General features: G+C 37.3%; 2 protein-coding genes and 3 pseudogenes across 2 annotated transcripts; 3 read left to right on the forward strand and 2 right to left on the reverse strand.

The window, feature by feature from the left end:
• The first annotated feature begins 7,878 nt into the window (after positions 1-7,878).
• Positions 7,879-8,077, forward strand: LOC125779900 (small nucleolar RNA U3; annotated as a pseudogene).
• Positions 8,078-9,357: 1,280 nt separating this feature from the next.
• On the forward strand, positions 9,358-49,477 carry LOC125779275 (uncharacterized). Its single transcript, XM_049460383.1, has 2 exons — positions 9,358-12,377; positions 49,418-49,477. Exon 1 carries the CDS (start codon positions 9,704-9,706, stop codon positions 11,987-11,989), a length of 2,286 nt encoding a protein of 761 aa, XP_049316340.1. The 5' UTR covers positions 9,358-9,703; the 3' UTR covers positions 11,990-12,377; positions 49,418-49,477.
• LOC125779822 (small nucleolar RNA U3) lies at positions 16,906-17,035 on the forward strand (annotated as a pseudogene).
• On the reverse strand, positions 25,063-27,812 carry LOC125779471 (uncharacterized). The gene is made up of 2 exons (XM_049460830.1): positions 27,741-27,812; positions 25,063-27,336 (listed from the first exon to the last, which is right to left on the reverse strand). Exons 1-2 carry the CDS (start codon positions 27,749-27,751, stop codon positions 26,682-26,684), a joined length of 666 nt encoding a protein of 221 aa, XP_049316787.1. The 5' UTR covers positions 27,752-27,812; the 3' UTR covers positions 25,063-26,681.
• A 5,465-nt stretch (positions 49,478-54,942) lies between the features above and the next one.
• LOC125779901 (small nucleolar RNA U3) lies at positions 54,943-55,141 on the reverse strand (annotated as a pseudogene).
• Between the last annotated feature and the right edge of the window lie 16,948 nt (positions 55,142-72,089).

Genomic DNA, 72,089 nt, shown 5'->3' on the forward strand with positions numbered 1-72,089 from the left:
AAAAATATTTATTAGTATTGATTTCCAAAAGCACAGAAATGATTCTGTGAATTTATTCATTAACTACGGCTAGTGCCGAGCGATCATTTTCAAAACTGATATTGATAAAAACTTATTTAAGAAATTCTATGGGACAAGAAAGGTTAAGCAATTTGGCTATTCTATCCATCGAAAATACTATGGCCCGAAATTTGAACTTTGATGATGTCATTAACCCTTTTACTGAACAGAAAGTCCGAAGAAAGGAATTTTAATAATTAAAATTGTGTACTTAAAATAAAATTATGATTTCAGTTCAATATGTACTTTAAATTAGGTACCCTTAATTAAAAGTGAATAATTAGAAAATCAAGAAATTATAATTATAAAGTTTGTATTTACCTACTTCACGTAGTGATTTATTAGTTAACTCTTACAAATAAAAGTGTATAAATAAATATTATAAAATAAAAAATACTATTTTTGTTGGTTCAGCTTCTTTATATATTGGGGAAGAGGGAGGGCAGGGTTCCCATTCGATGAATTTGCCACGTGGTATATTATTCATCGCCATTGGATGCCCGTGGTATATTATTCATCGAATGATAAATGAGCCAGTTTTAATTCATTACATTGTGTATTTGATTGCAGTTCTATTCTACCATTCCCAATATTTTGCAATATTATTATTTTTCAGGAAGGATCAGTTTGAAATTGTACGCATATATGTATTCATCGTTCCCGTTTAAATATTGTATTGCTCTGTGCAATGCTTTGAAAAGATTTCTGTATATCTCAAATTTTTTATCAACACTTCAGTTATGCCGCTATTTTTTTATGCCAGACCTTTTGCAATTTTAAATTGCCTGTCAAGATACCCCCCAATAGTTAGCAAGTATGAAAAAAATTTTATAGCTACCCATAGATGTATTGAATCACACAATTTATTACTTATACCATGTTCAGACCGACACTTAATCACACGATTTCGGCTGTTGAATGGATTATCCCACTAATCTTAAAAATTTATCAAGATTTCGCCATACAAAAATTACATTTCCAAATCACTTCATGGAAATGGTTTGAAACTGATCCACGCTAAATCTCTCTGTGAGACTCTGATTTTGCACCACCTACTTGTCAGCATTGGAAATCTGTTACATTATCACAGCTGATTTAGACACTACAAAGGGAAAAAATGTAAGCAAACAATTTTCTTTAAAGCAATGAATCTAATTTCACCTGAAAATCGACTTAACAAATGAAAAAAGCATCCACTATTTCTATTATATGGAAAATATTTGCAAAAGTCGGCTTTTATTTCAAAATGCTATATGACAATCTTTTTTTTTGATAAATATTAAGCGATGTGAATTCTTGAGTGACAATAACAGCTGTTTTTTGATCTTTCTAACGGCAGTGAGAACACTGTTGGGTTATGAAATGCTTAAATGTAATCTAACCTTTTAAATTTTCGGTCTGAACATGATGTTAAGAACGAACTCTGTCCATTATATAAAAACTTGATCCACAGATGTCGCCTTTTAGTTTGGCATCGTTTTGTTTAATGCACGTTTACGCCAATTTAAAGTTTGAATATTGGCTACTGCTATGGTAGCGCCATCTATCGGTCAAACATTCCAAAATTAACAATTGACTAAAAATTAAAAAATAATTTAAAAAACATTTTCCAGTGGACCAAATTGTAAATCTAAACCATTCTCGAATCTCCTCGAACATACACACAAAATTTCATCAAAATCGGTCTATACGTTTAGGAGCAGTTCAAATGCAAACACACGGTCAGAAGATTTATATATGGGGTATTCCATACCAAATCGACCACTTTTGAACCCGACCCCTTTAGATTTTGCTGAAACTTATCCATCCTTTTTTACCCTTTGAAAAATATTTTTGAGAATTTTTTCAAAATTTTTTGTCCAACTTCAAAAAAGTTATGAATTTTGCTATTTTTTGCTAAAAAAATGGCTTTTTTATATTCAAATAGCCATAACTTTTGTAGAAATTGACTTTTGGGGACCATTTTCTTTTTTATTTTTGTTTTTGAATGAACTTTTCGAAAAAATACTCGAAAAATTTAACACGATCAATTATATAAAATAATCGGTTTTTTTAAGTAAAATCATAATTTTTTTTTTGAAATTTCGCCATTTTTGTTTTTTGTTTTTTTCTCAAAAAAAACTTAAATTAATTTGACAAATATACTTGCTAAGCCCGAAGTCGGCCGACTCGTTTTAATATTTTTTTTTATTTAAAAAATGAAAAAAATTTTTTTTGCGCGCAATAGATGAGCATTACTTACGCCTCCTTTATACTACACGCAAAGTTAAACGTATTTCTCAAAGTAAAACAATGTCGGATGTAAAAAAGAAGAGACGGCAATACTGTGCAGAATACATTAAATTCGGATTCATTGAAAATCCCACAAATCCATCCTCGCCTTTGTGTCTTCTATGTCTAAAAACATCAAGATCATTTGAATAAAATGCATCCAGACAAGAGAGACAAGAATGTAGCATATTTTGAAGACCTAGAGAAGAAGCATAATACTCAGCCAAGTGTAGCAAAACTATTTTTGGCGGCTGCTAAGCAAGATGACGACGGACTTCGAGCACAATATCTCTTTGCTAATTGCTCAAAAAAGCAAACCCCTTAACATCGGAGAAGAGTAAATATTGCCAGCAATAAATGAAGTATTAACTACCGTGCTTCATAAACCGGCCGCAGATATTATCCGAAAAATTCCTATGAGTAATAATTCTGTGCAAAGACGAATTGATGAAATAGCGATCACCTGAGGACAAGCCAATTCTCAATTCAGCTCGATGAGTCCACTTTACCAACTAATGAAGCATATGTGAAGAACTATTATTTGCAAGAAATTTAGAGACCGATACATACGAAACCATATTCAATATATTGGGAAAGTTTTGCGATGAGAAAGAGATTCCTTTGAAAAATAAGTATTATTTCAATTGCTACGGATGGCGCTCCGGCTATGATAGGGTGCCATAAAGGCTTAATAGCGCACTTAAAAAATAAAATTCCAGATGTCCTTGGTGTACATTGCTTTATTCATAGACAACATTTAGTTGCTAGAAACTTAAGTGAAATACTATTTCAATCACTGCAATATGTCATCAAAGCAGTCAATAAAATCCGCAACAGCTCTTTGAATGATAGATTATTTTATCAGCTTTGTGTTACCAATGACGAGGATTTCAATCGTTTGTTGTTTCATACTGAAGTTCGTTGGCTATCAAGAGGCAATTGTCTGACTCGATTCTACAATCTGTTTGACTCTGTTATAGAGTTCTTGGAAACTAAAGATACAGAATTTCAAGACAAGCTCATAACATCAAAGAATGATATAGCTTACATGACAGACCTGTATAAATTGTTCAACGACATGAATCTCCAACTGCAAGGCGATAAACTAAATTTAATTAAAACAAAGAACGTCGTTGCTGCTTTCGCAGCCAAACTGCTTCTACACAAAAAGAATCTGGGCAGACGTGAGTTTCACAATTTTCCGAATTTATCAGTATCATGCACTAACGACGAATTGTTTGCCTACTGCCAACATTTGGAAAACCTCCACATTGACTTCACCGAACGATACCAGGACATTTTGAACTTGGAAATACCAGACTGGGTGTTGGATCCGTTTTCAAATGTCAATACAGCAATGTCAGCTGGAAGAAGAACTTATGGAGTTGACAACAAACGAGGAAATAAAAATCAAGTTCAAAAATGGTTACCAAGAATTTTGGCTACAAAAACCGATCTCGCAATTTTACCCTGGATTGTGGTCAATCGTTCAACGATTCTTGATAGCATTCCCATCGTCATATTTGTGTGAACGTTTATTAAATGCTGTGACAACACTGCTTACTAAAAATAGAAATCTTTTGCTTGTTACCGGACGTGGCGACATGCGACTGTTCTTGAGTAAATTGGAACCTGATATTAACAAACTTATTAAACAGCATCAGATTCATCCTTCACATTAGTTTTTATATATGGATTGATTATTTTACTTTTATTTTTAATAAAAGATTCTCTGTTTTAATAATCATTCTTATTGGCAGGTGGAGCCCGTAAGAGTTAACTTGAGACCTAAGCGCCGTTGTATGTTACCCACTGAGCTCAGGTTTCAAGTTGCTGGTTATAGTAAAAGTTTCGTTTAGAATTCTCCGTTAATATTCATATATAGGTCACAATAAATAATTTGAAGTTTTAGTGGTTTTTAAATAGGTGAAAAAATGGGGGCGCTAAAAAAATATTTATTCTCAAGGTGGGCGGTAGACAAAATAAGTTTGGGAACCACTGCCTTAAGCCTTGGGCATTTCTCAGTACTACTTCTACTGGGGTTATAACAATTGATGTAATCTGGCAAATTTATGCACTCAGCATTGCGAAACTCCACATCTATCTCCCCAATTGTAGTGCGTCCTACTGCAAATAAACTTTGCAACAGTTCTGTTTCATGGAAATTATAATGTCCAACAGCAATATAAAACTTTGCTTTCCACTACAGAAAATAGTGGCAATTGCGTCTTATGTTGTTGTTGGATATTATGATTTCCTAAAATTTTCACATACCCTGTGAAAATCTTTTTTTATTAAGGTATTTTTGACATCGTGCTCCCAAAAAGTGTCATTGCGGTCTTTTGAATAATGTATGTATATTAAAAAATAATCAAAATACAATATACTAAACTTATCCATTTCTACGCTACTCTGGTACTCGTTTGCAGTTTAAAAAATTGTGGTTTTGCACCAACTGAGGAGCAATCGCAATGCTTGTCTCTTATTCATTTTTGAAATTGAAAATGTTATTAACATGCCTCATTGTTTATTAGCTTTCATTGCTTCTGTCTGCCACCTATTAACTTAGACCTGATTAAGTACGCTGCCTCCTGTCAAGGCTATAAGATAATGATGTGCAATTTTTTATTCCTATAATACTTAAGTGATGCCATGTTTTAAACTCAACAAACTTTGTAATTGAATTTTGCTGAATTAAATCATTAAAAAAAAATTAAATAAAACTTTTCCTTTTTCATTCATGTCGACCTTCTTGCATTTAGACAATTGACCGCACCAGGTAAATGCAAATTAACTTGTCATAATAACATGTAAAATACATAGGCTGCTATATATATTTCTGGACTAGGTAACACTAAGTGTTGGCAGGTGCAATCTGACATTTCCATTGGAAAGTTTGACATTTTTTAGCATAACATCACTCAGAACGTTTTGTCATTTAATCGCGAATTGTTTTATTTACAGGGAATTAAAAAATTCATTTCGGCTAAAAAATGGAATTAACTCGTGAACATTTTCGTGCGAACATTTTTCACAACTTTCGACGTGGATTATCACGACAAGAGTGCATCGATGAACTAAAATCTTTGTATGGCTATGAAGCACCATCCTATAGCACTGTGAAAAACTGTTACAACGAATTCAATCGGGGCCGACGCTCGCTCAAAAACGAATTCCGCGAAAGTCGTCCAAAAACAGCCGTTGTGCCAGAAAACATCGATGCCGTACGTCAGGGATGGGCACATTTTTAGCCCGCAATGTTAGCAAAGTGCGCACGGGGGCTAGATGAGGGGAATATCACTTTACGGAGAGAAGGGCATAACAAGTTGAGAAAAATTGCGAAAAAAATGAATTACATTCCTCCGTAACTTGATGTTCAGAGTGGTTGCGGCAATACTGACATTGTACACAAATTTAAGGGTGGAAGTTTACTTCATATCGGAATTGTACAGTTGTGTGAACAAAAAGAGGTAAACATAATTTGCAGAGTTTAGAGTTTCGCATTAAAATTTGTTTTTATTTACCTTTGCATGGTGAGAAATTTTAATCACTGTTAGGAAAAAATATATATATGTTATGTTATGTATCTAAAAACAATTTTATTTAATAAGAAAACAGCATATTTTAAAACTTCACAACACCTTATGGTTGTTTCTATTTTGTTCACACCACTGTACATGTGATAGATCAGTCAATGGTGGTGGAAAATACGTTGCTCTCATTTGTAAATATGGAGTGGTAAAACGTTGCTCTCACTTCCCTCTTCATGTTTGCCCGCGATGATCCCCTCACCTAGCCCGTAAAATGTGCACTCGTGCCCGCACGGGCAAAATGCCACTGAGGGCTAATGTGCCCATCCCTGCCGTACGTGAACTGATAATGCAAGACCGTCATGTAACATACCTTCAGATAGAGGCATGTCTATGCATTTCTCTCACCAGCATACATTCGATATTGCATGAACACCTGGCCGTAAAAATGGTTTGTTCTCGTTGGATCCTGCACAATTTGACAATCGCTCACAAAAAGGCTCGTGTGGATTGGTGTAAAGAAATGCTGAAAAATACGATCGCGGTCCTTCAAAAGACATTTATAAGATCGTCACAGGTGACGAATCATGGATCTATGCGTATGAGCCCGAAACAAAACAGCAATCGACCGTGTGGCTCTTCCAAGACGAGCCAAATCCAACAAAAAAAAACCAAAAAAAAAAAAACATTTTCGTTGATAAATATTCCTATTTTCATTATTAGGCCAGAAATATAACTATATAGCAGCCCTCGTATGTAAGCTACACACTCTCATAAAATTTGTACATTTTGCCTTGATATTAAGCATTTCCCGAAAAAAATATATAAGGGGTATTCCATACCAAATCGACCACTTTTGAACCCGACCCCTTTAGATTTTGCTGAAACTTATCCATCCTTTTTTACCCTTTGAAAAACATTTTTGAGAATTTTTTCAAAGTTTTTTGTCCAACTTCAAAAAAGTTATGAATTTTGCTATTTTTTGCTAAAAAAATGGCTTTTTTATATTCAAATAGCCATAACTTTTGTAGAAATTGACTTTTGGGGACCATTTTTTTTTTTTAATTTTTATTTTTGAATGAAGTTTTCGAAAAAATACTCGAAAAAAATTTGACACGATCAATTATATAAAATAATCGGTTTTTTAAGTAAAATCATAATTTTTTTTGAAATTTCGCCATTTTTGTTTTTTGTTTTTTTTTTCTCAAAAAAAACTTAAATTAGTTTGACAACTATCCCTGCTAATCTTGGATATATTCCTACTTTACCTTCTGTGAATGCTTTCTAAATTGTTCTTCTGTTGTGAATGATGATTACTCATATGTATTATTCTTTTTTTTGGCGTTGACACCGCCTACGTGGTTATAGCCGGGTAAACAACAGCGCGCTCGTCATTTCTTATTTTGTCTATTTCGCGCAAATTCGGGTTACTAAGTAGACCTTGACATGGCCTAGCCGCACAGTCGCTGTCTTTTGACTCGCTGAACTATGCTATGTCAATGTCGCCGTACATCTCGTACAGTACAGTTCAATTGCGTACTCAGTTCAAAGTGGCACCCATTAGCATGAGTGATTCTACGTTGGACTTGGAGCCTCACGTTATTGTTGGTGTTAATAACCATTTTTGAAGATATACTTCTTATACGACACCGGAAAAGGTTGCGTTAAATGCAAGTTGCGCAACCTTGCTCAATATGAATCTAACGCAACCTTGTCTGCGAAGATGTTCGAGTAGCAAGCGAAGCGGTGACAATCGGCGATCGTTTGTTCGTTTCTTTCGGCACAGCTCGGCCGACGCAACAACACAACACAATGTTGCCATGCTTATGCTGTTGTTGTTAAACCAATGTTTCAATTTTTGGTTGGTGACATATTCACATGTGTGCGCATATGTATGCTTGTATGCTTGTGCAACATTGAAGTTATAGTTCTTTTTCTTTCATTTGTCTTTCTGCGACTTCTCAACTATTTTGCGTATCTTTTGGTTGAAATACTCTGCGTTGGCCGTTGAAAAATTAACACTATACTTCACAGAATCATTTCTGTGTGTCTTCATTTCCATTTTTGGAAATCGACCCGCGATGACGAGGTATATCGTTTTATCTGACAGCGTGAGGTTTAAGAAGTTCATTTCTAATTTTGTCTTGTGGCATATTAGAAATGATGTTTCTTCGAAAATCGTTCGCTTAAGATGGATAAAACGACTTCTGAGTGGTGATTTTAATGAATAAATTCCTTTTGGTTGAAATACTCTGCGTTGGCCGTTGAAAAGTTAAAACTATACTTCTCAGGATCATTCATTCCTTTCATTTCTTCAAAATAATTAATGACTTTTAGAAATATGCATATTTGCATTATTTCGTTGTCATTTCCATATTCGTAGCAATAGAATTTCTATGGCATAAGTAAAGTAATGACCTGCGATTGTCACCCCTTGCCGCTGTAGCAGCTTCGCCTACAAACATGCGTAAATATATACATATGTATGTATATGTATGATCGTGAATACATATCGACGCAGATTTTTACGAGAAGCACCAGAAATTTTTTTTTTTTTTTTTTTTTTTTTTTTTTTTTTTTAATAGTAGGGGGAAGCATCGAAAGCCGGAGTGCGGAACTTTAATCCGCTAAACCTAACCTACTCCCAACTCAGGACTCTCCCACGGAACCACCGATTAAGTATTACTTCGTGGGAGGGACAGCAGGACATTTAAGTCTCCTCTATTGTGCGGACTGACGGTCGCCTAACTTGTTCAAAAAGTCTCAGTTTTGTCATTATGGATGCTGACGCTTCGCTGACAGCTTTCCAATTATCAGTCGACTGACACATGAGTGTCGTTAAATTATCGACCGTAATACTACCACCGAGTGTGGTTTTTAGTTTTACCTTGTATTTGAAAATCGAGGGCAATTAAAAAATACATGCTCAGAGTCTTCTATATGCTCTGTACATGTCGGACAGTTCGGACTGATGTCATTTTGGAATCTAAAAAGGTAACTTCTAAAGCACCCATGCCCACTAAGTATTTGGGTCAGATAAAAGTCTAGGTCCCCATGTCGCCTGTCTATCCACGAGTGGATGTCCGGTATCAGTCGGTGGGTAAAACGCCCTTTGGATGAGGAATTCCACCGCTCCTGCCACATTTTAATGCTTTTATTCCTCTCCTCTGTCTTTGCCGATACTGTTCAAGGCGCCGATAGATGATATAAACGCTCGAGTTCATCTCCCTGGATGTCAATGGGCGGCATGCTGGCTAATACCTCAACAGCGTCGGTAGATGTAGTCCGGAACGCACTTATTACTCGAATTGCAGAAAGCCTATGCACTAGGGTGGGTCGATTCCGGACTTTTTTCGATTCGGTATTTCTAATAGTGCGGAAAAGTTGCCTTGGTACTTCCTGATTCCAATGCAACTTTTTGTTTTGAGATCGGATTGCATCTTCAACGCTAACCTCGGCCTTGAAATTTCGGAAATTCGCATAAAATCGTGAAATTGTCTACCTAGCACCTGAAATACGCATCTCATGGCAAAATGTATAAAACAAAAGTTATTTGTCACGTCATTTGCTACCGAAATGGTGATCATGGCCGTAGGACGAACCGTTCCCGAGATACGAGCGAAAAGGCGGCGCGCCACAGCGCAAGGTGAAAATCGGCTTGCGGCCACACTTCTTGACGTTGATTTCGCCGAGTGCTATCACTCACATTCATTCACCTACGCCAAAGGACACGTTCGGATAGGTCTCCGCACAAATATTTTTTCATCGAGTTCCTTCACTCTTGTCGTTGATTTCGCCAGGTGCTATCACTTATATTCTCTCAACAAAACACAGAACTCAAAATGTCTGTATCTAAATTTAAATTTAGACAGAAATGTCCTGTGTTTGGCAAATATCCGTACAATCTCTCTGAGTCCCAGTTACCTACTTACCAGGATGTTCTTTTGTGTTATCAGTTTGAAAGATTTGGTATAGGGCGACTCCGAGGCGACAACTATGAACCTAGGAGTAAAGAGGTTACAGAAATAGTTGCAAAAAAGGCTGAAAATACTTTCAAAAAGTCATCTATTCCGATAGTTTCACACACCAGAGTTGTACAAATGCTCACCACATACCATAAGAAATTTCTGACTCTTAAACAAATGGTTTTAAGGAACCCAATAGGTTTGAGCTCTAAAAGAGACGACTTTGTCTCTTCTGCCGGAAAATTATTTGACATCGCTGCTTGTAAATGCATTTATTTTTCTTCTTGCACTTGTCCAAAGGTAAGGAAAGTTCCTATCAATGAACAACCATTTCTCTTGGACCAGAGAACCACAAGAATTGGTCGCATTGGAAGTGTTGATCTACCTGAAACAAAAAAGATTACAAAGAAAAATGAACGTAAAGAAAAGCTTTCAAAACGTCATTCAACATCAACACTTACCAGAAAAGTATCAGCTAGAACACGTGACCATTCAGATCAGCCAGACTCTCATACAGACGAAAACAATGTAGGCGCGTCGCACATTGATTCTTCGAAAAACGATGGTGATGATGAATTTTCTCTTCCGTCCTCTAAAACCAAACAAAACACACTAGTATTAGAACACACTGCTTTAGCTGCCCAAAGATTTGGAGTAAGTGATAGAGTAGCGGCCTTGATTGTTTCATCGGCTTTTCTGGATGCCAAAAAAGCAGGTTTGATAACAGAGGATCAGGCTAGCTTTGTCACTGACAAATGCAAGATTAGTCGGGCAGAAAAAAGTGTTGGTGTTAAGCTCCAGAACACCGAAAGTATTGACTCCGTATATGGGCTGTATTTTGACGGCCGCAAAGACAATACACTTACACAAGTCAGCGAAGGTGAAAAGTACTACCGCGACACTGTCAAAGAGGAACATATTTCTCTTATAGCGGAACCTGGTTGTCATTACTTTGGCCACGTCACTTCTCCTTCCGGGTCAGCTGAGGATGAGACGGAAGCTATATGGCAACATTTACAAGACAATTCAGTTGATGTGGAACATCTAGAAGTTGTCGGTGCTGATGGCACCAACACGAACACAGGTTGGAAAGGTGGAATCATTCGGAAACTAGAAGAAAGAATAGGTAGGCCATTACAGAGGGTTGTTTGTCTTCTACATTCCAACGAACTTCCATTCCGTGCTCTTTTCGAACACATAGATGGTGTCTCAAAGAGTCCAAATACATTCTCTGGCGACATAGGTAAACTGCTCCCTTATTGTGAGAAGTTGCCTGTTGTCAAATTTGAAAGTTTTCCATCCTGCCAATTACCTTCTGAGGTTATTAATCCGACCCAACTTAGCACAGACCAAGCTTATCTCTATAAAATATCAGAAGCTGTTATTTCCGGTCAATGTTCCTCAGATTTAGCGTCGATGCATCCAGGTAACATGTGCAAATCTCGCTGGCTCACCTGTGCAAATAGAATTCTGAGATTATACATTTCTACTGACAAACCAACAAAGGAAATAAAGATTTTGGTCAAGTACATACTTACAGTTTACCCACCTTTGTGGTTCTCAATAAGATTCAACAGTTCAATCAAAGATGGCTCGCGCCATCTCTATGCTGCAATTCAAAGGTCGAGATACTTACCCGCTAAACTGCGCAAGGTTGTCGATTCATCCATTCAACAGAATGCTTTCTTTGCTCTTCCAGAAAACATTCTCCTTAGTATGATGACTGACGAACGGATAGAAGTCAGAAAGCTGGCCCTTGACCGTCTTCTGGCAGCCAGAGAAGCAGAGTCTGACACCATAAATGGAAGAGTTAGATGTAATAAAGTGCCAAAGCTGAATTTCAAAGCTAATACTTATTACGATATGATTAACTGGAAGACTATTACCTTGACTGTTCCATCAGTTCTTTGTTCAGTTTCTAACGAAGAACTCATAAAAGGGCTGTCGGGAGACACTGCAGAGGTATGGAAATTTAGTGAATTCCCCTCTCACACCGTGGCATTTGAGAGAATCGTCAAACTGGTGACAGAGGCATCTTCTAAAGTTATTGGCCCCCAATCTCGTGATCTTTTTATACGCTCTACACTGAAATCTAGGCAACAAGTGCCAAAGTTTAGTACAAAATCTGATTTTATCAATAAATTTGACACAGATTCAGACTAAAACAAGCCTGACATATGGTTGGTTGGTTGGGTTGGGCTTGGGAGGAACCCGAAGAGCAGCTACCTCCACGCCGTGGGTTCTGGGTGACCAATACAGGTTAGCTGAGAGCTGCAACAATTTTGACCTTGCGCTGTGGCGCGCCGCCTTTTCGCTCGTATCTCGGGAACGGTTCGTCCTACGGCCATGATCACATATACCATTTCGGTAGCAAATGACGTGACAAATAACTTTTGTTTTATACATTTTGCCATGAGATGCGTATTTTAGGTGCTAGGTAGACAATTTCACGATTTTAGGCGAATTTCCGAAATTTCAAGGCCGAGGTTCGGGTTGAAGATGCAATCCGATCTCAAAACAAAAAGTTGCATTAGAATCAGGAAGTACTAAGGTAACTTTTCCGCACTATTAGAAATACCGAATCGAAAAAATTCCGGAATCGACCCACCCTACTATGCACTGCAATTATTTGTTTAGCATATGCTTTTATATCCATTGCCTGTATCCATACTGGTGCTGCATACAGTATTACGGAGCTCATTGCTTTCGCTATCAGGAATCGCCGGCTGGAACGCACACAGCCTGTGTTGGTCATCATTCTCGATAGTGCATTGTATATTTTGTTTGCTTTACTGTATGAATACTCCAGGTGTTCTTTAAATTTTAATTTTGAATCTAATATTACTCCCAGATACTTCAGTTGCGGCTGTGAAGTAATCTCGCACTCCCCTATGGAGAGCTCTATTTGTTCTTCTACCTTCCTGGTGCTTATGAGCAAAACTTCAGTTTTTTGCTCCGCCAGCTCCAGACTCACAGATGAGAACCAATGGCGTAGACCATTTAAGCACTCATTGCATTTGTTTCTTAGGTCGGCTAATTGTTTGGCTACTGCTACCACCATGAGATCGTCCGCATACGCTATTAGTTTCACGTCTGTTGGTTGCTGTCTTTTTAGCACCCCGTCGTACATGAGGTTCCATAATAGTGGGCCTAACACTGACCCTTGGGGTACTCCACTCGAGATAGAGTAGCTCTTGGTACCTTCGTCTGTATCAAAAATTAGCCTTCTGTTTTTAAAATAGCTCAATATAATGTTTATGAGGTATTCAGGGGCGTGTATTTCATCCAGGGCTTCGATTATGTGTGCCCATTTTGCCGAGTTGAACGCGTTCTTGACATCCAGGGTAATCAGCGCGCAGTACTTTTTTGTGCCACCTTTCCATCTTTTGCCACTTACTGCACATTTCGCAGTATCAACGAGTTCTCGTAGTGCGTCAATAGTGGATCTCTTTTTTATAAAGCCGTATTGTCTTTCTGATAATCCGCCGGCTTTCTGGATTGCTAACTCCAGGCGGTTTCTTATTATATTTTCGCACACTTTACCCATTGTGTCGAGCATACACAGTGGTCGGTACGATGAGGGTTCTTCCGGTGGTTTCTTTGGTTTTGGGAGCAGAACCAATCGCTGTATTTTCCATACGTCGGGGAACACCTCTTCCTTTATACACGTGTTGTACATTTTAGCGAACAGTTGGGGTTTTGAGCTTATAGCTTCCTTCAGGGCCCTGTTGGGTATCCCATCCAACCCAGGCGCTTTGGTGTTTTTGATTTTCCTTGCTATTGCCAATAGTTCGTCTTCCGTGACTAATGGGGGTGACTCTACAGTTTCCTTTCGTCGTTTGGCATATGAAATCCGGTCGTGTTTCGGGAATAGTGTTTCGACGACCTTTCCCATAAAAGAGGCATCTTTAGGTTGCTGCTGCTTGTGTTTAAATCTGGACATACATATTTTGTATGCAGTACCCCAAGGGTCAAGATTTGCTTCCTCACACAGCTTCTCAAAACACGATTTTTTGCTTCGTGTAATTGCCGATTTCAGGAGCCTCATGTTGCTTTTGAATTCCTCCCTAAGGCGATTTTCGTTCGTTTCGCCCCAGTTACGCTGTAGACGCCGTCTAGCTGAGTGACAAAGCTTTATCAGCATGGAAATTTCATCATTCCACCAATATACAGGCCGCCGCTTGTGGTGATGTGACGTTCTACGCATTGTTGCATCGCATGCTGCCACGAGTTCTTTTCGAACTGCTGATACCAAGTGGGCGGCGCTGTCCCCAGATGCCTTTGATGCACTCCAGACTAGGTCAAACAGGTATGGGGCGAACTCTTGTTGTTTCCAACTTCGCCTTCGGGAGAGGTTTCTGCTAAGAAGCTCCTGCTCTCGGGAGTAGGAAATTTGTGCTATAATTGCCATGTGATCGCTGTTTGTGTATATGTCGGACACTTCCCACTTAATGTGCCTGCTCAGCGAATCGTTTGCAAACATAATGTCGATTATGGATCCTTTGTTTTCTTTTGGGTACGTGTTTCGCGTTCCACTTTTAATTATTGTTAGGTTCGTTTGACTTAGAAATTCTTGGACTAGGCGCCCGCGATGGTTTGTATATCTGCTGCCCCATGCAGTCGACCATGCGTTAAAATCCCCGGCTATTACAATTGGAGTTTTGCCTCTGGTTTCTAAAGAGAGCCGTAAGAGGAAGTCTTCAAATTCTGTAATAGCTGCGCTGGGACGAGCATAGCAACTTACAAGATATATCCCTTGTATATTGGCCCATGTGAAACAGTTATGAGCTTCTCTGGAGCTGGTCTTGAACGGTTGGCCTTTGTAGGACCATATTGCTGCCTTACCAGATTTGTCTGCAATCCATGTGCTTTCCGGACGCTGGGAGTATTGTTCACTTAGTATAGCGACATCAATGTCCTCTTCTATGACTGTCTGTTCTAGCAAATCTTGAGCCGATGCACAATGGTTAAGGTTTAGCTGTAGTATCCTCATTTATTTAGAGACTTCATCATCTCGATATACTTTGGGCAAGTCGTGCTCAATACTGAGTGCTCTCCTTTGCAGAGCATGCAGCTCGGGGCGTTTGTGCATGCCTTTGCTAAATGTCCCGCGATTCCACAGCGTGTACAATGGGAAGATCTGTCTGTCGAGCTGCAGCAATTTCGCGCCATGTGACCCAGGTGGAAACACTTATAGCATCTGGGGACAGGCGAAAATTCTCGAAGGCGACAGACCGACCACCCAATTTTAATTTTTCCCAGTTTGAGTGCAGCCTTAGCATCTTGAGCGCGCATGCATACAAGTGCTATTTGTGTGCCACTACGCGTTTTTCGCAGACTTTTGACACTAGTTATCTCCAGGTTTTGAATTCCACACTCCCTTTTCAATGCTGCGCAGATTTCTTCGGGAGTTGTTATTTCGTCCAGATCTTTGCATACAATCGTAACGTTGTGAGTTTTGGGCTGTATCAGAGCAATTTCTCCAACCACTCCCTCCAGGGCGCTTTGGAAGGATTCTGCTTTTGAGTCTACTCCATTTTTCAATTCTAAAAGCAGGTCTCCTTTAAGGGTTTTTCGAACATAGGTTACGTTTGAACCCAGCTTCTCGAGCCCGCTGTCACTTTTTATTTTTCGCAGAATATCTGCATACGACGCCCCTTCCTTCTTTGTAATAATGATGGCATCCGGTTTTGTTTTAATTTTCTTTTCCACCTGTTTCCTCTTTTTAACCACGTCTACCCATCCTTCATTTCCGTTTTGAAGGGTCGTGGTATCATTTTGGGATGTTTTTGCTGCTCCACTATACGAAAGATGCGCATTTTCAGTTATATTTTTTGGCTTTTTTGTGGGTGGTAAAATGCCTGATGCCTCTCTCAGTCTTTTTGGAGTAATATCTTCTCTACCAATAGGGGCTTGAGATGATTTTCCTATTATCACTCTTCTCGGTGGGATTTCCACCCTTTCAGCTTTGGCGTGTAATGTCACAATGTTGTTTAAAAGTTCGCGCATCGCCTGGTTAATATGCCTTTGGCCGGCCATCATGCTTTCTAATTCTTTAATTTTTTTCCCTAGTTTGCTAAAAATGCTAGCCGTTTCTCTGTTTTGCGATTCCTCGGGCTTATCGCTTTTGCTTACATAATCGGCAGCATCACATTCCTTATTTGGTCCAGCAGCGGCGGACTCCTCATTTTTTCCCTTAGGCGGCGTTCTCATTATTTTTGAAATCCTCCGGAAAGGATTATCCGGTGTTCGCCCAACGTTATTTTCAGAGGCCATACCTCCGAAAAAAAAGATAGTCTGGGAACACCCGTCGCTGTGTATGTTCAGTCACTAGCTTTTATGCTAAACTTAAAAACAAAATGGTTGGCAATGCCAGAACCAGAAAGTTGTGCACTTTATGATTTGTAGCTTTTGCCATCGTCGCGAAAAGACGACTTGTTGGCAAAGGCATGCTATGGGAGATGTTACGGCCTCTGTTTTTATGAATGAAGCGCCTGCGCTTGTGGAATTTGTGCCTGTTTTTGTTGTAAAATTTACTACACTTGTTCTTCGCCAATTTGGCTGCCATATTGACTTGTGAAGATCAATTTTTTGTTGGTGACATATTCATATGTGTACGCATATGTATGTTTGTATGCTTGTGCATTATTGAAGTTATACTTCTTATACGACGCCGGAAAAGGTTGCGATAGATTCTGGTTGCGCAACCTTCCATATAAAAGTAACGCAAAGTTGCGCAAACTCGCTCCATCCATATGAATGTAACGCAACCTTGTCTGCGAAGATGTGCGAGCAGCAAGCGAAGCGGTGACAATCGGCGATCGTTTGTTCGTTTCTTTCGGCACAGCTCGGCCGACACAACAACACAACACAATGTTCCATGCTTATGCTGTTGTTCTTTTTGTAGAACAATGTTTCAATTTTTGGTTGGTGACATATTCACATGTGTGCGCATATGTATGTTTGTATGCTTGTGCATTATTGAAGTTATACTTCTTTTTCTTTCGTTTGTCTTTCATTTCTGCGAATTCTCAACTATTTTACGTATGTTTTGGTTGAAATACTCTGCGCTGGCCTTTCAGAATCACACAGAATCATTTCTGTGGTTTTTGAAATTGACCCACGAGGACGAGGTATATGGTTTTATCTGGGAGCGTGAGATTTAAGAAAATCGCTCGCTTACAAGGGATAAAACGACTTCTGAGTGGCGATTTTAAGGAATGGTGAGAAATAACAGAAATGCAGTGCACACTTCAGGAAAGCTTGAAGATATAAAATGGTTCTTTATTATTAATAAGTCAGCAAGCTCTCTTATAGAAGATGACCTTTCTATTTCGTGTTTAAAAGAGGATCGAAAACGGAGAATTTCTTTGGAAAACGACATAGATATATCTTTTTTATATAAATAGACAAATGCTAAAGCCTTTTCCAATAAATCAGTATCAAGTATCAGTATCAAGTTTTGCAAAGTGGCAGGCTGCAAGACACTAAAATTGGAAACAATTTCATTCATTCCTAGGAAACGCGATCTAAGTTGATTAATGATGATGTCTAATACACGATAGAATACGTTCACTTTAAACAAACTTTCAGGATCTTGGAGACGAAAGAAAAAGAGAGACGGAGAAACAAAAAGAGATGATTTTTCCCGCGTTTTCTACCAAGAAGTTATATTATCCCGCCAACATACAGAAACGAACACAAGTGAAATCAAGCGAACCACAAGTGAAACGATAACAAGTGAACACAATAAGTGAGACATACAATCAGTGAATATAATAAAACGTTTTCACACAAGTAATACGTATACAACATAAAGATCCAGATCCATTTATTTACAACAGCGAGGGAATAAACCCAACACACAACGAATTAAAGTATTTGTAATTACAAGAACATGTATGTATATTAATTCCCAACTCTAACATTAGCTTATACGAATTCAGTAACAATTAATAAATATTGGAAACACACACACACACACTCATATTTGTATAAACCCAATGAAGTATTAAAATCATAATTTGTAACGATTATACAAAACTAACTATCTTTTAATTAAACGCAATCGGCTCCATACGTCGACATACCTCGACATTTGTGGTCCTTCGAGCCGGATTAATTAAAAGAAAAAGTCTTCGTGGGAATTCTACCAACAATATCGTTGGAGTTCCAGAACCAAACCCAAAAACCCAAAGAGTGCACCCAACAAACAAAAAGCCTGCAAGCTAAGTCAACAAATTCCCCACCAAGTAATTATAAACAAAAGCAACCCGAAATTAACAAAAAGCGGAAAAACTGTAAGTGCGACCCATATTTTTTCTATATATTATTATAAAGTGCAAATCATATTTGTTAAAAAATACCCAATTGTCAAATTGTGTCCTTAAGCATACTTAAGCATAATTTATTTGTTCTATTGGGTTGACAAAAATTTGATTTGCACTATTTAATTATATATACATACATACCTGCATATATAGGGTGATTTTTTAAGAGCTTGATAACTTTTTTTTAAAAAAAAAAACGCATAAAATTTGCAAAATCTCATCGGTTCTTTATTTGAAACGTTAGATTGGTTCATGACATTTACTTTTTGAAGATAATTTCATTTAAATGTTGACCGCGGCTGCGTCTTAGGTGGTCCATTCGGAAAGTCCAATTTTGGGCAACTTTTTCGAGCATTTCGGCCGGAATAGCCCGAATTTCTTCGGAAATGTTGTCTTCCAAAGCTGGAATAGTTGCTGGCTTATTTCTGTAGACTTTAGACTTGACGTAGCCCCACAAAAAATAGTCTAAAGGCGTTAAATCGCATGATCTTGGTGGCCAACTTACGGGTCCATTTCTTGAGATGAATTGTTGTCCGAAGTTTTCCCTCAAAATGGCCATAGAATCGCGAGCTGTGTGGCATGTAGCGCCATCTTGTTGAAACCACATGTCAACCAAGTTCAGTTCTTCCATTTTTGGCAACAAAAAGTTTGTTAGCATCGAACGATAGCGATCGCCATTCACCGTAACGTTGCGTCCAACAGCATCTTTGAAAAAATACGGTCCAATGATTCCACCAGCGTACAAACCACACCAAACAGTGCATTTTTCGGGATGCATGGGCAGTTCTTGAACGGCTTCTGGTTGCTCTTCACCCCAAATGCGGCAATTTTGCTTATTTACGTAGCCATTCAACCAGAAATGAGCCTCATCGCTGAACAAAATTAAAGCGCGAAACACATTTCGAACCGAACACTGATTTTGGTAATAAAATTCAATGATTTGCAAGCGTTGCTCGTTAGTAAGTCTATTCATGATGAAATGTCAAAGCATACTGAGCATCTTTCTCTTTGACACCATGTCTGAAATCCCACGTGATCTGTCAAATACTAATGCATGAAAATCCTAACCTCAAAAAAATCACCCGTTACTTACCCAAGAGAAGAAGTGCAATAATAAAATATATGCATATGTTTTGCCGTCGGCTATTGCATTCTTCTCGTTAAACTAAAATTACATATAAGTAAATATACACCCGCTACATACCTGCATACGAATAGCGCACCCATTCGCTTATATTTGTTGGTGACAAAATTTGCTAGCGAACAGCACGTCAAAAGACAAATACCCGGTAGGAAATTAAAAAGGTGACCCAGTAGGAAAAAGTGCAAAACCCTGCAAATTTTTTATTTATCGATTTTTTTTCTGCGATTCATCGGAAATTTAATAATTTCTCATCAATATTAACAATCGGACACCGTCGAGATAAAAGCAAGAAAATTAATTTGAAATTTTTAAAATAAATAAAGCACTATACAAAAAGTTTTTAAAATTTGTTTTCTTACATTTTCGTAACCCTACGCAACTCATTTTTCTCATTTAACCCAAAAATCAAACATATTTTACCCAAAAATGGAAATGGAAGATTTCAAAATCACAACAACAGATTTGATTGAATTCGTTGAAGACCATCTTCAGACCCAAAGTGAAGATGATTCGGTCTATACCCTAGAAATTAAAAGGGTCGAACTAAATTCGCTCTATGAAAAAGCAAAGCGCTCATACGATGCGATCAGAAGAATTTCTCGCGAAAGTCATGAAACCATCGATTTCTTTAAAGTGAAAGAAAAATATCAAAAAAGTTATCGAATGTACCTCTCTTGCTTAGCTTCCATCAACGAAGATGTAGATGCGCGTAAAACACAAGTGTCAACCCAACCCATTAAGGAAAGGACTTCAGAAGTCACAATGATGGATTTCGCTCCTGCAGTTCACCTTTCACCATGCGACACCGACATCTTTTACGGAGATTACACAACTTGGCCCACCTTTCGGGATATGTTTACAGCCCTGTATATCCGTAACCCAAGGATTAGTAACGTGGAAAGACTCTTTCACCTTACTCAGAAGACCCGAGGAGAAGCAAGAGAGGTTATTCAAAACGCACCCCTAACAAATGATGGTTTCATACTTGCCTGGAAAAATTTAGTCGACCAATACGAAAATAAGAGGTTGCAGGTAAACACCCAATTAAAGACCCTTTTTAACCTACCCCAAGTAACTCAGGAAACCGGTTGTGCTATAAAAAGCTTACAACGTTCGGTTAATAACGTTTTAACCAATTTACACAATCTTGAGATTGACACAAGCAGCTGGGATCCGATACTGATATATCTTTGTAGTACAAAACTACCTACACAAACCCTCGAAACCTTTGAATATACCCTAGCAGATAATTCAGATATACCGACGTGGTCAAATTTCGACAGTTTTTTAACCCACAAGTACAAAACCCTCGAATCTGTTGGAAATTTCAAAGCTTCAGTAGCAAAATTACCCCCATTCCACACCGGTACAGTTAAAAGAACAGATGAAAAAAAATATAACACTTTTCATGCTAACGTGGCTGAAACGCCAATTGCCAAACCCTCTAATACTCAAAGGAATAATAATTTCAATTTTACTCAAAATAATATAGATACAGAAAGCTGTAAGCTCTGCAAAAAGCAGCACCCTATTCGAGAATGTCCCAAATTTCTCGCAATGAATGTAGAGACACGTATCTCCACAATCAAAAAATATGGTTATTGCTATAACTGCTTGGCCATATCACACAGCTACAAGAACTGTGTGAGCAAATTCTCGTGTCGTAAGTGTCACAAAAAACACAATACTCTGATACACAGAGAATCCAGCTTTCGACCTGAATCCACTCCGGAAATACCAAACGTCACTAGTTCGAACCTTGAAAACGCTTCAAGTACCGCACTACCCACCCAAAGCACAAATACAAATCGGCAAGCCTACACTTCAACTATACAGTCCACTAAATCATCAGCCCAAGACCCACCCAACCCAAGTAGGAAGCAGATATTACTCGGTACTGCAATGGTTCAAATAGAACATAATGGCCAGCGATACTCCGCGAGAGCTCTTATTGATTCAGGATCGGAAACCACATTTATATCTCAAAGACTTCAGAGAAGTTTGGATATACCCACCCACTCTGTATCAGCCCAAGTGACCGGACTAAACAATGCAGTTTCAGCAACACCAACGAAAATTTGTGAAATCACGCTTTGCTCACCCTTAAACACAAATTATAAGGTATCAGCACAGGCATTTGTACTAAATAGCCTAACTGATAATTTACCCTCATACCCCTTAGATCCAATGCAGTGTCTTAAAAATCTTGGATTCACTTTAGCCGACACCCAATTTCACAAACCCAGATCCGTGGATATACTAATCGGTAGTGATATCTATCCAAGTATTTTACTCAATGGAGTAAAGAAAAACGTACTAGGTTCACTCTTAGCTCAAGAGACAGAATTCGGATGGATATTGTCCGGACCCATAACCCAACCCTTCCAAAATTCCGCCATAGTCTCATTTCACAATAAAGTGAACCCTGAGAATCTACTCACACGTTTTTGGGAGGTGGAGGAAATCCCAAAGGAATCCGTAGTTTCCAAATCGGACCAAATTTGTGAGGAAATTTTCCAAAAAACTACCCGTCGTAATCCAGATGGGCGCTATATAGTAACCCTACCCTTCAAAGAACCCGACAATATTGATATCGGATACTCTAGACATACAGCGTTGGCCCAATTCCTCAAAAATGAACGAGCTTTAATTAAAAAACCCGAAGTGAAAGCAGAATATGACAAAGCAATTATGGAATATTTGGAACTCGGACATATGATGAAAGTAGAATATAACCCTTCTGGTAAAGCGACCCAATATTACTTACCACACCACGCAAAAATCAAACCTCGTCGTATGAACCCAACAATCACCAACTCACCCAAACCTCGTCGTATGAGCTCAACAATTACCATCCGGTCCCGTAGCGCAACCTGTAGCATTACACCGATTTCGGAAGACGAAACAATGTCACGACGTATTCGGCGTTTCAAATCGACCCTTCCCACTATTCGTGAGGAAAAGGAATGTGATTATCACACAACCGGAAGAACGATCTCACATCAGAGAAAAAATACGTCATCCCGACATTTCGCTTGCGGAATATGCAAAAAGGACCATCGTCTAATGACTTGCGCCACGTACTCAGCATATAATATAAACAAAAAATACGAAGCAGTAATCAAACACCACTACTGCGTTAATTGCTTAGCCAGGTCGCACAGAACAGAAGGATGTACAAGCAAAAATCGATGTTCCATTTGTCACGGGAAACATCATTCATCCCTACACGGACATCCGAGGCTATACCCGGCCAACGATGCAAATATTGTTGAGAAACATCCACTTGTGATAGAGACCCGACTACCATCCTTACTGGCTAAGCAGACCCTAGTACCCACACTGAAGATCCGATAAAGATACGATGGTGAATGGAATAAAGTTCGAGCCGTTTTGAACCCCACTATTAAAATTATGAATATAGCGGCCGAACTCGTCAAAAAATTCAAGCTGTCAATTACATACCTCAATACTTATCGTATTTGTAGCATAAAAATTAGCTCAAATAATGATACAAAGTATTGTTTAGAATGTATCGCAGTTATCACACACAATTTACCCAGAAAACCCTATGAGCGAGACTTAAGTGACGACGTGCAAATGCGCTTTGAACACTTAGTCCTCGCTGACCCTCAATTCCACAGCAACCAAGAGCTAACATTGGAGATTGGAGCGGATATCTACCCACAAATTATCAGAAGTGGACTCTTCAAACTAGACAATGGTAGAGTGGTAGCGAAGAATACAGCATTTGGCTGGACCCTTACTGGCACCATCTAACCCTAAGTATACTTCTGATAATTACTCTATTTCATTTCAAAACTTTCAATATATGTTACCCTACTAATATTCAATTATTTCGCAGATTCTGCAAGGTGGCCGGGATGTTTAATCCAAACAAATACTCCTCTGCATTACTCCCACAAATTACAAAAAGTAATAGAGGCGTAATGCAGAGGAATGTCAACCGCCCCAACTTCACGCAACAGAAGGAGAAACAAAAAGAGATGATTTTTCCCGCGTTTTCTACCAAGAAGTTATATTATCCCGCCAACATACAGAAGCGAACACAAGTGAAATCAAGCGAACCACAAGTGAAACGATAACAAGTGAACACAATAAGTGAGACATAAAGGGTGATTTTTTAAGAGCTTGATAACTTTTTTTTAAAAAAAAACGCATAAAATTTGCAAAATCTCATCGGTTCTTTATTTGAAACGTTAGATTGGTTCATGACATTTACTTTTTGAAGATAATTTCATTTAAATGTTGACCGCGGCTGCGTCTTAGGTGGTCCATTCGGAAAGTCCAATTTTGGGCAACTTTTTCGAGCATTTCGGCCGGAATAGCCCGAATTTCTTCGGAAATGTTGTCTTCCAAAGCTGGAATAGTTGCTGGCTTATTTCTGTAGACTTTAGACTTGACGTAGCCCCACAAAAAATAGTCTAAAGGCGTTAAATCGCATGATCTTGGTGGCCAACTTACGGGTCCATTTCTTGAGATGAATTGTTGTCCGAAGTTTTCCCTCAAAATGGCCATAGAATCGCGAGCTGTGTGGCATGTAGCGCCATCTTGTTGAAACCACATGTCAACCAAGTTCAGTTCTTCCATTTTTGGCAACAAAAAGTTTGTTAGCATCGAACGATAGCGATCGCCATTCACCGTAACGTTGCGTCCAACAGCATCTTTGAAAAAATACGGTCCAATGATTCCACCAGCGTACAAACCACACCAAACAGTGCATTTTTCGGGATGCATGGGCAGTTCTTGAACGGCTTCTGGTTGCTCTTCACCCCAAATGCGGCAATTTTGCTTATTTACGTAGCCATTCAACCAGAAATGAGCCTCATCGCTGAACAAAATTAAAGCGCGAAACACATTTCGAACCGAACACTGATTTTGGTAATAAAATTCAATGATTTGCAAGCGTTGCTCGTTAGTAAGTCTATTCATGATGAAATGTCAAAGCATACTGAGCATCTTTCTCTTTGACACCATGTCTGAAATCCCACGTGATCTGTCAAATACTAATGCATGAAAATCCTAACCTCAAAAAAATCACCCGTTACAATCAGTGAATATAATAAAACGTTTTCACACAAGTAATACGTATACAACATAAAGATCCAGATCCATTTATTTACAACAGCGAGGGAATAAACCCAACACACAACGAATTAAAGTATTTGTAATTACAAGAACATGTATGTATATTAATTCCCAACTCTAACATTAGCTTATACGAATTCAGTAACAATTAATAAATATTGGAAACACACACACATACACTCATATTTGTATAAACCCAATGAAGTATTAAAATCATAATTTGTAACGATTATACAAAACTAACTATCTTTTAATTAAACGCAATCGGACCCATACGTCGACATACCCCGACAACGCACGAAATGCTTTTTGATTAATTTTTGTTGCTTCATCAAAAATGCGATTATTCCTTAACTAATACTTATAATCAAACTAATAGAAATCATATAGATGGTATTAGTAGTACTACCTATGTATCAGCCACAGTAAAACGTAGGCGGGTCTTCTAGTACATTTATAGTAATATAATCATTAGAATTTTCGATGGATAGAATAGCCAAATTGCTTAACCTTTCTTGTCCCATAGCATTCTTAAATAAGTTTTTATCAATATCAGTTTTGAAAATGATCGCTCGGCACTAGCCGTAGTTAAGGAATGGTGAGAAATAACAGAAATGCAGTGCACACTTCAGGAAAGCTTGAAGATATAAAATGGTTCTTTATTATTAATAAGTCAGCAAGCTCTCTTATAGAAGATGACCTTTCTATTTCGTGTTTAAAAGAGGATCGAAAACGGAGAATTTCTTTGGAAAACGACATAGATATATCTTTTTTATATAAATAGACAAATGCTAAAGCCTTTTCCAATAAATCAGTATCAAGTATCAGTATCAAGTTTTGCAAAGTGGCAGGCTGCAAGACACTAAAATTGGAAACAATTTCATTCATTCCTAGGAAACGCGATCTAAGTTGATTAATGATGATGTCTAATACACGATAGAATACGTTCACTTTAAACAAACTTTCAGGATCTTGGAGACGTTCATCCTCACAAATTTCATCAAAATGACGTTTCACTTTTCTCTGACGAGTTTTAGGAAATTCAGGGTTTATAGACCATTTAACTGCAATACTATTTGCTTCCGTTTTTAAATCTTCAAATTCATGTCGATACTTTTAAAGTTCTTCTAGACAGACTCGCAAACGCTTTGAAGCATTTGAAAGATCGATGGCTTTAGATTGAAGTGCTTTAGAAGCCGCGTCTATGGTTTGTAAGACTTTGCAATGGAAAACCAGCAACATAATAAAATTGTAGTTCTCTACCTTCTTCTTTAGCAAGATAGCTTCATTTCTCTCATCTGATTCGAAATTTGATAAAATGCTTTTTGTTAGCGCTTTTTGAACATCAACAAATCGAACCTTTAAAGCAAACATGGCATCAAAGCGTCCTGCCCATCTAGTTGGATTCATTGTTTTTAATGTTACTGAATTTGATGATACAACGGTTTCTCCTTTTTTGTTGTCAGATATAAAACTAGATAATATATTCCATCGTCTAATACTATGGCCAAAAAAATTATAAATTTGTTGCACAGTTTCGAATAATGTTTGTATTTCTATGACCTCTTTTACTGCATCATTTACTACCAAGTTTAAATTATGAGCAGCACAATGGACATACACTGCATTTGGCTCTATATCTCTTATGAGTTTTTGAACTCCGCCATAAGTACCTTTCATGGTATTAGCTCCATCGTACCCTTGTCCACGGCACTTATTCAGAGAAATACTTTTGTCATTTATGGATTTTATTATCTGCTTGGACATTGCTAAGGCAGTTTGATCCTTAACCTCATGAAATCCTAAAAATGACTTTAATTACGAGCGCCTTTGGGGTTCCATTTTCATCTTTCTCGATTACACAGGAACGGTAAAGTTCACACAATTGATCTGTTTTGGAAATATCTTGAGTAGTATCAAACAAAATGGAATAAAACGGTGCGGTGCCTATTTCATTTACCAGAGCATTTCCCACTTTTTGAACCAGAACAGCAATGAGCTCATTTTGTATTTTTGGACTTAAGTATTTAATCTGGCCCTTAGGTTTGCTTAGCAACTCTTGTAAAATAGGATCGTATTTGGCTAATAACTCAACAATACTCAAAAAATTTCCTTTTGGACCAGAATCATTGCCATATACCGTTTCTTTATGGCCACGAAAAGCTAAATTACAGGTTGAAAGTGTCAGAGTAACATCAAGGAGTCTAGTGAGTACCTGGCGCCAAAAAAATTTTTCTCTCTTGATAATGGACTCTTGCTCTTCATCTAGTGTTCAATGTAACTGCCACTGTCGATGTACAAAACATGAGTGCAAATGTTCTTTCGATGTCTCATGTCTTTCTATGGCTTCCACAATATGTTTCCAATCATCATAGCCTTCCATCCAAATATTTTGTATATTTTTAGATGCCCTATTTGCGAATAACCAACATGGTTCACAATATGCTTTTTGATGCAATAGAGAATAGGACAGCCATGTACGTTCTAACTTTACGCCAGATTTAGAAACAGTGTAATAATATTTATCTAAGAAAGATCTATTATTACTATCCCTTAAAAAGGGGCCTTTTGGTTTACAGTGTCCGTTTTCGATCACAAACCGTTTTACATGATCATTGAGTTCTTTAAAGTTATCTTTAGCAGTAACATGCGGTAAAGATTTTAATTTTTCTATGTTCAAACATGATTCATTTAAAGATTTACTCGTACCTGGTTGTGGTTGCTCTGAATCTAAATATTCACTGTTATCGGGCCCTGCGATATTGCCACTTATGTCATCATTTTCTGCCTTTCCGTCGCGCTGTTCATTTGATTCTTCTTGTATACTATCTTGATTATTAAAGTACTGACTTATTTTAGGTAACTTTTTATTTTGTTCTTCAGACTCCTTCTTTCGCTTTCGTTTTTCGCTTCCACTCTTATACTTTCTAGAACAAAACCGCAAAAAGTTTGTAATAATACTATAATTTTTATTTATTGAAAAATCTACTTAATTGATAACAAATGCCAAAAAAGCGACCGTAAAAATGTTTATAACGAAAGTCCACCGATTGTTCAAAGTTCAATTCAAGTGTCAAATTTTGTAAGTTTTCAAAGAACGTTGAACATAGGTACCGAAATAGTTTTGGTGGTTACGAATGTCAAAATAGTGAATTGATTTTGAAATGCGCGATGAGAATCATTATTTTAAATAATAGTTTCGTAACTTGTGATTTCAAACTTTACTACCGATACCTACCGACGATGTAAATGATTAATTTTATGGGTAGATTAAAAATTAAAATAATTGTAATAGTATAAATTATTTTAAATATTAGAATAAAATTCTTACCGAGTAGACATTGTCAACCTATTTTCACAATTAACTAATTAAATATATCCTCACTTGCAGCAAACAACCAATTCTTACAACAATAAACTGCCAATGAGTTCTTGCGTAATACAATAGTGGAGTTTTTCATATATAACGGGTGATTTTTTTGAGGTTAGGATTTTCATGCATTAGTATTTGACAGATCACGTGGGATTTCAGACATGGTGTCAAAGAGAAAGATGCTCAGTATGCTTTGACATTTCATCATGAATAGACTTACTAACGAGCAACGCTTGCAAATCATTGAATTTTATTACCAAAATCAGTGTTCGGTTCGAAATGTGTTTCGCGCTTTAATTTTGTTCAGCGATGAGGCTCATTTCTGGTTGAATGGCTACGTAAATAAGCAAAATTGCCGCATTTGGGGTGAAGAGCAACCAGAAGCCGTTCAAGAACTGCCCATGCATCCCGAAAAATGCACTGTTTGGTGTGGTTTGTACGCTGGTGGAATCATTGGACCGTATTTTTTCAAAGATGCTGTTGGACGCAACGTTACGGTGAATGGCGATCGCTATCGTTCGATGCTAACAAACTTTTTGTTGCCAAAAATGGAAGAACTGAACTTGGTTGACATGTGGTTTCAACAAGATGGCGCTACATGCCACACAGCTCGCGATTCTATGGCCATTTTGAGGGAAAACTTCGGACAACAATTCATCTCAAGAAATGGACCCGTAAGTTGGCCACCAAGATCATGCGATTTAACGCCTTTAGACTATTTTTTGTGGGGCTACGTCAAGTCTAAAGTCTACAGAAATAAGCCAGCAACTATTCCAGCTTTGGAAGACAACATTTCCGAAGAAATTCGGGCTATTCCGGCCGAAATGCTCGAAAAAGTTGCCCAAAATTGGACTTTCCGAATGGACCACCTAAGACGCAGCCGCGGTCAACATTTAAATGAAATTATCTTCAAAAAGTAAATGTCATGAACCAATCTAACGTTTCAAATAAAGAACCGATGAGATTTTGCAAATTTTATGCGTTTTTTTTTTTTTAAAAGTTATCAAGCTCTTAAAAAATCACCCTTTACAAACTCGAATCGGGGATTCCCCAAGCATCAGCTAGTATTACCAACATAAATTTTAAGCAGTGTTGCCGTTTGAGAAAGAAAAAAATACACCAAACTCATTTCAAAATTGCGCTAAATTTTAGCTGTGAATTTTTAATGGCAATAAGAGAAGATGTGTTTTTATGTGAATTTATTTAACCATTATTACATTTATCAAAATCAACTAAATTAAATAACTGAATATCTTTCTGGTCATCATTACGTTCGGGTGCGGTTGGTGTGCCTTCACCAGATGCCGTTTCTTTTTTTACAGTTTTAGTCAATTTCTTCAAACCGTGTTCAGGCAACATAAAAGTGTGGCAATTTTTCTTAAGAACTTTCAACTGATGACGTATCATTATAATTGAACTCTGTTAGTAAAATCAGAGACAGTCATAACATAACACTTTAATGTAAAAAAGAGACAAAATATTAAACGCATCAATAACATTGTGGTCGGGGAATACTAAATCCTTTGGGGAATTCCCAGCTAGTTATTTTCCTAACGTTTTACGGTTCTGGTAATTAACTTATTGGCTTAAATTTACGATCGTCAATAATTTTTACAATTTTCTACTAGATTCCGGAAAATATTTTTTAGGGCACTTTGTATTGAGAAAAAAAGCGCTGAAGAGTCTAGAATTGCGCTATCTAGCGCGAAATGCGCTAAAACGGCAACACTGATTTTAATGCCGGCAGTATACCTAGTCTCAGCGAGACACCCTGAGACATACGCAGTGAATATAAATGTAAACCAATATACACATATTTGAGGTACTTATGTTTGTCCACACATGTTTCCGAAATTATTACGAGTAATTGGATTTTGACCATTCTTTCTAAAACTGGGTTACATTTTTTTTTTACTAATGCATTGAAAGAACCTAGGTATATTTTTTTTAGTTGTGTATGTAACTAAGAAGGTAACAAATAAATTAAAGACAAAACTTTTTTTTACTTAAGAAATGTGTTTGTGTAATAATAAATGTTGGGAATTGAGATTTCCTCTGACCGGGGGCCCCTTTGGGCTGGGGGCCCGTGGCATTTTGCCGACTTGCCACCCAATAGTTACGCCACTGCGGGCATCCCAAAAGACTGATGCCATAACCTTGCCAGCCGATTTTTTTGTCTTTCCACGCTTGAGAACCGTTTCTTAATATGCAGTCCACCAGGCTGACAATCGATTGGGCTCGATTGATTTCACTGACGCACAGCCCAAATTCAATAGTATTTTTACCCCAAAAACCAATTCTTTCTTAACGCACGAAATGCTTTTTGATTAATTTTTGTTGCTTCATCAAAAATGCGATTATTCTTTAACTAATACTTATAATCAAACTAATAGAAATCATATAGATGGTATTAGTAGTACTACCTATGTATCAGCCACAGTAAAACGTAGGCGGGTCTTCTAGTACATTTATAGTAATATAATCATTATTGTCAAAACAACAAGTTGATCAGTCTTAAGAATGCAAAGAGTGTTTATTTTGCGTTGATAAGCATCTGAATTATCTTATTGACATCAAACTTCGTTGCTGTAACTCCCCCAGCAATACTATGAGGACTCTCCGGAATTATATTATTTCTTAAATTTATTTTATTCTTTTTTTTCAAACTTTTAGTAAAATCGTTGCTAGTACTACAAAACATATTGCGGTAAAAATTTTTATATCAAAAGAAAGAGTCTTATTGAGTAAGTACAAGATTTTCGCGGCACTTACCTCACCGTATTAAAAAATGCGAAACGAAAACTAAAATGGTAGGGAGGAACGTACGATGTGTGTCCTTGTCCGTCGATCCCTTTTGTTCGTTTTTGTATGGTGTCCTCATATAAGTTGAATTCGTTGTGGTGCTTGTTTGCGTGCGATGTGGAATGTAATGATGATGTGGTGTGTAGTGAAGATGTGGTGTATGTAGTGTGTGAGGTGAGGAAGTGTAATATTGTGAGGGGGGTCTGAGACTCATTTAGCCAATTATCATAATAACTCTGATTTAAAATTTCACTGAATAATGAAATATTTCAGTAAATTCAATTTTCATACTCTTGCAACATGTTGCTACCGAATATGAAAGTTTTGTTCATCCAACTTTTTCACGTATCACCTAAAACAAAACGAGATAGATATAAAGTTATATACTTATGTAAGTATATATCAATGATCATGATGGCAAGAGGCAATAAATTTTACGCCCAAATTCTATAAGAGGGCTTTACACTAGTGATGAGCGATATTTCACTACCGGTGATTTTTTCACTGTGATTGAAAAATCGCAAATCGCAACTGCGATCACATTTTATAAATAGCAGTTCGCTTCTATGAACTGCGATTGCGATCGCAGTTCGAAACTGTGATCGCAGTTCGAACCTGTGAATTGCGATCGCAGTTCGAAACTGTGATCGCAGTTCGAACCTGTGAATTGCGATCACAGTTCGAACCTGTGATTTACGATAGCAGTTCGAACCTGTGAATTACGATCACAATAGCAAATAGCAGAAAAGTAACAACTTTCTTCAGGATATTGTACATACATATATATCGTATATGCTATTTTTCGTCATAGCGGTTTGAAGTTTTGAGTGTAACGCTCTTATAATTTCTAATAATGGCAGGAAATGTATCAAGGAAAAGAAGTGAAGTATAGCAGATGTTTGAAGTGGTAGATGAAATGTAAGCAAAATGGAATTATGGAATATTTTAATTTGTTTTAATTAAATTTTTAATTTTACTTATTGTTAAAACCAAATATGAAAGCTTTTTGTGATGAAAACAAGAATTGTAACTAATTAATTTCAGAAAAAATTATGGAATAAAAAAATTACGGGGTTTTAATATTTTCCCAAAGATTAGGAAACTCCCGTTAATTATTAGGTTTTGAAAATATTAAAAGCGGGAATTCTAAACAAAGAAATTATCACCACACTAGTGGTAATTCCTTCTAAGAAATGTGTGAAACCATCATACCAACATACAAATGAACTATGCTATAAGGTCTAAGTGTCAGGTAGCCGAATCGCTCCAACATTTGCGAAAATGTAGTGAAAAGAAAGGCGGAAAAACTTGACTCGAGTTACAGGAGCCAAAAGAGAATTTGCCGCCAATAACGACAAAATGTTTTCGTCGTTCCCACGACAGTCGGGTCTACGTAAGTGGAACAAATCAGGATTTTTATTCGTCCAAACAGTGTCAAATTGGCAGAATCTGCCGCTACAACAACAACAACGACGTTTTAACGTCGACTTAGTTGCGATCGCAATAGCAATATAAAATCACAGTGATTTAAAAATAGCAATCACTGAAATCACAGATATCGAAAAATCACCATATCGCTCATCTCTACTTTACACGAGCCGATGTAAAACCGCCCACTATTATGTAAAATCACATATCTCGGAACCGCTCGACCGAATTCAACTAAATGCCTTCGGCGTATGCCAATGACTATAAATTGCCTAAATCCAACAACTGTTCGAGCTCTTAAGTACTGCATATTTGGACCGCAGAACCTATAGTTAACTTTTTACGACAAATGCAGGTCAGTATGTGAGATATATAATTGAAATTCAGGGATAATCTCTTCTGGACATTGGTATAGATATATCTCCCATATACCTAACGCAACGATTCTCCAACTTCCAGGTTCCTTACCGGCTTACATGTGAATTAGCTCAATTAGTAGAGCGTGCTTCAGTGATACCAGTATATCTCTGTGCCAAAAATGGGTAAAGTTTGGCAAAAACTTGAGGGTAGACCCATGTAACAAACATATAACATCCGAATGATTTTACTTATGATTGGTAATGTTAATGGTTTAAAGTACCTTACTCAATTCTAGGGGACATTTAATTAGTATGTGGAATGTTCATGTTATGTACAATAATAGATAAAATTGGGTCGATACTACCCGTAACTTCCATATACTAACTACATATATGTATTCAAAATAAGAATCAATCGATTGCGCGATAAGATGAACATAAAAGTTGAAGTAGTATCATTTAGCGGACTCACAAAACACTCAATCCAAGATTAATAATGTGTATATCAAAAGACAAAGAATTAAACTAACTATGTACATATATATATTATATTCAAAGACCACAGATGAAATGCAAAAATGAAATGAAAAAGAATAAAAAAACATAAGTAAGAAGATACTAACTTTTTATATGCCGAAAACGAAAGAAAAATATTAAACCAAATTAAGATAATTAGGATTGTTGAAGACGAAGAAGATGGAGATTATCATACATATTGCAAATGTACTTATAATGATGCTGCTGGAGAAAATAATTCGAGCTGCAGAACTTAATCGAGCAAGTACAATCTTTTATAAGAGTGTCCAGCAGCTGGCGTATCATCGGCCTCAACAGTTCTGCTTTCTCCAGACTGGACAAGAAAGCAAAGCAAATGGGTCTGGCAGTGAACGAGGGCAAGACGAAATATCTCCTGTCATCAAACAAACAGTCGTCGCACTCGCGATTTGGCTCTCACGTCACTGTTGACAGTCATAACTTTGAAGTCATAGATAATTTCGTCTATCTTGGAACCAGCGTAAACACCACCAGTAATGTCAGCCTGGAAATCCAACGCAGGATAACTCTTGCCAAAAGGTGCTACTTCGGACAGAGTAGGCAATTGAGTCTATAAGTCAGGGTATAAGTCGTTCATAATTCCCGTCCTGCTATATGATACAGAGGCTTGGACTAGACTTAGAGACTGTTAGTAAACCGCTTATTGTTATGTTTGTAGAGTGCTCGTTGATTAGTATATTCCTAACTTCATCGATATTTAACAAAATTGGATTTGTACCTGTACTTTACCTAAAGTGACTGAATACAAGTATATGGCTGATTCTATTTCGTCTATCCATGCTCTGTTTCTTGCTGGTATCAATTCAATTAAGTTTTCACGTTAATGTTCTTTTGTACAGCTAATTATTTTATTTACAGTGCCAGTTAATGGTTTTTTCTTTTTTTGTAATTGGCTATTAATATATATCTATTCGTCATTCGCTTCAATTAAAGATTCTGTTCGTGTTTGGAGTTAGTGAAAGTCATCAAAATCGGGAGTTCCCGCTATATATATATCTGAGAGCGCTGCCTAGAAGGTTAGTACTACGTGAGTGTCGGTAGTGAATTCTTAGTGAGTCCAGTAATCGTAAAATGCGGTCTATGTCCAGTTGCAATGTCTTTCGTATGTTTGTTCTTTGATATCAATTATTGACCTAGAAGAAATTGACTGAACTATTGAAAATATCGAAAACTTATGTATGCAAGTTAGATAATGTTTATTGTCTGTGGAAATTCAGATTTTGGAGGGTGGCGCTGATGTTTAGCTTCCTGACAAATTTTACAGTTAAGTATAATGTCCTTTCACCTTTTTCGTATGTTTGGCAAATAGTAATCCCTCAATATTTGCATAACTCTTTCTTTGAAAGACCGGCGTGCTCTATTATGTTCCGTATAAAGAATTTCCTTCTGATCATCCTCGTTAAAGATGTCAGTGAACAATGGTTTTATATGAACGAATTTTACTGTTGGAAAGGTGCTTTTAACTTTGAAAACCATTTGTAACATTTGGTTCATGCACCAATTAAACAGATCAAAAATTTCATCTATATATTTTGAAAAATAATATGGTGTCTAATTCGTGATTGAAATAGAATTTCAAGGATAATCTAACTAAAAAATGAATTTACCGGATTTATAATTCTGGAAATTACTTCTGTGGATAAATTTTCGCTGTTAACGGTTTCATCGCCTGAGCTGTGCGTATTTTTGTGTTCTAAACTATTTATGTGTTGTCTTGACAACGCATCTGCGACAACATGTTCCTTGTCGGGTTTGTAATGCAATTTAGAGGAGAACTCTTCTACAAAGGCTCTCCATCTTTTCAATTTTGCGTTAGGGTTTTTATCTGATATCGAATAGATAAGCGGTTGGTGATCGGTGAATACGTTAATATTATTTCCTCCGTATAGATAGTTTCTTAATTTTTGAAGAGCTCAAACAATTCAGAGGAGTTCTCGCTCATTATTATAGCTTTCTTCAGTTTACTTTAATGTTCGTGATGTCATGGCGATGGGTCTGCCACCTTTTGAAATTACTGCGCCCAAAGCGTGTGAAGACGGATCCGTGGTTAAATCAAAAGGTTTATCATAGTTAAGATATAGAAGAAGTATGTCTTCTGAAGACAAAATGTCTTTGATCTTTTGAAACACTTCATGAACTCCGTTGTCGAAAGTAATTTTTATATTTTTGGAAATGTTAGTACTAATTGTACCATTTTCTCCCTGTAGATATTTTGTGAGAGGTTTCGCTGTTAATGCGTAGTCTTTTATAAAACGCCTGTTGTAGCCAGACAAACCTAAAAAGGAACGCAATGCGCGAAGTGTTTTCAGAACTTCGTAACCGTCTTTTACCTTAGCTTTGGAGGTTCTAACTTTGATTTAAAAATAGCGGTTTTTCTAAGGAAACTCTCATGTTGGAACTACATATTTTAAAATACAAAGATAAGTAAAGTACAGATATAAATAAATTAAGATAAATAAATAGAGATAAATAAACTACAGAAAAATTACTGGTGAGGGGAATACTTATATTTTATTTCAATTTCGAACCCTTGCAAGCGTTCCTCCTTTTCAATTTGAAGTTTTTTCAATCGTTCATCCTTTTCCAATTCTAAGGTTTTTAAGTCCAATTCACGGTTCTTGATTATTATTTCAGCTTTACCTCTTTCAATTTCTGCTAGCAATCTTCTTTCATTCAAAGCGTGATCTTTTTCATGTTTCTCTTTTTCCCATTCCATTTTCATTTTAAACATTTGCACGAAACACGCTCGACTTGAAAAGCAACAAGATTTGCAGCAGATGATTTTGGGACATATTTTTTCATTTTTTCCGCGAAATCTTATGCTTTTTCAGGAACAATCACTTCACTTACATTGCTTGGTGGTTTTTTTTCATAATTGGCAATGTCAATTGGAGACGCAATTTCTTCGCCGACATCAGAAAAAAGGATTTCCAGTATTTGGCTGGCCGCGCTTTCATTCATTATGGACGTACTGCCACTATCAACCACTTCAAATGGTAATTTACTTTTGGCTTTCTTCCCAAAAATATGTTTAAGCTGATTAAAGTGTGGGCACATCTGCAACATTTCGCCTGAAATATAAACATTAAACAAAATTTTGTAGCATTCATTACGCTTACCTTCAACACTCGACGTCCCGGCATCAGACTCAAGAAGGCCTGCTCCTGTTGACATTCGCCAATCGCTTGCTTTTTTGTATAAAGCCTTCAGGTGCCGCACTTTCCACCATATTAAATCCCACGTTGCGTCTATTTTTGTGCTCTCAATGAGCTTTTTATAGAAAATTTTAACTGTTGGTGACTATTAAAATTAAAATTATTGTTACATAAATTGTTGAATTTAATCACTTACCTCTACTTCTGGAGCTTCCTGGAAGAAATCCAGTGTACTCTGGATTTCTTTTTCACTCCACTTTTTGTTTGGTTTTTCACGTTTAATTCTTTTTTTGCAATTGCAAATATGCAAGACCATTTGCACCAGATTCTGAAGCCCTATAAAGTACTTTTATTTCTACACCTTCCCCGATACGCAACGAACAACCTCTGAAAATTTCATCAAGATTGGTTCAGCCGTTCTCTTAGCGTTACTAAAAAACATTCATTCGTTTGTATCGGAAAAAGAAAAGGGCTATTTTTAGGGGTTCTCCGATAATTATTCGAATTTTTCTTGCCGTAAAAACCATCCTTAAACCTCAACGAAAATTTAAAAAAAAAGAATTGGCAAAATTGGTACAGGCGTTGTTGAGTTATGCGCTTAGCAACACATTTTGCGATTAATTTTTATATATGTACTAGCTGACCCCGCAGCCGTTTTCCTGCGTGAAATTATATGTTTTGAAATGAAAAGAAAGTTGAATTTATATTGTGTTGAAAATCATTTATTTGCGATTTTTCTATTTTTTTAACGTAGCGCAGCTTGATAAACAAAATCTTCTGGTTTCTGTTCTGGTGCGTAAATGTACACAGAACAGGTTTTCCAACTCGGGAACACGCCACGTATAACTGGCACGCACTCATGCAATCGTAGTTAGGATAATTTGGCAAATTTGGCATAAACATTCGTGATGAGTTCATATTTCGTTGAAGTGAATTGACAAAAGGCACGTGGATTGATATCAAACCACTGGAACCGAAATTTGCCTATTTTCAAATCTTATCGAATACGATGTAAAATATCTTCGGCAAATGACTATCGCGAAAAGTGTGCGAACTTCAGTGGCATGCGAAGTAGCTATCGAATCGTTCATCGTTTGATTACATTTATTATCATGTTATTAGTTGATTAGTTATCATGGAATTAGTTGAGAACACACCTGGATGTCAATCTATTGGTTGGCCTTGCTTTCTTCGGCGATGCATTCCATGCATAATATCAAGGCATTTCCAAATAGAGCAATGTTCACAAACGAATCACTGACGCAAGTTGAGAAAAAATTCGTCGATGTAAATTTTGTTATTGGAAGTGTTTCCGCTGGCTGTACTGTATTCTCTGTGTTCAAAAACACTCTTTAGCCATTCTCCAAATGAACTGCGAAACGCACAACAGTCGGAAAAGTCGATTTGACCAAACTACAATATCAAACATTGACATGAGTTTTGAATGTGAATTAGACAATAGTGGCGAATATGGTACGATCCATATATTGTCGACTTCGATATTCACTACTCTAAGTTGAATGGTAAACGTTCTGCTATTGTCGCCTGATGAGCTACGACGATAGAGTGGATATCCATCATTTCCAGTTAGCGTTTCCGAAAGAAAAGCACGTGGATAGTGTTTCGTGCAATTATTGCAAGTGGGATTGTGGTGTCCGCAAGATCCATGCACCATATTGGTTTTCATCGCTACGTAGAATACTGGATCTGAGGAATTTCTGCAGAAATGATTTCATCAATTTGATCACAATCCACCGTTCAAAGAAAAATGTGTGCAACTCAACAGAGTACATCCAGCATTTGACTGCACCATACTTGTATATACATACGTTGCTTCAAGATAAAGTTCATCAAACATCGTAGCTGTTGTTTGAAAAGTCTTGCTGTATTATCGTGATGATCACTTGCTGATTGACAGCGATCCATAATTCCACACATATGTCATCGCATCCTGGGAGTCTCATGAAGTTCTTGTGTCTTGAGCTGCCATACGTTGATGGCAAAAAGAACGCCGACCGATATTAGCGCGATGTCTTCGTTGCTTCGTAACAAATTTCAATCTGTAATTGATCACTTCGTTTGAAACACACATAAAGTTTTCACTGAATAATTTTCAATAATTTTTCCGGAATAAAAAAGTAAGCGACCGAAATTGAACGATTCAAATAATTTGCAAATCAAAATATTGAAAAACAAAACAAAAAAGAATTGTCTGAAAAGTCATTTTTTGGAAATTTCCAATTTTTCGACTTTTCCTTATGAAAAGTATATGGTTTTTTTTTTATATCTAACCCTTTCCAGATCCACAGCGAACAACTTCTGATTTCATGAAGATTGGTTCCGCCGTTCTCGAGCGTTAGCGTTACTAACAAACAAACAATAATTTTTACTTACATACATATATATGTATATCTATACTAATTATATAAAATCGCTTATATGAAAAATGTTTGTAACGGCTAATCTCCTAAAGTTCTGAAGCGATTTGCATACTTTTTTTTTTAATTTTCCGAAATCAAATCCTTTTTCTTTCGGGTTGAAGTTTTTGAAAAACCAAAAATATTGCAAGCATAAGGTTTTTCGTTCACCAAACGCAGTCTACAGCGAAGCGCGCTTTGTGTGTGTGCGTGTGCCCTTGATCGTTTGCGGCACGCACTCTCTCTCTCTTCCATCTCTGCACATCTTTTCCAGCATAACGTAATGAAGTAAAGTACATACATATTTACATATGTATACACTCTCTCTTCCATCTCTCGCATCTTTTCTACATAACTTATTGAAGTAAAGTACAAAGCGAAAAAGTTTGCATATATAAATGATCGCAGAACAAGTGAAATAACGCTAAACAGCACAATCAAATGCTCGCATAAATTGCCGTATGTATGCATGTATGTAGATATGTAAATACAGTGTCAACTATATTTATTCTGTTTTACAGCTACTTATTTTGCAGCAACGCACCGTTGCTTGAATTGCTTTTCTTATTGTCTTTGTACTTTTTTGTAACAAAGCACATTGAAAATAAAAACAGAACGCTCTCCGTAAGGAACATCCAAAAACCAATAAAATCAAATATTAAGATGTAATGTGGTTTTCATGTGTGTCTGCGAAATACTTGCTGGTTTCTTCTAACTTTATTGTATTTATGATCGTATTCTGCAAATGGTAGAGTAAAATTGGAAATTTATTGTCTTTAAATCAAAAGGTAAAAATTAGATTTAAGCGAAACTAATTTGGTTAATAATAAATATACGGTTTTTACAATAAAAGCTTTCAGAGATGCCAAAAGCAAAATCTCAATTATTTAGATTCTCATCAAATAGACGGCAAATTCAGCTAAGACGAAATGAGACGGTCGACGAGAGTGCAAATCGCGTAGAGAACGTAAGGTTGCAAATGATGCAGAATAGACAAGGGGCGATTGCTTTCAAATCAGCGTTTAACTATAGACAGGATTGTAATTATTTGGACCATTCCCTTTTATTCATTGGTCGAATGAATGGCATTTGCAATTTTTGTAAGGCTAAAAAGTGGGTGAAAGAGGCACCAAGTATGTGTTGTAGCAAGAGACATGTAAGTGAGACATATAGGTGAGCCTTCGCTGACAATCAAAGCGCTGCTTACAGGTGAGCATCAGTCGTCCTGTCACTTAAAAAAATATAAGAAAATGCAATGGTTGTGACTTCGTTTGGTGGTAATGAAATTAGGAAGGGTAATTTCATGCCAACGTTTAAAATACATGGACAAGTTTACCACGTTATTGGGAGTTTATTGCCAGCGCCGAACACAACACCAAAATTTAAATTGACTTCCAATATGCGAATAAATCTTTGTGGAGCTGGACCATCCAATCGGTTTGCAGAGTTCCTACTTAAAATAGGTAACGGTTGCAAATCTGTCACCAAAGATGGTTATGTAATAATGCCAGATATTGCAGGAACCTGTGTTAGAACAGTTGACCAACTTATTGACAACGTGTATCCAGATATTATTAATTTGCACCACAAAGATTCTAAGTGGTTATATGAGTGAGCTATAATTACTTCGACGAATTCCGATGCAGACGAAATCAACAAAGCCGTTTGTCAAAGAATATTATCAGAATATAAAATTTACAATTCTTTTGACACATGAAGGAGACGTTGTTCACTATCCAACGGAGTTTCTTAACTCTCTTAATCCCTCGGGACTACCTCCATTTCAACTAGAACTTAAAATTGGTACGCCAATAATCCTTCTACGAAATCTTAAGCCTCCCAATTTATGTAATGGCACTCGACTGAAGATAACGCACTTGATGCCTAATATCATTCAAGCAAACATTTTAACCGAACCTGCAGCAGGCGAAAGCACAATGATCCCTCGGATACCAATGATACCTACAGATCTTCCATATAGTTTCAAAAGAGTACAGTTCCCCGTTAAGACGTGTTTTGCGATTACCATTAATAAGTCCCAAGGGCAAACATTTAATACTGTTGGCATAGATCTTCGAAACGAAGTATTTTCTCACGGTCAATTATATGTGGCTCTGTCACGAATTGGTTCCCCGCAAAACAAACTGTTCTCATTTCTGGCAATGGAAATAAAACAAAAAATGTTATATTCACTAAAGTTTTTAATAATTAAAATATATCCTTTTTGGTTATTGTTCCAAAATACATCAATTATAAGTATACCTTATTAGTATACCTTATTTCATATCTTGAATTAATATTTACTCTATACAATCCTATTTATTTTAAGTAAGAGTTTTGAATTGTTACCTTTTTGTTATCTATTTTTAATTTTTCTGTAAAAAAAATTTAATAAACAAATTATTTATAACGTTAATGAATTTAAAAGTGTTTGCAATTAATTCAAATATGGGTAGTAAATATTTGTAAGTCTAACATAAGTTACACATTATACTCATGTATGTGTGTTTACATGTACGAATAAAGGTATTCTTTTATTTGCATTTTAAACTACATTAAATTCTTTCCAATACCCTCATCGTTTCAGTTTTTGCGGCGTAACAAAGTACGCCGGGTATTTGCTAGTACAAAATAAAACGTTTGTATGGAAAAAAGATAAGGGCTGTTTTTAGGGGATTTCCGGCAACTTTCGCAATTTTTTCTTACATAAGAACCTTCTTCTAATAATAACAAATACAACAAAAAAAATCAGCCAAATCGGTTCAGCCGTTTATGAGTGATGAAATTACAAAGAAAGTGGCATTGATTTTTATATATACAGATAAGATATGAGGGCTAGGGTATTGTCCTATTAATTTAAACCATTTTTTATACACCGAGATACTATTCTCAGGAAAGAATTTTGTCCATATTTCAGTTCAATATATGACATATTGATGTATATTTTCTGCAAAAAAAAAGTAGACGTGGCTGTAGTTCACCCATTTTTACACTGTAATATAAAAAGGTCATACGAATTTCATTTAGCAAATTTTGTTGTAATCGGTCGGGCGAGTCTCAAAAAATTGTGATATCACCTAAAAGTTGGCGGTCACGTCCATCGTTGAATTGTTATCCCAGCTCTATTTAAGCCCTCTTATATTATCTCGGGACAGGCACGTAGCCAGGGGGGGGCTAGAGGGCTGAAGCCCCCCCCGAAATAAGGAATCTTTTGAAACTCTTATACACAACTCAGCTCAAACCTATAACAGTCGTACGCAACTACACTAGACGGTGACTGAAAACTTATCAAAAGTCATACTTAAGCGTTGTACAGATCTCCATCTTGATATGGCGAAGTTGGTTGGACAGGGATATGACGGAGCAGCAAACATGTCAGGGCATTTAAGTGGAGTGCAAACCAGGATAAGACAACTGTATCCAAAAGCACGATATGTTCATTGCGCTAGTCACCGATTGAACCTTGCGCTTTCTAATACTATATCATTTCCTTCAATACGGAACTGCCTTGGTATTGTCAATGAAATAGCAAATTTATTTAGAAACCATTCAAATGCAAACACAACTTTCCAGGACGTTATACAGAAGCACGCACCAGAAAGCAAAAAAAGACGACTTGTTCGCCTTTGTGAAACAAGGTTTATAGAAAGGCATGAAAGCATTATAAGCTTTGTGGAGCTTTTCAAATTCATTGTACCAAGTTTGGAAATAATTTCGAGTAAGACATGGTCCATTTCGTCTAAAGCATCAGCCTTCTTAGCAGCGATAGAGAAAAGCGATTTTTTGCTTAGTCTATTCGTCTGTGAGCAATTGTTCAGCTTAACGCTGCCACTGTCTGTGCAACTCCAAGAAAAATCTATGGATTTTGTATCAGCAATGAACCGAGCCAAAGAATTAATAAGAACTCTGCACCAGATAAGAGAAACAGCGGATGGTTTTTTCAACGATATTTTCCAAACAGCATCACAAATGTCTAAAGATCTTTTTGACACAGATCTTGTAGTGCCTAGAGTGACTTCGCGTCAAACTACTCGTGCTAATCCACCTTGCACAACCCCTGAAAGCCACTTCAGAGTTACAATATTTATTCCATGCGTTGATGCTCTGATTCAAAACATGACAGAACGATTATTAGTGAATGAGGATATACTCTCGTCATTTCAAATTCTACTCCCAGGTTTTGCTGCAATTGATAATGCCGAAGAATTAAAAAATTTAACTATTTACTTCGAGGAGCAAATATCAATGACAGCATTAAAATCAGAGTATCGATTGTGGTGTGCCAGCTTATTAACAATAGATCCAACCATAGAAGTGTTGAAATTACTGCAACATTGCGGTGCAACGTATTTTAAAAATATTCAGTACCTGCTTACAATTTTACCAACTCTTCCAGTGACGACCGCTTCCTTCGAAAGAACTTCTTCAACCTTAAAAAGAATAAAAACTTTACCACGCAGTGTGATGGGCAATGAGCGGCTGAGTGCACTTGCTGTTATTGCAGTGCACTGGGATATTAAAATAGATCCAGATGAAGTAATTAATGATATGGCAAACAAGAAGAAAAGAAAAATATTATTTATTTAAGTTACAACTACCAAATAATTTAAGTAATATGTATATGAATTTATATTATTTTTTTTAATAAACAGAAAATTTAAAGTTTATATATGTTTTTACTTCAGCCCCCCCCGAAATGAAAAGCTGGCTACGGGCCTGTCTCGGGAGTAAAATTTAAAGAGTCTGGCGTATTTATTCATTGATTTATAGCGCATTTGGGCACAGTGAATTCGGTTTTTGTAGTGATTGGAGTGATATCTATGTATATGTAACTATTAGAGAGCGAGCTACGCCCCCTTCTTAAAAGTGTTTCCTTCAGAGGTGCCTATTGAGTTTTATATCTTAATTGAGTGCTAAGTTTAATTCAATAAGTTTTGTGCCAGATCGATCATGTTCATCATGTTGTAATAGACGAAAGACACGTTTACAGTATTTAGACGTGCGGTCGCTCCGAGGTCCTAACATCGACTCGGACCACAATCTTGTTACAGCCAAGATTCGCACCCGTCTCTATGCAGACGCACGTCAAAAAACTCAAGGAGGTCCGTAAGCGGTTCAATTTGTGGATTTTCTTCGCACCAGAATTGATAATTTTGTTTATTTACCGCATCACTCAAATGAAAGTGAGAATCATCGGGGAATATAATTTTCTGGTTTTAGCAAATTTACAACGTTTACGGTGGTTAAATTGTTCAGAGTGAGAACAATTTATGCTCAATTATTACTATCATCTGTTCCAAAATATTGTGGGAAATCAAGTTGCCTTAAGCCAGTGTTTCCCAAAGTGGGCGATAACGCCCCCTTGTGGGCACTAGGGTGGGTCGATTCCGGACTTTTTTCGATTCGGTATTTCTAATAGTGCGGAAAAGTTGCCTTGGTACTTCCTGATTCCAATGCAACTTTTTTTTTTGAGATCGGATTGCATCTTCAACCCGAACCTCGGCCTTGAAATTTCGGAAATTCGCCTAAAATCGTGAAATTGTCTACCTAGCACCTGAAATACGCATCTCATGGCAAAATGTATAAAACAAAAGTTATTTGTCACGTCATTTGCTACCGAAATGGTATATGTGATCATGGCCGTAGGACGAACCGTTCCCGAGATACGAGCGAAAAGGCGGCGCGCCACAGCGCAAGGTCAAAATTGTTGCATCTCATGGCAAAATGTATAAAACAAAAGTTATTTGTCACGTCATTTGCTACCGAAATGGTATATGTGATCATGGCCGTAGGACGAACCGTTCCCGAGATACGAGCGAAAAGGCGGCGCGCCACAGCGCAAGGTCAAAATTGTTGCAGCTCTCAGCTAACCTGTATTCGTCACCCAGAACCCACCGCGTGGAGGTAGCTGCTCTTCGGGTTCCTCCCAAGCCCAACCCAACCAACCAACCATATGTCAGGCTTGTTTTAGTCTGAATCTGTGTCAAATTTATTGATAAAATCAGATATTGTACTAAACTTTGGCACTTGTTGCCTAGATTTCAGTGTAGAGCGTATAAAAAGATCACGAGATTGGGGGCCAATAACTTTAGAAGATGCCTCTGTCACCAGTTTGACGATTCTCTCTACTGCCACGGTGTGAGAGGGGAATTCACTAAATTTCCATACCTCTGCAGTGTCTCCCGACAGCCCTTTTATGAGTTCTTCGTTAGAAACTGAACAAAGAACTGGTGGAACAGTCAAGGTAATAGTCTTCCAGTTAATCATATTGTAATAAGTATTAGCTTTGAAATTCAGCTTTGGCACTTTATTACATCTAACTCTTCCATTTATGGTGTCAGACTCTGCTTCTCTGGCTGCCAGAAGACGGTCAAGGGCCAACTTTCTGACTTCTATCCGTTCGTCAGTCATCATACTAAGGAGAATGTTTTCTGGAAGAGCAAAGAAAGCATTCTGTTGAATGGATGAATCGACAACCTTGCGCAGTTTAGCGGGTAAGTATCTCGACCTTTGAATCGCAGCATAGAGATGGCGCGAGCCATCTTTGATTGAACTGTTGAATCTTATTGAGAACCACAAAGGTGAGTAAACTGTAAGTATGTACTTGACCAAAATCTTTATTTCCTTTGTTGGTTTGTCAGTAGAAATGTATAATCTCAGAATTCTATTTGCACAGGTGAGCCAGCGAGATTTGCACATGTTACCTGGATGCATCGACGCTAAATCTGAGGAACATTGACCGGAAATAACAGCTTCTGATATTTTATAGAGATAAGCTTGGTCTGTGCTAAGTTGGGTCGGATTAATAACCTCAGAAGGTAATTGGCAGGATGGAAAACTTTCAAATTTGACAACAGGCAACTTCTCACAATAAGGAAGCAGTTTACCTATGTCGCCAGAGAATGTATTTGGACTCTTAGAGACACCATCTATGTTTTCGAAAAGAGCACGGAATGGAAGTTCGTTGAAATGTAGAAGACAAACAACCCACTGTAATGGCCTACCTATTCTTTCTTCTAGTTTCCGAATGATTCCACCTTTCCAACCTGTGTTCGTGTTGGTGCCATCAGCACCGACAACTTCTAGATGTTCCACATCAACTGAATTGTCTTGTAAATGTTGCCATATAGCTTCCGTCTCATCCTCAGCTGACCCGGAAGGAGAAGTGACGTGGCCAAAGTAATGACAACCAGGTTCCGCTATAAGAGAAATATGTTCCTCTTTGACAGTGTCGCGGTAGTACTTTTCACCTTCGCTGACTTGTGTAAGTGTATTGTCTTTGCGGCCGTCAAAATACAGCCCATATACGGAGTCAATACTTTCGGTGTTCTGGAGCTTAACACCAACACTTTTTTCTGCCCGACTAATCTTGCATTTGTCAGTGACAAAGCTAGCCTGATCCTCTGTTATCAAACCTGCTTTTTTGGCATCCAGAAAAGCCGATGAAACAATCAAGGCCGCTACTCTATCACTTACTCCAAATCTTTGGGCAGCTAAAGCAGTGTGTTCTAATACTAGTGTGTTTTGTTTGGTTTTAGAGGACGGAAGAGAAAATTCATTATCACCATCGTTTTTCGATGTATCAATGTGCGACGCGCCGTCATTGTTTTCGTCTGTATGAGAGTCTGGCTGATCTGAATGGTCACGTGTTCTAGCTGATACTTTTCTGGTAAGTGTTGATGTTGAATGACGTTTTGAAAGCTTTTCTTTACGTTCATTTTTCTTTGTAATCTTTTTTGTTTCAGGTAGATCAACACTTCCAATGCGACCAATTCTTGTGGTTCTCTGGTCCAAGAGAAATGGTTGTTCATTGATAGGAACTTTCCTTACCTTTGGACAAGTGCAAGAAGAAAAATAAATGCATTTACAAGCAGCGATGTCAAATAATTTTCCGGCAGAAGAGACAAAGTCGTCTCTTTTAGAGCTCAAACCTATTGGGTTCCTTAAAAACATTTGTTTAAGAGTCAGAAATTTCTTATGGTATGTGGTGAGCATTTGTACAACTCTGGTGTGTGAAACTATCGGAATAGATGACTTTTTGAAGGTATTTTCAACCTTTTTTGCAACTATTTCTGTAACCTCTTTACTCCTAGGTTCATAGTTGTCGCCTCGGAGTCGCCCTATACCAAATCTTTCAAACTGATAACACAAAAGAACATCCTGGTAAGTAGGTAACTGGGACTCAGACAGGGTTGGGCATTTTTGCACTACCACTAAATTGCCCTACCACTAAATATTTAGTGATAGTGAAAAACAAATTGTACTACCACTAAACATTTAGTGATAGTGAAAACCCTTAGTGATAATAAACATTTTTTAGTAACTTAACACTCACTCACTACTTTAGTAACTTAACACTGCTCACCACATACCATAAGAAATTTCTGACTCTTAAAAAAATGTTTTTAAGGAACCCAATAGGTTTGAGCTCTAAAAGAGACGAATTTGTCTCTTCTGCCGGAAAATTATTTGACATCGCTGCTTGTAAATGCATTTATTTTTCTTCTTGCACTTGTCCAAAGGAAAGGAAAGTTCCTATCAATGAACAACCATTTCTCTTGGACCAGAGAACCACAAGAATTGGTCGCATTGGAAGTGTTGATCTACCTGAAACAAAAAAGATTACAAAGAAAAATGAACGTAAAGAAAAGCTTTCAAAACGTCATTCAACATCAACACTTACCAGAAAAGTATCAGCTAGAACACGTGACCATTCAGATCAGCCAGACTCTCATACAGACGACAACAATGTAGGCGCGTCGCACATTGATTCTTCGAAAAACGATGGTGATGATGAATTTTCTCTTCCATCCTCTAAAACCAAACAAAACACACTAGTATTACAACACACTGCTTTAGCTGCCCAAAGATTTGGAGTAAGTGATAGAGCAGCGGCCTTGATTGTTTCATCGGCTTTTCTGGATGCCAAAAAAGCAGGTTTGATAACAGAGGATCAGGCTAGCTTTGTCACTGACAAATGCAAGATTAGTCGGGCAAAAAAAAGTGTTGGTGTTAAGCTCCAGAACACCGAAAGTGTTGACTCCGTATATGGGCTGTATTTTGACGGCCGCAAAGACAATACACTTACGCAAGTCAGCGAAGGTGAAAAGTACTACCGCGACACTGTCAAAGAGGAACATATTTCTCTTATAGCGGAACCTGGTTGCCATTACTTTGGCCACGTCACTTCTCCTTCCGGGTCAGCTGAGGATGAGACGGAAGCTATATGGCAACATTTACAAGACAATTCAGTTGATGTGGAACATCTAGAAGTTGTCGGTGCTGATGGCACCAACACGAACACAGGTTGGAAAGGTGGAATCATTCGGAAACTAGAAGAAAGAATAGGTAGGCCATTACAGTGGGTTGTTTGTCTTCTACATTTCAACGAACTTCCATTCCGTGCTCTTTTCGAAAACATAGATGGTGTCTCTAAGAGTCCAAATACATTCTCTGGCGACATAGGTAAACTGCTCCCTTATTGTGAGAAGTTGCCTGTTGTCAAATTTGAAAGTTTTCCATCCTGCCAATTACCTTCTGAGGTTATTAATCCGACCCAACTTAGCACAGACCAAGCTTATCTCTATAAAATATCAGAAGCTGTTATTTCCGGTCAATGTTCCTCAGATTTAGCGTCGATGCATCCAGGTAACATGTGCAAATCTCGCTGGCTCACCTGTGCAAATAGAATTCTGAGATTATACATTTCTACTGACAAACCAACAAAGGAAATAAAGATTTTGGTCAAGTACATACTTACAGTTTACTCACCTTTGTGGTTCTCAATAAGATTCAACAGTTCAATCAAAGATGGCTCGCGCCATCTCTATGCTGCGATTCAAAGGTCGAGATACTTACCCGCTAAACTGCGCAAGGTTGTCGATTCATCCATTAAACAGAATGCTTTCTTTGCTCTACCAGAAAACATTCTCCTTAGTATGATGACTGACGAACGGATAGAAGTCAGAAAGTTGGCCCTTGACCGTCTTCTGGCAGCCAGAGAAGCAGAGTCTGACACCATAAATGGAAGAGTTAGATGTAATAAAGTGCCAAAGCTGAATTTCAAAGCTAATACTTATTACGATATGATTAACTGGAAGACTATTACCTTGACTGTTCCACCAGTTCTTTGTTCAGTTTCTAACGAAGAACTCATAAAAGGGCTGTCGGGAGACACTGCAGAGGTATGGAAATTTAGTGAATTCCCCTCTCACACCGTGGCAGTAGAGAGAATCGTCAAACTGGTGACAGAGGCATCTTCTAAAGTTATTGGCCCCCAATCTCGTGATCTTTTTATACGCTCTACACTGAAATCTAGGCAACAAGTGCCAAAGTTTAGTACAATATCTGATTTTATCAATAAATTTGACACAGATTCAGACTAAAACAAGCCTGACATATGGTTGGTTGGTTGGGTTGGGCTTGGGAGGAACCCGAAGAGCAGCTACCTCCACGCGGTGGGTTCTGGGTGACGAATACAGGTTAGCTGAGAGCTGCAACAATTTTGACCTTGCGCTGTGGCGCGCCGCCTTTTCGCTCGTATCTCGGGAACGGTTCGTCCTACGGCCATGATCACGTATACCATTTCGATAGCAAATGACGTGACAAATAACTTTTGTTTTATACATTTTGCCATGAGATGCAACAATTTTGACCTTGCGCTGTGGCGCGCCGCCTTTTCGCTCGTATCTCGGGAACGGTTCGTCCTACGGCCATGATCACATATACCATTTCGGTAGCAAATGACGTGACAAATAACTTTTGTTTTATACATTTTGCCATGAGATGCGTATTTCAGGTGCTAGGTAGACAATTTCACGATTTTAGGCGAATTTCCGAAATTTCAAGGCCGAGGTTCGGGTTGAAGATGCAATCCGATCTCAAAACAAAAATTTGCATTGGAATCAGGAAGTACCAAGGCAACTTTTCCGCACTATTAGAAATACCGAATCGAAAAAATTCCGGAATCGACCCACCCTAATGCGGGCATTTGCTATCATAATACTCGTATAATCATTTGCGCAAAAGTGTAGGGTAGGTAGGTTCGAGCTGATGTAGCGCATGCTTTAAGCTCCTGAAAAATTTATTTTATCACTTGCGAAATAACGTCGGGTAGGTAGCTGATATAGCGCACGGAAATAAAAAAAGGGACCTTTATCCTTTCTTACAAATGTATTTCTGGGGAAAATAAAAAAAGGATAAAGATCCTTTTTTTACAAATGTATTTCTCGGAAAAATAAGAATTCATATTTTTGGACTTCTTCTTCTTCTTTTTTACTGGCGTAGACACCTCTTACGCGATTATAGCCGAGTCAACAACAGCGCGCCAGTCGTTTCTTCTCTCTTCGCTACGTGGCGTCAATTGAATATTCCAAGCGAGGCCAGCTCCTTCTCCACTTGGTCCTTCCAACGGAGTGGAGGTCTTCCTCTTCCTCTGCTTCCCCCGGTGGGTACTGCGTCGAATACTTTCAGAGCTGGAGTGTTTTCGTCCATTCGGACAACATGAACTAGACAGCGTAGCCGCTGTCTTTTAATTCGCTGAACTATGTCAATGTCGCCGTATATCGACAGCTCATCGTTCCATCGAAAGCGAGATTCGCCGTGGCCAACGCGCAAGGACCATAAATCTTTCGCAGAACTTTTCTCTCGAAAACTCGCAACGTCGACTCATCGGTTGTCGTCATCGTCCAAGCCTCTGCACCATATGGCAGGACGGGAATTATGAGCGACTTATAGACTTTGGCTTTTGTTCGTCGAGAGAGGACTTTACTTTTCAATTGCCTACTCAGTCCGAAGTAGCACCTGTTGGCAAGAGTAATCCTGCGTTGGATTTCCAGGCTGACATTGTTGGTGGTGTTAATGGTGGTTACTAAATAGATGAAATTATCTACAACTTCAAAGTTATGACTGTCAACAGTGATGTAAGAGTCAAGTCGCGAGTGCGACGACTGTTTGTTTGATGACAGGAGATATTTCGTGTTGCCCTCGCTCGCTGCCAGACCCATTTGCGTTGCTTCCTTGTTCAGTCTGGAGAAAGAAGAACTAACGGCGCGGGTGTTGAGGCCAATGATATCAATATCGTCGGCATACGCCAGCAGCTGTACACTCTTACAAAAGATTGTACCTGCTCGATTAAGTTCTGCAGCTCGAATAATTTTCTCCTACAGCAGATTGAAGAAGTCGCACGATAGGGAGTCGCCTTGTCTGAAACCTCGTTTGGTATCGAACGGCTCATTCATGGTCGGGCAATGGAACGTCTGCTCCATCGTCATCGATTGGGGTATCGGGTTCGCCTTCTCCTGATGTTGTGCGTTCACTGCCATTTAGCAGGCTGGAGAAGTGTTCCCTCCATAATTTAAGTATGCTCTGGGCATCGAAGGCTAGATAACCTTGGGGGGTTCTACAAGAGTATGCTCCGGTCTTGAAACCGCCGCATCTTTTCGTAGAATTTTCGAGCATTACCCCTGTCGGCCAGCTTATCAAGCTCTTCGTACTCACGCATTTCGGCCTCTTTCTTTTTCTGTCGACAAATGCGTCTCGCTTCCCTCTTCAACTCTCGGCACGTGTTGTAGTCGATCGTAACGTTGCGGGGTAGGCAGCCTGTTTTCTCTCCGCTGCGACACGGCACTCTTCGTCGTACCAGCTGTTCTTTTGCACTTTCCGAAAACCAATGGTTTCGGTTGCAGCTGTACGTAAGGAGTTTGAAATGCCGTCCCACAGTTCCCTTATACCGAGATGTTGACGAGTGCTCTCAGAGAGCAGGAGTACAAGCCGAGTGGAAAATCGTTCGGCTATCTGTTGTGATTGCAGCTTCTCGACGTCGAACCTTCTTTGTGTTTGTTGGCGTGCGTTTTTTGCTGCACAGAGGCGGGTGCGAATTTTGGCTGCAACAATATAGTGGGCCGAGTCGATGTTAGGACCTCAGAGCGCACGCACATCTAAAACACTGGAGACGTGTCTTCCGTCTATCACAACATGATCGATCTGGTTGGTGGTTTTTCGATCCGGAGACAGCCAGGTAGCTTGATGAATCTTCTTATGCTGGAATCTAGTACTACAGATAACCATATTTCGGGCCCCGGTGAAGTCGATCAGCCTCAACCCTTTTGGGGATGTTTCATCGTCGAGACTGAATTTACCGACCGTAGTGCCAAAGATACCTTCTTTGCCCACCCTAGCGTTGAAGTCGCCAAGCACGATTTTGACATCGTGGCGGGGGCATCTCTCATAAGTGCGCTTCAAGCACTCGCAAAAGGCATCTTTGGTCACATCGTCCTTCTCTTCCGTCGGGGAGTGGGCGCAAATCAGCCATATGTTGAAGAACCTCGCTTTGATGCGGATTGTGGCTAGACGTTTATTCTCCGGAGTGAATGATAGTACTCGGCGACGGAGTCTCTCTCCCACCACAAATCCAACACCAAACTTGCGCTCCTTTATATGGCCACTGTAGTAAATGTCACAATGACCTACTCGTCTCTGTCCTTGTCCCGTCCATCGCATTTCTTGGACGGCGGTGATGTCAGCCTTTATCTTTACGAGGACATCTACCAGCTGGGCAGCGGCACCTTCCCAATTAAGGGACCGGACATTCCAGGTGCATGCCCTCAAATTATAGTCCTTGTTTCGTTTGCCATGGTCGTCATCAAAAGGGGGGTCTCTCATCCGAGGCTGTTTGTAGTTTTTCGTTGGGGGTGTTTTTCACGTGGCGGGTCTCAAACCCAGCGCACAACCTTATGCAGGGGATGTTTTTCCTTCTCACTTTAGCTCGCCTTCAAACGGATGTTCTTAGGCTACATAGAGGATACTTGGTCAAAGACCGGAAGTCGTGAGCTGCTTGAGTCATATGTAAAAGAATCGTTTCTGGCCACTCCCAAGTGAATGGCGATCAGAGAACTTTCCTCACTTGCGTGAACTTCTACACATGACTCCATCCTCCATTTTTGGACTACTATATAATAATTGTGCTTAAGCATTCCTATATAAACAATGTAATATTTATTTTATATTCATTTGTGGTTTTGCGCGCAATAGATGAGCATTACTTACGCCTCCTTTATACTACACGCGAAGTTAAACGTATTTCTCAAAGTAAATCAATGTCGGAAGTAAAAAAGAAGAGACGGTAATACTGTGCAGAATACATTAAATTCGGATTCATTGAAAATCCCACAAACCCATCCTCGCTTTTGTGTCTTCTATGTCTAAAAACATTTTCGAATGAAACAATGAAGCCGTCAAGACTGCAAGATCATTTGAATAAAATGCATGCAGACAAGAGAGACAAGAATGTAGCATATTTTGAAGACCTAGAGAAGAAGCATAATACTCAGCCAAGTGTAGCAAAACTATTTTTGGCGGCTGCTAAGCAAGATGACGACGGACTTCGAGCACAATATCTCTTTGCTAATTGCTCAAAAAGGCAAACTCCTTAACATCGGAGAAGAGTAAATATTACCAGCAATAAATGAAGTATTAACTACCGTGCTTCATAAACCGGCCGCAGATATTATCCGAAAAATTCCTATGAGTAATAATTCTGTGCATAGACGAATTGATGAAATAGCCATCACCTGAGGACAAGCCAATTCTCAATTCAGCTCGATGAGTCCACTTTACCAACTAATGAAGCATATGTGAAGAACTATTATTTGCTAGAAATTTAGAGACCGATACATACGAAACCATATTCAATATATTGGGAAAGTTTTGCGATGAGAAAGAGATTCCTTTGAAAAATAAGTATTATTTCAATTGCTACGGATGGCGCTCCGGCTATGATAGGATGCCATAAAGGCTTAATAGCGCACTTAAAAAATAAAATTCCAGATGTCCTTGGTGTACATTGCTTTATTCATAGACAACATTTAGTTGCTAGAAACTTAAGTGAAATACTATTTCAATCACTGCAATATGTCATCAAAGCAGTCAATAAAATCCGCAACAGCTCTTTGAATGATAGATTATTTTATCAGCTTTGTGTTACCAATGACGAGGATTTCAATCGTTTGTTGTTTCATACTGAAGTTCGTTGGCTATCAGGAGGTAATTGTCTGACTCGATTCTACAATCTGTGACGAATCATGGATCTATGCGTATGAGCCCGAAACAAAACAGCAATCGACCGTGTGGCTCTTCCAAGACGAGCCAAATCCAACAAAAAAACCAAAAAAAAAAAAACATTTTCGTTGATAAATATTCCTATTTTCATTATTAGGCCAGAAATATATATAACAGCCCTCGTATGTAAGCTACACACTCTCATAAAATTTGTACATTTTGCCCTGATTTTTATTAAGCATTTCCCGAAAAAAATATATAAGGGGTATTCCATACCAAATCGACCACTTTTGAACCCGACCCCTTTAGATTTTGCTGAAACTTATCCATCCTTTTTTACCCTTTGGAAAAAATTTTACAGAATTTTTTCAAAATTTTTTGTCCAACTTCAAAAAAGTTATGAATTTTGCTATTTTTTGCTAAAAAAAATGGCTTTTTTATATTCAAATAGCCATAACTTTTGTAGAAATTGACTTTTGGGGACCATTTTTTTTTTAAATTTTTGTTTTTAAATGAACTTTTCGAAAAAATACTCGAAAAAAATTTGACACGATCAATTATATAAAACAATCGGTTTTTTATGTAAAATCATAATTTTTTTTTGAAATTTCGCCATTTTTGTTTTTTGTTTTTTTTTTCTTTAAAAAAAAGCTTAAATTAGTTTGACAACTATCCCTACTAATCTTGGAGTGGGCCGATTTTTTTTTATATTTTTTTTATTTAAAAAATGAAAAAAAATTTTAATAAATAAAAAAAAAATATTAAAAAAAGTCGGCCGACTCCGGAATTGGCAGGGAGAGTTGCCAAATTAATTGAAGTTTTTTGCGTACACATATGAATATGTCACCAACAAAAAATTGATCTTCACAAGTCAATATGGCAGCCAAATTGGCGAAGAACAAGTGTAGTAAATTTTACAACAAAAACAAGCACAAATTCCACAAGCGCAGGCGCTTCATTCATAAAAACAGCGGCCGTAACATCTCCCCGAGCATGCCTTTGCCAACAAGTCGTCTTTTCGCGACGATGGCAAAAGCTACAAATCATAAATTGCACAACTTTCTGGTGCTTCTCGTAAAAATCTGCGTCGATATGTATTCACGATCATACATATACATACATATGTATATATTTACGCATGTTTGTAGGCGAAGCTGCTACAGCGGCAAGGGGTGACAATCGCAGGTCATTACTTTACTTATGCCATAGAAATTCTATTGCTACGAATATGGAAATGACAACGAAATAATGCAAATATGCATATTTCTAAAAGTCATTAATTATTTTGAAGAAATGAAAGGAATGAATGATCCTGAGAAGTATAGTTTTAACTTTTCAACGGCCAACGCAGAGTATTTCAACCAAAAGGAATTTATTCATTAAAATCACCACTCAGAAGTCGTTTTATCCATCTTAAGCGAACGATTTTCGAAGAAACATCATTTCTAATATGCCACAAGACAAAATTAGAAATGAACTTCTTAAACCTCACGCTGTCAGATAAAACGATATACCTCGTCATCGCGGGTCGATTTCCAAAAATGGAAATGAAGACACACAGAAATGATTCTGTGAAGTATAGTGTTAATTTTTCAACGGCCAACGCAGAGTATTTCAACCAAAAGATACGCAAAATAGTTGAGAATTCGCAGAAAGACAAATGAAAGAAAAAGAACTATAACTTCAATAATGCACAAGCATACAAACATACATATGCGCACACATGTGAATATGTCACCAACCAAAAATTGAAACATTGGTTTACAAAAACAACAACAGCATAAGCATGGCAACATTTCGTTGTGTTGTTGCATCGGCCGAGCTGTGCCGAAAGAAACGAACAAACGATCGCCGATTGTCACCGCTTCGCTTGCTACTCGAACATCTTCGCAGACAAGGTTGCGTTAGATTCATATTGAGCAAGGTTGCGCAACTTGCATTTAACGCAACCTTTTCCGGTGTCGTATAAGAAGTATATCTTCAAAAATGGTTATTAACACCAACAATAACGTGAGGCTCCAAATCCAACGTAGAATCACTCATGCTAATGGGTGCCACTTTGAACTGAGTACGCAATTGAACTGTACTGTACGAGATGTACGGCGACATTGACATAGCATAGTTCAGCGAGTCAAAAGACAGCGACTGTGCGGCTAGGCCATGTCAAGGTCTACTTAGTAACCCGAATTTGCGCGAAATAGACAAAATAAGAAATGACGAGCGCGCTGTTGTTTACCCGGCTATAACCACGTAGGCGGTGTCAACGCCAAAAAAAAGAATAATACATATGAGTAATCATCATTCACAACAGAAGAACAATTTAAAAAGCATTCACAGAAGGTAAAGTAGGAATATATGCAAAGTGATGCGACAAGCCGTATAACATTTTACAAAATAAAATCACATAGATTTTGATGGATTTAATTAAATCGAATTCATTCGCTATCCATACAAAATGTATCGAAACAAAAGGAAAAATCTTTTAAACGATGGAGTATTTGATCTGGTGGCTCCTTGGCAGAGTGAGATTAGGTTAGGTTTAGAAGTTTAAAATTCCACACTCGGTTATCCGAGGCTTCACCCTATTAATAATATGCAAAATAAATACAAAGTCTGTGGTGCTGTACATATTATAAAAAGAAAACCAAATAATTTTTGTATATGGTAATTATAATATGAAGAATATGTTTAAAAAATAAGGAGGGGCTAAGTTCGAGTACTTTGGAATATTTCATACTCCTGCAACGATCAGGGATCAAAGCCGGATAAATACGTTTAGGTGTAGGAAAAACTTCATAACAAACAAGTAAGGAAGAGCTAAGTTCAAGTGTAACCTAAACTCATATTTCATACTTTTGCAACGTGCAAAGATCAAATTGGGGGACGTACATTCAGGTGTTGGCAAAACTTCATATCAAAAAATGTTGCGAAAGAATTTTACATTAATTTTTCAAAGAATCCGTGATTTTATAACGATAAAATTTTGTATTTTATTATTAAGTTTATTAAGAAAAATAATTAGTGTATTAACAGTAAAAATAATGATTACTCACATTTTTTGGAACAAAATAACTTAATTTTTAGAATCGGCAAGATCAATTTACGAATTTTGATGATTGACAGAACGGGAGAGTTGATGAGGCTTATGTAATTAGGTTGCCTCGGGTCGTAGAGAGCTAGAAATCATTTTACTATGCTGCGCAACATTGCGGGATTTATTATTTTCTGAATAAATAAGATATGATTTCTTTTATCGACACACGAGTTAATGAAAACAGAACATTATATCTGTGAAACGACTTACATTATTCTTCTTATTTGTGAACTTACTGAATCCAACTCACTGGCAATGCATACATAAAAGTATGTACATACATACATGTTCATAAAGATATGAACATGAAAGTTTTGTAACCTTAAGATAGAATTATATATACAAAATTATATTTTTGACACAACTACATTAATACATAAAAATATACATGTAAACAATAAATTAAATAAAAAGTATATACAGTCCACTAAATGTCAAGTGCAATGGTAAGCAACAAAATTGTAATATGAGACTTGTTCATAAAAATGTGAAAATCATTGCACATAAAAGAAAACTCATAAATTAGAGTATACATAATACTAATATTAAAATACAAAATATACATACTCGAAATATTAATGCACACAAGCAACAGATAAGAAAGTATCAAGCGTGTGTACGTATGTGTATAAGTGCGTTAGATGCACTAATCTAAAAAACTATAAAATATCAATGCGTTGGTATCTGAAAAATGCAATAAAAATATAATACTTATTTACACATGTGTATGCACACTAAGCATACACACATATACATATATACATAGTTAAGAAATTAGAATTAAGAAATGTATTGAGGGAAGAAATTTTAATAAAGAAAATCAGAGCCAAAAGTGAACTCTCACAGTACAGACTTAAGCAAAGATTGTTTTTTCTGTACATTTGGTCCTTCGATCCTCTTTTTGAAAAAGAATCGAGCAAGTGCAAGTACTAGAAGCCTCTTAAAATAAAAAGAGCATTACTTAGCCAAGTAAAAATAAATGTAAGCCGGAATAGCAAAGACTAACCGCATTTATAAAAATTACTTTTAGTAAAAGTTAAAAAAATTTTTAAAAGCGTCCTTGTGGCTATAACAACAAGAACAGTGCAAAAAAAAAATATATATATATACCAAACCATCTATAAAGAAGCAAATATGAAGAATTTGCTAACACGACAGAAGGAGTTGGGAGATCTAGCTGCGTTGGAGGAGCAGAAAATCCTGAGCGGAAAAATAAGAAAGGCTTCATGTCTGGAATATATGGATCATATTCAGACTGTTATGAAAGAGTTTACTGCAAATCATAATAAAATAATGGCTAAGAAGAGTCAAGAAGCTGAGGAATACATTGCGAAGAACTACTTCGAGCATGTAATGCAAACAATGGAGAATTCTATTCAGAATTTAAGAATTCAAAGTACTGCCGAAGGTGTTTCAGCAGTGAGCAGCATGTGGCAAATAGAATCTACGCCACAAACTATTCAGGTCGCACCACCTGAAGCCGCGTCTGGCGTTGAAAGAAAATATCAACGTCGAGCAAAAATGCTCAAAAGCACGATGGATGAAATACGAAGAAATGCATTGGATTCTCTCGAGCAAATGAGAGAATTCAAAACCAAGCTTCAAATACAATTTGAAAATGTTGAAGAATCATATTTTGAAACTCAAAATATCAAATTAGTTGAAACAACTGAAGAATCTATTGAGGAACAAATAGATGTATTTCGTCAAGAATACAAAATCATCATCGAAAGGATAACGGAGAAATTAAATAATTATAATTCACCACAAACAATGTATTCCAATATAAAACTGCAGGAAATTAAAATTCCGATGTTTTACGGTGAAATGAAACAATGGTCGTCATTCCACGATCTTTTTAAAAGTTTGGTGCATGATTCGAAGCACTGTACAGAAGTGGAAAAGATGTTCCGATTGAAGACATCATTAGGTGGAGAAGCTGGTAGATTAATTCAACATCTACCAGTAACAGCAACAAATTATGAAGCTGCTTGGCAAATTCTCAAGGAAAGGTATGAGAATAGAAGGCTACAATTTACAGCACAAGTAGACAGACTACTTGATCAACCGACAGCAAATGGAGAAAGTGCACAAAGCATGAAGCAGCTGTTAGATACCACCAAAGAATGCATTTATGCTTTAAAAGGGCTAAATCTAAATTTAAATGACGAACAAGCCATCATAGCTCGGATAGTGGTTCGAAAACTAGACAAAGAAAGTCTACGTTTATACGAGCAAAACGTAAAAAAAAGTAGGGATATACAAAGCCTAGATGACGTCTTCAGTTTTCTGGAACAGCAATATCAAGCTCTGGAAGCAATACGCGACAGAAAACCAACTAATGGAACAATCAAAAGCAGCCACAGCGAACACCTACATTTTATACAGCGGCACAAAATAATTGTGTATACTGCAAGGTTCCTGGGCATCAAATTGGTGAATGCAGAAAGTTTCAGACATTGACTACGATGAATCGAAGAAGATTCATAACAAACAACAAGTTATGCTACATTTGCCTTGATCACGTATATGAAGGAAAATGTAATAATAAAAAGAAGTGCACTTCAATGAATTCCAAAAAGGAAAAGGAGGAAGTGAAGAAAATGTCACAAAAACATCTTCCACAATGATGACGAAACATTCGGAAATGGCGATACTCCTAGCAACAGCACAGATAAGGGTGAAGGCAGCAAATAGAGAGTATGTGACATTGCGAGCTCTAATCGATCAAGGATCCCAAAAAACTACTATTTCCGAAGAAGCATCTCAAATACTTCATTTACCAAGAAGAAGAGAAGTAACTGAACTACAAGGTTTAGGAAATACCACAGTGGGAGTGTCCAAATTTAAAATCAACATTAAAATCAAGCCGAGATTCCTAAGCAACGAGGCGTACAATGTCGAAGCACTAATTTTGCCGAAATTAGCGAGTGCTCAACCAGACAAAACGTTTAAATGGGATGTAGAACAATTGAAAAACTACACTTTAGCTGATCCCAATTTCAATAAATCAGATCGAATCGATATTGTCATTGGAAGTGACATATATGCCGACATACTAGAAGAAGGTATATTTAAAAAGAATCGAATACTAGGTCAAGCTACGAAATTGGGCTGGATATTGTCGGGAGTTTTACAACAACCGAGAGAAAACAATACAATTTTAGCAGCGGTTACTACAACATTGGAGAAGTTTTGGGAAATAGAAGACACTACAACTCCAGCAGATACAGCAGATGATGATGAATGCCTAAGAGTTTTTGAAAAAACAACAGTAAGAGATGGAAATCTACCTTTTAAACAAGAAAAAGAATTGGGCGATTCTCGCAAACAAGCTATGGCGAGGTTTCTTAATCTTGAGAAAAGGTTCGCTACAAATAACGAGTTAAAACAACAATATGTGCAATTTATGAAAGAATATTCAGAAATGGGCCACATGGAAAAAGCAAGTGAAAATAAATGCGGAAAATACTATTTGCCACATCAAGCAGTGATTCGAGAAGACAGTAGAACGACTAAACTACGATTAGTTTTCGATGCGTCTGCAAAAACTACAAATGGAAGTAGTTTAAATGACATCCTCTTCATAGGACCGAGACTTCAAAGAGATATATTTGACATTATAATCAAATGGAGACTTTGGCAATATGGATTAACTAGTGATATTGAGAAGATTTTTCGACAAATTAAAATAACAGATAGTGATCAAGATTACCAACGTATATTGTGGAGAGAAACAAAAGGAGAGCCGATAGAAGAATACAAACTACAAACAGTTACATATGGGACAGCATCAGCTCCTTTTTTGGCAACGAGAACTTTACAAGAAATTGCCAAACTATGCGAGCCCCACAACTATTTGCTTTCAAACATCATTAAAAACGACTTCTACAAGGACGATTTAATGACAGGAGCAGATTCAATAGATGAATGTAAGGCCATTCAGTATGAAATATCGAAACAACTACAAAAATATGGATTTCACTTAAGGAAGTGGATGTCAAACAACAGTGAAATCATAGCAACAATTCCGGTAAATAACGCGAATGAAGTAATAAAAATAGCAGAAGACGAAACAATAAAGACATTAGGTATTCAATGGAATCCTACCAAAGACATGTTTGGATTTAATACGAATCTTTCAACGCAAAAGCTGGTTACAAAAAGACAAGCTTTGTCTGATTTAGCGCGAATTTTCGACCCAATGGGATGGCTTTCACCAACAACCGTTATAGCAAAGTTATTTATACAGAAACTTTGGTTGATGAAACTCAACTGGGACGAGTTACTTGACGAGAATTTAACAAAAGAATGGCAAGAGTTTATGCAGCATATACCAGAGATAAAACGAATAAAAATTCCTAGATGGTTTGAAACTAAAAACAACTTTAAATTTGAACTACATGGATTCGCAGATGCTTCAGAGAAAGCTTATGCAGCAGTTGTATATGCTAAAGTTGGATCAGTTATAACAATTGTTGCTGGTAAAACTAAAGTGAATCCAATTAAAAATAAGAAAACGTTACCAAAACTGGAACTATGCGCGGCTCACCTACTTGCTAAATTGCTGCAAAGGATAAAAACAGTCATCAACAGAGAAATGAAAATATTTGCTTGGAGCGATTCAACTATAACGTTAGCATGGATAAATAATTGGCAAAGTAAAGACAGATTTATTAGAACACGAATAGAAGAAATCAAATTACTTGTTTCCAATGCGAAATGGCAACACGTTGGAACAAAGGACAATCCAGCTGATGTAGCAACCAGAGGGGTACTGGCGAACAAACTAATAGAACACGATCTATGGTGGAAGGGACCAAAATGGCTGCGAGAAGAGGAACATCATGGGCCAATAAAGAAGATTATTCAAATCGATGCAACGTATGTGACAACCTGAGAGGAATTACATTTCTTGGATAAGGTAATACTTAAATATTCTAGTTTAAGCAAATTAATAAGGGTAGTAGCTTATATTTTGCGATTTGTAAAAAGAATAAGAGGGAAAAAATGCCCTGAATACTTAGTTAAATCTAAAATGAAGGAAGCTGAAGAAATGTTAATAAGATATCAGCAAAAATTACAATTTAGAGAGGAAATTCAGAGTTTAGAAATAAAAAAAGAAATTAATCATAAAAGTAGCATTGCAAGCTTAAATCCAATTTTGGATAATAAGGGAATCCTTCGTGTAGGAGGTAGATTGGGTAATTCAAATCTTCAATTTAATCAAAAGCATCCAATAATATTAAATAAGTCACATTTGTCATCATTGATAATTGAAAATATTCATAAAATAACTTTACATGGAGGAAACAAGTTAATGGAATCAATGATTAGAAGGAATTACTGGATTGTTGGATTGAAGAATTCTATAAAAAAGACAATTCGAACTTGTAGTAGATGCGTACGTTACCACAAAGAAGTAGCAAAACAATTAATGGGAAATCTTCCAGATTTCCGAGTACCTATGTCAATTCCATTTACACACGTTGGTATAGACTATGCAGGACCGATTCATATGAAATGTTCAAAAGGACGAGGACAAAAAACATTTAAAGGATATATAGCTGTATTTGTTTGTATGGCAACAAAAGCTATTCATTTAGAAGCAGTAAGTGATTTAACAACCGAAGCGTTCCTAGCTGCTTTGAAAAGATTTTTTGCTAGAAGAGGTAAAAGTCAACATATATCTTCGGACAATGGAACAAATTTTGTCGGAGCTTGTAGAAGATTAGACCGAGATTTTAAAATGGCAATCAAAAATAATTCAGCTGTAGCTCCCATATTAGAAGCAAATAAAATTCAATGGCATTTCGGGCCCCCGGCAGCTCCTCACTTCGGAGGAATTTGGGAGGCAGGAGTGAAGTCGGTGAAATATCATTTAAAAAGAGTGATAGGCGAAACTAAATTGACATTTGAAGAAATGATTACTTTGCTATCACAGATTGAAGCAGTACTGAATTCACGACCTTTATGTGCGATAGATGGTGAAAGCGATATAGACGTTTTAACGCCTGGCCATTTTTTAATAGGATGTCCAATAATAGATTGTCCTGAAGCAATTAATGATAACCAAATAGGTTCATTAGATAGATGGAAATTAATACAAAAACTTAAAAAAGCCTTTTGGAAACGATGGGAAAGCGAATATGTTGTAATGTTGCAACAACGCATGAAGTGGAAAACCAAACAAGCTAATCTCGTACAAGGACAAATAGTTATTATTAAAGATGAAGAAACTCATCCAGCCAAATGGCCATTAGGAAAAATTATTGAAACTCATCCGGGAAAGGATGGAAATATAAGAGTTGTAACTCTAAAATTACAAAATGGCATACTTAAACGGCCCGTTCACAAATTATGCCCACTGGAGGTAACAAACAGCAGTAGAGCAGAGGAAGCAAATCATGTGACAATTTTTCTGACTTCGAGAATAACAAAAAATACTGCAACCTCAGAACGACCGAGTAAATCAAGCAAATTGATGATGTGGTTCTTAACGATACTCATGCTAGCAACACAAACTAAGTCATTATACATTAATGATATATCTAAATCAGGAGCTTCAGTGATTAAACTAAAAAATAATACAGCAATATATTTGGAACCGATTAGTAAAATGGACATAATAAATTCAAAATGGAATTTAATAGTCTATTACGAATTAGGTACTTATTATGATCGGATGCATAAAATACAAGAATTTATTAACAGACTTGAAAATCAATGCAAAATATTTACCTATTACGAAGATGCCTGCATAATGATTACTGCAACTTTAAATGACAAATATAATAGTCTTAAAGCAAATAATGAATTGTTTATGAAAAAACAAAATAGAAAAAAGCGAGCACCATTCGAATTCGTTGGTTCAATTTACCATATATTATTCGGAATTATGGAAGCTGATGACCGAGAAAATATGGAATCAAATATTAGAAATATTTTCGACAACCAAAAAGATATAGCAAAATTGTTTAAAAGGCAGACATCGGTAGTTGATTCTACCATAAATATATTAAAAAAGACAACAGATGAAGTTAACCGTAATTTTGAGAAAATGAATCAACAACTTAATAAATTTTATAACGAACTAATAAAAGATCAAAATGCTGAACGAATGACCTTGATGTTTCAAATATTAACCATTTCAATAGGAATAGTTATGGACGAATGTGAAGAAATCCAAACTTCAATAATTAATCTTCTAATTGACATAAATCATGGTCGCATAAATCCAAAACTATTAAAGCCTTCGCAACTTAATAAAGAAATTGAATTTATTAGAAACAAACTACCACACAAATTAATACTACCTGGAAGACAATCGGGTAACGAATTAAAAGAAATTTATAAATCGATGACTGCTAAAGGTTTAATTGTTGATTCACGGCTAGTCATAAACCTAGAAATTCCCTTAATATCGTATGAACCGTCAAACGTATATAAATTAAATCCACTTCCAATAAATTACAAAGGGAATATGATTATTCCAGAAATAAAGGCAGAATATTTAATATACAAGTTTGATTTGAATCAATATTCACTTATAAACCAAGTAGATCTAGATAAATGTTCTACTAACTCAGAGAATCATTACCAATGTCCTGGAAATTTAGCTTGGAAATCAGCGACGGATAATTCATGTGAAGTAGCAGCTTTAAAACAATTAGAAAATGAAGCATGTGATTTCAAACCTTCTACAAATGAAAACGTTTGGATAAAATTATCTTCTCAAAATCGGTGGTTTTACAAATTATTTAGCAAAGTAATGATATATCTAGAATGTGATAATAATCAACAAATGCATATGGAAATCCCTAGTCAAGGCATTATGACAATAAGAGAAGGATGCACAGTCCGGCATGAAGGAGTAACTGTAACAGCATCTCATCACGTATAATCTGAAATTAAAAAAGAATTGCTATCCTCTTCTTGGGTTAAAGATATTGAAGATATTCCAGAACTACAAATAAAACCTTTTGATTCAACATTAATAAACAATACCAAAGATATCGTACATCTTAAACAACAAATAGAACTCCTCAAAACAGAAAATATAAAATTAAAAAGTATAAATTTTCATCACGTAAGTGGTCACGTTTCGCTAACATTAGTTTTGATAATAGCATTAATCATTACTATTTTATATATAAGATCCAAATGTGTAACAAGAACTGTGACTGTTCCATTTGAACTTCCAGTTAGACATAATTAAAAAATATTAATAACAAAACATAATATACAAGTAAAGTTAAGATACAACTTTGGCCTTTGGCAGAATGTTCAGAAAGATATGAACATGAAAGTTTTGTATATATGTGTCTTGGAGTGGGCCGATTTTTTTTTATATTTTTTTTATTTAAAAAATGAAAAAATTTTTAAATAAATAAAAAAAAATATTAAAAAAAAGTCGGCCGACTCCGGGATTAGCAGGGATAGTTGCCAAATTAATTGAAGTTTTTTTGGAAAAAAAAAACAAAAAACAAAAATGGCGAAATTTCAAAAAAAAAATTATGATTTAACTTAAAAAAACCGATTATTTTATATAATTGATCGTGTTAAATTTTTTTCGAGTATTTTTTCGAAAAGTTTATTCAAAAATAAAAATTAAAAAAAAAAAATGGTCCCCAAAAGTCAATTTCTACAAAAGTTATGGCTATTTGAATATAAAAAAGCCATTTTTTAGCAAAAATTAGCAAAATTCATAACTTTTTTGAAGTTGGACAAAAAATTTTGAAAAAATTCTCAAAAATGTTTTTCAGAGGGTAGAAAGGATGGATAAGTTTCAGAAAAATCTAAAGGGGTCGGGTTCAAAAGTGGTCGATTTGGTATGGAATACCCCATATACATGCGCAAGCCACGGCAAAATTATACACTTCATAGTAAAATATTGCGTGCGTACACCTCAATAAAGTGATATAACAGGTTGCTACTGTATTTCTATTCCATTACACCAGTTGCTCACAGAGACATGAATTTTTTGGCCTCGATCGAGCTGGATCCCATTAGTTGGTGCAATATTTTTATTATACTGACGATTGTTTGTATGACCTGAAACCAACCAAGATAGATATATAAAAGGTGTGTTTAAAAGTAAACAGAAGTTAAAAAAAGAATAAAGGGTTTTTCACACACACAATCACACAATCAATTTATTTGATTCAAAATAGTCTCCTTCTGCATGTCGAACTAGCGTTTTATCTCGTTGGCCGGTATGGCCGCCAATATTGCAGTGCAAGCCTTTTGAATGGCCTCTACGTCTGCATAACGCTTTCCTTTCATGGGCAAATCCATTTTTCCGAAAAGAAAGAAGTCACACGGTGCCATATCAGGTGAATACCGAAAGTGGTTAATGGTTAAAATGTGATTTTTGGTGAAATAATTCGTCACAAGCTTCGCATTATCGTGCAACAAACGCCAACTTTCATCTTCGCGATATTCGGTCTGAACACGTCGAATACGGCGCACCAAGCGCTTTAAAACTCTATGGTAGAATACCGTATTAACGTTTGGGCGGGGTGGAATAAAATCTTTTTTGGACAATACCCTTGGAATCATTGTCTTCACTTTTGACATCTTCATGCGCGATTTTTTTGGTTTCGACTCGCCCGGTGCCTTCCATTCAGCAGTCTAGCGTTTCGTTTCGGGATCATATTAGTAACACCACGTTTCGTCACCAGTCATAATATTACAAAGAAAGTTTTTGTCCTTTTTGACCTCTTTCATGATGTCCTTCAAATGTTGGATTTTGAGCAATTTTTGGTCGTCAGTCAATTTGTGCGGAACAAACCGAGCACACACCTTTCGTAGGCCCAAATGTTCGGTCAATATGCTATAAATCGATGTTTTAGAGATATTTAATTTTTCCATTAATTTCAATGATGATTTCGGCTGATTTTTGATGAATTTACGCACGGTTTCGATGGAATTTCCGGTTTTCACGGATTTTGGTTGGTCCACATGTTGATTGTCATATATGTCCACACGACCACTTTGAAAACGTTGAAACCACTCGTGTACTCTACTACGGGATAGGCAATCATCGCCATAGACTTGTTCCATCAATTCAAACGTTTCGGTAAAAGTTTTACCAATTTTAAATTTAATGTTGACTCTTTGTTCAAAGCTATAAGCAATAACTTCACTTACAATCGATGAAATGCCATGAAATGCTCACTGGACAATCGATAAAGATAGCAGATTATAACGCGACACATAGATGGCTAGATTCAAAAAGTCCTGTTTACTTTGGAGCTTTCCTTATATAGTTATATATAACCAGGGAACTAATACATATGTATATGTATATACAGGGTATCACAGTTCTCTAAATGTGGCTTACAATATTTTGAAAATGAGATGTGGCTTCGCCCTATGGTACATACTTAACCGCTAAAGCTAAATAAGGCAAGTCTAGTCAATACATTTTTTCATGGAATAAAATTTTACACATGCACTTTTGCTCATATCGGTACCATTGTGTAGCGAAAAGCTACAAATAATACTGCGCAACCGTAGCATATAGCAGTACATATATTTGTACATGTATGTTTATATATCTGAATATGAAAACCCTTAGCAAAAATTGATGGGCGACAACAACCAGCGCTTTCCTGAGGGCTTATTAAACTCAATCGGATTTAACTTCCACTTATTTTGATTTCCTTTCATCACCTTAACGAAATGTTTCAATTAATTTTGTGGGTTTGTACACTTTACTACCAAATTAATTGAGGGGTGCACCATAACAAGCAGCATTACAAATATATATGTAAATGATACATGTAACTCTCTATAACGCAGGCAAGCTGCAAATAGGTATGCTATTATATCACCCCATATCAGCATTTAAAGAATGGATACCCAGGCGGCAGCAAATTAATTTGTATGATGGATGTTGGTGAGATTCAGAATGTGGTATAAGTTTGTATGTGTTTAAGTACACGATTGCTAGCTTAAATACATGTAAAGACTGATTTTATTGTTATCAGAATTTATCGCATTAGTATTATCAATCGCAATTATCTTTGCACGAGTATTTTGGTTATTTAATTAGTTGCTGGTTGCTAAAGAAAAGTTCTACTTACATATATCGCTTGAGGGAACATAGTAATTGTAAAATTCGCTCCAATAGATTTTCGCTCGAGTTTAGAAATATTTACCTAATAGCAGCTTGTCTTGAGACGCGTTTCCTCTATACGCGCATATGGCAGCTTTGTTCGTCCTGCTTACTAAGTATAGCCACGTTTGCACGTATAGCGTTTACATAAGAAGCTCCTGTACAGCCTCGCAGTACTAGTTCTGGTTAAGTTGCATGACTCTTATTTTATGGTGCTTATGAACGCTTCTTGGTAGAGCAAACATTTTTTTTATGTAATTAATTATTTTCAGAAATTATGGACCGTAAACGACCTCATCAGCCACAGATAGAGATCAGAGAAAATTATTCATTGCGGCCTAATGGATTGGAGCCAGCGAAAATTGGAGTTTCCTGATATGAAATTCAAAATTTCGTTGGAGGTATGCAATAACCGGTCTGGCTATGTGTGCGGTAGGTATGTATATCTTACCAGAACTCACCGCTATTGAATGGGATACTTCCTAGGCGCAGTTGTGGGGAAAAACCTCATTCAACATCTTTAAATAACGGTGCCCATTGATAGTTACTGTTACACTGTTTTCTTCAAAGAAGTATGGCCCGAAAATACACCTTGATGGAACTGCGCACCTCACAATGACTCGTTCTTAGCGAAGTTCCGTCTTTTGGACTATTTATGGTTTTGAGTCAATTCATATACTGCAATTTTGCTTGTTCACTTTTGCGTTTATATCAAAAAGGCCTCATCAGACATAAACAGGCCATTTATTACGAATAACTTCAACGATTTTCTCTTCGTCTTCATCGCTTATTTCCACCATTATTTCATGAGTAAGTGCTCGCTTTTGGTTTTAGTTTTACCGTACTTTACCTATATTGATCTTTAAATAGCTCGTGTTCTTCATTTCTGATTATTTAAGCTCTCGCAATGTTAACGCGTCCCTACTAGTATACTTACTTGGTATAGTATACGTATGAGATCGAAAATAAAAAGCACTGATTTTCAGACTCGTTATAAATTTTATTATTTTTGGTTAAACAATTGAATATGTATGTATGGTTTTTTTTGTTTTCTGTAAAACCCACTGCTGAACACGATTGACGAGCTCGGTACTTCACGTCACTCCCGTCACTTGGTGATTTTATATAAAAAAGAAAATTGCGGTGATTGTTGCGGTCAATAAAATGAAAAAAACTGAGTATCACGGACGACTACTTTGCTTCACGGATGAAAACGGTAAGAGGCCAATCCTGGTCGAATCAATCCTTTTTGATGATTTGGGTGGTGAATAGTAGCTGATTACGACTCGTCTCGTTGATAATCGTGTAGTTGTTGTGTTGTAGTAATGATCGGTGTTAAGTACTGTGTTTGATGTGTGTGTGTGTATTGGTGTATGGTGTGAACTGTTGTGTGATGAGGTGTTGTGACGTGACGTGATGTGATGTGATGTGTGGTGATGCGATGTGGGATGTTGCAGAACGTTCATAGCTCATGTGAACATCCCGGCCCCCCTAGGCGAGTTAATCGGCTAGGAGTCTCTGCAGCTGTTGCAGTATGCTTAGTACAGCGCTCAACCCTGTTGAGCGACGTTGTTGCTGGCGATGAGCGTGGTGTGGCGGAGATAGCCGTGAACGCAATGTGGTTGATTGGCTGCTTCGTCGTCGCCGGATAGAATCGCTGTGTTGGTGCGAATTTCCGACGTATTGGCTCGGCTCGGAAATCGATGAAATAAAGTGTGATGCGGCCTCTGGCAATATTGACAGGCGCCGTCGGCCCAGCACTCTATGGTGGCGCGGTCATCTGCCAAGCAGGTCATGCAATGCCCGTGGGCTCTTGCAACCTGTCGTCGTTGAGCGGGCTTCATGCTCTTAAAAATGGTGTATCGTTTGAGAGTGCGTGGGCGATAACAAACATGGAGGCTTCTGTGGCTCCAATAGCTGCTCTTCTCTCATCTCCCTGATTGTTGCGGCGGATGGCGGTGGCAGCGATTTCGGACCTTACGGTGTTGGAGGTGGTTTGGGTCTCCTCTACTCCCATTTCAATGGGAATATAAAATTGTATTAAATTGATTTTATTTATAATGTTAGAATGTAGTTGTTGTAGCTACATATCTATAAATATGTATATGTAATATTGGTTGTTCTTCAACGCGCTTGATTGAGTTGTTTTATATACGGATTATAAAGTGGGTTAATTTCGAATTAGCGGAATTGATTTATTATTTTTCGATTAGTTTTGCGACTTATTTTGCGGTTTTTGGTTGAAGTTGTTCTTCGCTGTTTGGAAGAAAACACAGTTTGGTGACTGATCGAGTTAATATGCCAGTTTGTGTTCGAACATCGACTACTCTGATGTGACCATCTGACCCTCGATGAAACTTTTCAATGCGGCCTAGTCGTCATTCTGTTGGATGAAGGCATTCATCCTGTATGATGACGTATTCTCCTGCATTAGCTTCCTTCTGGGCCGTTTTCCATCTATATCTCTTATGGAGATCTTTGAGATAGTCTTCCTTCCATCTGTGGCTGAATTCGTGATGGAGAATTTTGATTCTTTCCAATCGGCTTGTTAAAGTGAATGAGTCTCCTTCTGTCTCAGGTATGGCGAGAAGAGGAGCTTCTCTGAGGAAATGACCTGGTGTGAGAGCTGTGAAATCGAAGGGATCTTGCGAGAGGGGTGATATGTAGTAAACTCCTCATAATTAAATTTATGATTACCAGCTGTTTTCTTTAAATGGGACTTAAAGCTTTTTACTGCTGATTCCCAAAGTCCGCCCATGTGTGGAGAACGTGGAGGTATAAACTGCCAATCGATCCCTTGGGGTGCGTATTTATTAACAATTACTGGAGAGACTTCTTTCATGAAGTTTATAAACTCCTTCTCTCTTGCTCTTTGGGCTCCGACAAAGTTTTTTCCATTATCGCTCATTATTTTTGATGGAAATCCGCGTCGTCCGACAAAGCGTGCAAATGCTGTAAGAAAAGCCGCAGTGGTCAGATCTGAACAAAGCTCGAGGTGAACTGCCTTTGTCGTAAAACATACAAAGACAGCCACATACCCTTTTCTAAATGAAGAGGACCTTAACATGGAGGCCTTCATCTGGAAAGGTCCAGCAAAATCAACCCCAGTGATGGTAAAGGGTAGAGTATAGTTGCAGCGTTCAGGTGGTAAAGCTGCCATGATCTACGTACGCATTTTGTGTTTGTACATGGTACATGGTTTACACATGAAAATTGTCCTTTTGATTTGTGGCTTTAGTCGCGGTATATAAAATTCTTGACGGATCATTTGTTGCATTAAGGGATGCTCACCATGCAGTGTAAGCTGGTGCAGATATGCTAGAAATAGGTAAGTAAAACGGTATTTCTCTGGAATAATGATGGAATGTCGTCGTTATAACTAAGGCTGGAGTTCGCTAATCTTCCATTTGCACTTATTAATCCCTTAGAGTCCATGAATGGATTTAAGACGAGAAGTGAGCTTCCCTTTTCGAGAGATTGCTTTTCAAGCAACTTTGATTTCTCTCAACTGAAATAGCGAGTTTGGGTGTAGGTAATGAGACTAACTTTGGCATGTTGCAAATCAATATGCATTAGTTGTACGCAAGGATCATTTGGTATCCCTTTCATTTTTTGTTTAAGTTTTTGAGTGAATTTGTGCATGTAAGCGACTACTCTTAGTGCTCTAGGAAATGAAGAAAATCGGTGGAGAATATCATTCTCTTCTGGAGTGGCATGAAAATTTTGAATTTTCCGACTTTCCGGCAGTATTAAGAGTATATTGCGAGCGGGAGGCTTTGGCCAGAATTCTTGTGATTCTGTTAGCCATATTGGACCATTCCACCAGAATGTAGTGCTGGTGAGATGCAGTGGCTTCCAACCTCTAGTCCCAAGATCCGCTGGGTTATCTGCACTTGCAACATGTTGCCATTTTGCTGAGCCAACTAAGTCTAAGATTTGTGATATGCGATATGCAATTCGATACATATGTCTTCCAAGTATAGGGTGGTTTTTCCAACCATGCTAAAACTATCTCTGAGTCTGACCAAAGATACATTTTATGATCGTTTAATTTGAGATGGGTTTGGATAATTGAAATTAATTTTGCTAACAGAAGAGCACCATTCAGTTCAAGCAGTGGCAGATTGAGTGTCTTCAAAGGTGCGACTTTGGCTTTGGCTACCAAGAGGTATGAAGATATTTTATTATCGAACTGAGTGCGCACGTAAACTGTTGCGCAATAAGCCTTTTCAGAGGCATCACAGAAACCGTGTAATTCTGCGTTAATGTTAGGGGTGAAATTTACCCATCGAGAGATTCGAATTTCTGATATAGTATG

Source organism: Bactrocera dorsalis, chromosome 6 (assembly GCF_023373825.1).
Source record: "Bactrocera dorsalis isolate Fly_Bdor chromosome 6, ASM2337382v1, whole genome shotgun sequence".
Lineage (NCBI taxonomy): Eukaryota > Metazoa > Arthropoda > Insecta > Diptera > Tephritidae > Bactrocera > Bactrocera dorsalis.

Coding starts and splice junctions, on each gene's coding strand:
- LOC125779275 (XM_049460383.1), top strand. CDS start 9,704: ATGTCTGTATCTAAATTTAAATTTAGACAGAAATGTCCTGTGTTTGGC.